We start from the raw sequence: 72089 nt of genomic DNA, 5'->3' as shown, positions 1-72089 counted from the left end.
AGTAAATCATGATGAATAGTCTTATCGCTTTTTGTGGTGGAACTGACCAGTGCACATCTATGTGTACTGGATTCCTTAGTCCTTCACTTGACTCACATATACATGTGAAGAAGGAATTAGTCTTAATTTCCCAAAGATGAAGGTTCTCATACATCACACAATACAAGTTGCATGATTCCAAGTTTTTATCTAACGGAAACTTAGGTGATGAGAATCTTTCCTTATTTGGTAAATTTTGACACTATCACAAAAGAAAGAATATAATCCATTCTCAACATTGCTAACAATAAAAACATACATACATCAATTTTCACAAACGTTATTGCAAGGAAATATAAAATAAGATAAAATCAATTTTTTCTTTATTTATAACATGCGGAAAACCTTTCCTTACAATGCAAGTAATATGAAAACAATGTTTCTAAATATTCCTAAGCAATCTATCATAACTCCTAAATAGCAGCTCAAAAATCCGATCATCGAACCATGCAATCAAAATCCATCTCTTCGCGATCAGACTCAACATGCTTTTCCTTTAAGCTTCCTTTGATCCTACAAAACATCAAAATGTAATCTTATCACATCATGTTATTAAGAATCTATAAATAGGAACTTAATAGAGTTAGATAACGAGCTAACCTAAAGTAGATCCATACAATTTGATTCTACCATCTCTTAGATCTCTCAGGTAGTCAGGCTAGCTTCGCTTCCAATGTCCATTTTCTTGGAAATAGAAACAAACAGACTCTTTTGGAATGGTAAACGGGACAATCTTAGACTTAGCCTTTCCCTTTCCCTTGGAAAGAGAATTCTTTTCTAGACTTCCAATGTTTCCATTGTCAATGTCCATGGAAGTTTGGGAAGTAGATATTCCAATCAGATTTGCATTACCAGTGCGCCAAATCATTGCTGATTCAGCAGCAATTAGCAAATATGTAAGATTGATACAAGACATGTCGCGGTTTTTCATATAGTAATCTTTAACAAACTGACTATACGAATCGGGAAGTGATTGAAGAACCAAGCCAACAACCAACTTCCTTGACACAACGACTCCTAACATTCTCAGCCTGTCAATGTGTGACTTCATCTCCAACCATGTGCACACACATACCTTCCATCTTGGTGTTTGCTTGCCAATAGGGCTTGAGTGACCTTGAACTTATCAAGTTGATGAACATGTGGGTTAGGGAGAACAATTGGAGGAATTGGAGGAAGTGAAGTATGATTTCCATTTCCACGATCTAATCGTGGGACATCATCTTCATAAGGAAAGCTTTTTCCAAAAGATTTGGGAAGACCAAAGTTGTCTGACCTAGACATCTATAATGGGAGAAATTCAAGTTAGTTGATTTAAGTCCTTAATATAACACCCAAAATGAAATATTAAGGCTAGGACCCAACACAATATTCTACAATTCGGAAGAGGGATTCCGTAATCCAATTGTAAAATATTTGAAGGTAGGTAAATGACAATTTACCAATTTCCAACATGAAAAACGAAAAAGAATTGTACGTTTTAAATGAATTAAAATTCCTAGATTCTTTGAGATTCATTGAACTTTTCAATGACATTTTAAAATCTAGATCATGTCCTTCAAGTTTGTGACTGGGATGCCGAAGATCACAAACAAGGTGTGAATAACCATGAAAATTACCTTGGTACATTTAATGTTAAAAATCACCTAATCAATGTGCCAGTTAACGACACACGCTCCATTGATCCATGATTAACATCAAGCTACCCATTTCCATCCTTCATTAGTCCTATATTAGTGTGTTGGTTAACCACACACGCTCCACCAATGACTAATAAGATGCAACGTGCAATTTCATGGGTTAGCATGAAATTTACATTTTTCCTAACAAACTAAGAATGGGAATTTATAAAAGTATTTACTTACTTGGTATTTCATTATACTTTTAATGAGAATTAATGTCCTGTTAAACCCATTCGGCTAACGGTCAAGGAAACGGTGGGTGCGAGTGAATACCCATTAAACCGATGTTTTATAGGCAGTAACCTTATATCCCTGCTTATAGAACTGCTTCGTGAATGAGACCTACTAACGGTAAGACTGACCTTTTACTTATACATATATAATATATTAAACTTTTAATTTTATATAGTATAAGGGTGTATTTTAAACATTAAAAATACTAGGTGGTTTAATCTGTTAATAAATTATTGTCTTAATCTAATTAATCTTAAACCATGTTATTATGGATTTATTAAACTTCTCTTTTAATTAAACATTTTAATTAATTTAATAAAGTCCAGAGATGTAATTGAACTATTCACAGCATCTAAGTTAATAAAAAAAATTAAATTAAAGCTATTTAATTAATTTTTAAGTTATGAACCAAGGAAATGCATCTTTTGAAACCTTTCAATTACTAGATGTTTTAGAATTCAATATTACAAATTAAAACTTTTTAATTAAAATTTTCAAATTCCAAAACTCGGCAAGTTTTAAAACTCTTCAAAACCTTTTAGATTCCAACTTGATGGCAAGTTTTGTAACCATCCAAGACTCTTGAATTCCATAACTTATGAGTTTAATGTTGTTTTAATGGATGAGACTTTTCATGTTCCATAACTTGAAGAGAAGTTATGGAATTCATTAAAAAATATTTAGATCAATTTCAACAAATAAAATTAGCATATAACTCATGATTGATGTAACTAAACTCATATAACAAGATAATATCAAATCAACAATTTACATGTAACTTTGTTCATCATATAAAACAACAATTATTATAAAACTTTGACAATTATCTTTTGATTGGATGAGTATAACCCCTACCATATCAGAAAAATGTGATTTTTTATGATTACAAAACAGTTTTTGTAATGATCCTAATCTAATTCTGGCCAAAAACTCGAAATTTGGCAACTAGAAGCCTCTACTCGAGGAGTACATGAACTAGACGCATTGAGTTGCCCTTTTACTGAGTGGACTCGTCGAGTTAGCCAGTGGACTCGGTGAGTTCATCCGTCAGAGGCCAGAAATTCCAGCTTTGAAAAATAACCAAGCATCAAATATAACAGAAACTATCAATGACTCTGATACCACTATTGGGTTTTAAGTACTATACCACTCCTATGGTGCACATACAACCCTAATAGCTTTAGATCTAAGTTTTCTCAAGTTATACATGCAATAAAATTTCCAAAGCATGAATCCTAAAACTAGCATACTATTTGGTACATAAATCATAATAATAAGTTGAATGAATACCTATTAATTGTAGCTTGTAGTTTTGTCCTTTCAAGAGCTTAGCACCTCAAGTGTGATGCTTAAATGGTTCACAAACACCATGAACAAAGGAGGACTTTGAGAGAGAGGTTAGACACTCTAAAATCAGTTTTCACTCTTCGTAGAACACTAAGGGAACCGATTTTGGCTAAGGGATGGCATTTATATATTGTAGGATTCCAAGGGTCAGGGATAAACCCTAATCCATACACTTAGGTTATGATCCATATATTATGTGGGCTAACTCTTACATAAACATACATAAACTTACCCCAACATGGATCAATAGCCCAAACAATATATATATATATATATATATATATATATATATATATATATATATATATATATATATATATATATATATATATATCATTGATTTACATAATTAGTCCCCGTTAATTTAATTAGTCTTTTTTATCACTAAATTAATTCTTGATCAATAATAATTAAATAATATGATTTCACAATTAATATATTATACTTATAATATATTAATAAATCATAAATAACATCTTTCTCAAATATCCATCCTCTCAGATTGTTCTAGTGAAGACAATCGAAATGGACCATGCTACTCTTGGGTCAAGTACATACCGATTATAGTTATGGGCTTAGACACCTAATCCAACAATTCCAACTTTGTAAGAAGTTAAGTCTTGGCTTGGAAAATGTTGCACTATGAAGGATCTAGGAGAGGCGCCATACATTATTGGAATAAGGATTCAAAGGGATAAGAAGAATTGCCTAATTGGACTTAGCCATAGTACATACTTGGATAGGATATTGAAAAGTTTCAATATGAAGATTTTCAAGAAAGGGGATTTTCCCATTCATCGTACTATTAAGTTGAGTAAGACTCAATGTCTCGGTAGTGATAAAGAAATAGATGACATGAGTTGAGTCCCATGTGCTTTCGATATATTACCGATCATGTATTCTATGACATGTACTCATGCTGATGTGTCTTATGATTTGAACATGGTAAGAGTGAGTGGTTACAATGATGCCAAATTTCAAACAGATAAAGACAATTTTTCTCACAATCTGGCTGGATATTCCTTTTGAATGGTGGAGCGGTAACTTGGAAGAGTTCCTAGTAGAAAAAGATGGTTGAATCTACTTGTGAGTCGGAGTACATTGCAGCAAGCAAGGTGACTAAGGAAGCGACATTGATGAAGAATTTCATTGATGATCTTGGAGTTATTACATCAATCTAAGAACCCATGGAAATTTTCTTCGATAATGAATGTGTGATTGCTTTAAATAAAGACCCAAAGGATAATGGGAGGTCAAGACACATTCTGAGAAAATAACATTAACCCCGACATAGAGTAGAATATTGCAACCTTGTGGTGAATCGATTAGTAACATATGATAATCCGAATAAACCTTTCACAAAGGTGTTGAGCATGGAAAATCACATCGAGCATTCTAGGAGCATGTGATTAAGAGATAATGTTAGTTTTAGTAGTTAGTTGATAGTTTGAAATAATATAAAAAAATAAATTGTAATTGTTTTACGGAATTAAATAATAGAGATTTATGTATGAGTATGTGTATTTCCTTCTTTGATTATCATTTATTGTGGTTCATTTTGCATGTTTACTTCCTAAGCGATGATTTAAGATTGTCGTGGAGTTTTAGTAGATCGCATATGGAGATTGGACATAGCATAGAGATTGTTACTATACTAATGAGTACTTAAATAGGGATTTTAAGTATTTGTTAACTTGCGCGTAGAGATTACTTCATACATTCAATCACGAGTAATTATAAGAGGATAATATCTTCTATTCTTCAAACAATGATGCATAAGTTAAAATAATAACAATATATTTGGGGGCTCAGTGATTTGACGTTGATAATATAGTGTTAGGCCCAACCTGGACTAAATGATGAGTTCAATTCGTAGTCTAATAAGGTCATTATAACTTGGAAAACGAGAAACATAATCTTAGATATGATATTGATTGATATTCATGTCTTGTGTCCATATGATATCTTGTAGAATGAATGAATAGTTGGTCTCTTATCTTAGGGCCAACTTTTGATTTGAATCAGAGTTCAACAATGGCTTTGGAAAGCACACTTTGTTGGTTATTCAGGGACTATACTTGTAATTATAGTTGATGATGTATCCAAGTGGGAGACTATTGGATTAAGGTTTCTAAGGTCATAACTAAATTGGTATAATCTTGTGAATAAAGAAAAATCCTTTTTGGGATACCCTCATAACCAAAATAGTTAGGAATTATTATATGACTAATAAATTAATTAGAAACTGAGTAGAACTGATTTATATTTAATTGGAAATTAGTTTTGTATTAATTAGAATTATTTAGAGGTACAAAGGGTTGGATTGTAATTATTCAATAGTTGAGCAAATGAGAGAATCGAGAACCTTCTTTGAGTTAACGGTTTTGAGGATCCTCCAGATGGGTTCTTGAAACCTCCTTTAGTAGATAATGATATTTGATTAAACACAAATATTTTAATATCCAAATTAGGATTTATCATGGTATTCTAAAAGCTACAAATAGAACCCTAAGGACTAGGATTTTCGCCCACTATTTATGACATCCCTTTGTTTTCAGAACCAATTAAAACTTTTTCCTTACGCTTTAAGTTATTGTGTTGCGGAAAATCCCAGTTTAATTAAAACAATTTGAGATGAAATAAATTATTTATGTTATATTAAAATACCATGGATGTCACTGTTAATATCGAAACACAGGTTACAGCGTAAATACTAAAAGGTCCTGAAATATTATTACAAGCTCATATCTTAATTCACTCAATACCTTAATTGGTTTCCAACATCATTAGTTTTGCTACATGTGATGCATATAAATTGAGTGATGTGTATAAATTAAGTGGATCTGGTTTGGGAAAACTGGTGAGATGCATAGGATTTTCAAGCCAATAAAATTTAATGATAATAAATCATAATAAAATTTATTCAAACAAACATTATTGGTGTATATAATCTGATGTATAACCACCTACCATGCCCGAAGTTTTGTCCGAAACCGTTCCTTTTCATTTAGGACTTGAACGTTTGCTCTTCTTTTTGCCAAAATTCAGGAAGGCGATAACTTGAAATGGATAAGAAATCTAATTTCTTTTCGGTTTCCACAATTCGGAGAAGGTTTAAGAATTCCATCGATGTCTTCTCTATACTATTCATATGATAAATCAAGTTGAAATTATAATAAGAACTAGTGAGATATCCAAGTATAAGATCTATATCAAGACTCTTGTCAAGGGAAACATTGAGATTCTCGTATATATCTATGAAGCTCTCATTAAGCACAGACAAAAACTCTCTCCTTTAGCTTGCATGTAATTAAGAACTTTTGAGGATTTTCAAATCACTCTTCCCCTGCCTTTTGGTGAAACATTTCACTTAATTGCAAATTTATTTCATCTGTTCACACGTTCACAAAATATCCTTTTAGAACATCGAGGACATAGATATAATGATGTAAGAGACCTTATTTGAAAAATCTACATGTTCATCGGAATAATAACTTCTTCAGAGTTGATGTATTATTGATTAGAGGGACATTCTCACCAAGGATGTCTTTCCCATTTTTTAATCGAGGAAGATTCCATATCAAATGAACTATTCCCGTTGGAGAACATAGAGAAACTAGAATTTGAAGGTGTGCGAGGATTTCTATCTAACTTAAGAGAGAAATCTTAAAGAATTTGATTCAATCCTTAATTATTAATATATTTTTAAATTAAGGTTGGGATCCATAATTTCGATTCATAATGTAACACTCGGTTTAAGGTATAAATTTCAATTGTTTTATTTTAGGAAATTTGGGTGGCCAGGATGTGGTGAGGGGATCACGACGACGTGCCAATCTTGCATGAAATGTATGTTTCATTTGGACACCACGATGTGGTCATGAAATGGACATGGTGTGGTGGTGAAAGAGGCACAAACCCTAATTTTCAAGCTCAAGGCCCGATTTAGAGGAAGTGATGGCTAGGGTTTCCTACACCGCTAACCTCCATCACCTACAAAAATATTCCTAATAAAAACCCTTACCTCTTTGCAAGATTTGAAAACATTTTGATGTTTTTGGTGCACTCTAAAAGAAGAAGAGAAAGAAGATTTTAGTTCAAGGATCAAGCAAGTAACTCCTCTCTATCTTTGGAATCACTATCTGGACCATTTTTAAGAATTCAAGACTTAATCTTTTAGGTTCCTTCTTAGTAGATATTGGATTATATGAATTTTCAGGTTCATAGTTGTGATTTGAGTGGTTCAACGAGATAAAATTTGCAACTTTATGACTCATCCAAGTCACTAGATCTCTATGCCTTCTGGATCTAGAAGTTGGTTGAGTTTTTAGACTCATGCATGTGATTTAGATCATTTTTCTTTTATTTCGACGTAGTTGTAGTGAAGGACATGCATGGGTCATGCATGTCCATAAACTTTAGATTTTTATTTCCTAAGAAGCATTCTAGAAAGTTAGAACTGAAGGATTAACGAGTTGAGAGCTTAACGCCTTAAGTTATCCTAGTGCAGTAGCCATGATGTGGCAATGTGTGTGTCACGACATGGCGAGGAAGAATGCCGCAACTATTTTGCCTCGACTCTGCCACGGCATGGCGACATTCTGCCATGATGTGGTAGCTAATTTTGATTGTGACCAAGTTGAATGGCCACGACGTGGCCATGGGTTGGCTACAACATGGAGTTTAGCTAGAGTTGACTTTGACCGTTGACCTTAACCATTGAATTTTGACCTAGTTTGACTTTTAGTCAAATTGGTAGTTTAGAAGCTAGACTAATCGTTTGCTTGTATGATTGTGTAGGAGGTGTGTAGCACCCGCTTTGCGATTGTGTAATCTTGTTAGTTTTCGCATGCGTCTGTGAGGTGAGTCTCCTCGCTATACTATGTACAATGCTAGATTATCTTTGTGACTCTTGCAAGAAATATTATGGTTGGATTACAACACTTGTATGAAAAAATTTTGTTGGATCAGAACACTTGTATGAAATATTGTGGTTGGATCACAACACTTTCATGGAAGACCATGGTTGGATGATGGTAGGAAAGATTGTAATTGGGTTGTAGCATTGGAAGTGATTATAAGACTATGGTTGGATCATAGCATTCATATGGGTTGGAACACACCCCTAGGGCTAGGCACATTGTTACGTATGGTATGCGATATTTTAGGGAACTCATTAAGCTTTGAGATTACGATTTTATGTTTAAAAGGTTTCAGGTTCTTCTGGTTCCAAAGAGAAGGGTCCGACTTGATCGTACTTCTTCCACTGGAGTTTTATTCTACATTATCTTTATTGATTTACTATGATGTTTTAGAATAAAATATACATTGGTTGGATTTTGAACAAATTATTGTATGGTTTTTGGTGGTTTAAAAATGAAATTTTTACTTGTATTTTTGGGATGTTACAAGTATCAGAGCCTTGGTTTAAGGGATTCATGCACACTCTAGGTTATGTATGAACTCAAATTGAGGAATTAATAAAATCATTTAAAAAGAAAACAACTTTCTATAAAGTTTTCTACAAAGAAAAGGGAGTGATGCATTCAATCGGTTGAGCTCAAGTAATTGTTTCCTAAAATATCCATACATGAATGTTATGCTTTAGTATGCTGATATGTGAATTGCAAGCTAGTATAGGGCTAACGATCTGCCCAGGGCTGCATGATAGAAATCTTGATTAGGAGATATGCCTTTATATAGTATCTTATGTGGATAGGTGTTGTAAAGTTTATGTTGATACTGAAAATTATTTGATAAATTCACTGATGTAGTACATAGTTAAGTTTAAATAACCTTAGAATGTTTGATTCAACCCTATTACTTGTTCTTTTATGATGAAGGCCTTTTGGTAGAGACGTCTATTCGAACGCCAAGTTTATTGCAATTATGTATGACTTGTATTTATTAGCTTACCATCATTGCCAACAAAGACTTTTCCAGTATGCAACGAGAATGAAATCCCAAGATAGCCTAGAAAGTTGTTATTTATGATTGTATGCGCTTCTTAGAATAAAGCCTATGGGTGTAGTCATATTGGAGTGACATAAGGGATTCAAGAAGATTCTTGAGGAAAGTACAAATATATATGGAAGGTAATATGGGCCCATACTACTAAAAGCTTGGATCCACACAAAAATCAAGGAAAGTTTTGGAGATCCTAAGAAGCTTGTAGAGTGAGAAGTCATCTATGTATGTTTTCATTCTTGTTTTGTTATTTTTCAGTATGGTGATGACTCATCATCGAGGTAGCTCTAGTTCCGATTCCAATTCAGGCTTTGGTGTTGAACCTATTGATGCTAGAATGCAAGATTTTATCGCATCTAAGATTATGCGAGGTATCCTTGAGGCGACCCCTATCATTTTTGGGTCTATCAAGGATGGGATCATTAATTTAATGGATGAGTGATTGGGAGCATTCCGTGCGGAGCTTGCTGCCATTCAGCTCAGGACACATACTCTCACATTTCTTGAGTTCAGAGCTTGTAGATCTCCTAAGTTCATTGGGAAGAAGGACCTCATTACTACTAGACAATCAATTGCATACATGGAGAGTGCTCAAAAATGAGTTTTTGCTCGGAGGAGTCGAATGTGAAGTTTGCAGTTTGCTTTCTAAGAGATCAAGCTCATGATTAGTAGGAGGAGGTTGGACATGCTCTGGGAGCACCTGCTATAGAGGCTATGACCTGGCATGATTAATTTAACAGATTCAAATCAGATTTTGCACCTTTTATTATGGAGCAACAGTTGGCGAGGGAGTTTTAGGTCCTTTGCCTGACGACAGAGACTGTGGAGGAGATCGCTATCAAATTTCGAGAGAGGGATTTGTTAGTTTTGTAGTATGTTTCAAATAAGAAGATGAAGAATACGAGATACCATGATATGCTAAGGGATGAGATCAGGGAGTTCGTTATAATTTTAGGATGTAGTGCCTTTGTGTATATGATTGACAAAGCATGGAAACGAGAGATTGAGTTGGAACTTCAATCAAAGTGGAAGCCAGCTTAGGTTCAGATAGGTAAGTTCCTAACAAAGAGTCCCAAGACATCTAATTCACGATCTAGAGGATAGTAGGGTAGGGGCTGTTGCAACAAGTACGGTAAGTTATATGATCGAGTTTGTAGGCAGGTGGTTTGGGTTGTTTCAGGTGTAGGAGTTGTTTACACAGCTTCGAGAGCAGTTAGAAAAGGAACTTATCAGGCCAACCAGTTCACCATGGTGGGCACCGATTTTTTTATGAAGAAGATGTATGGATATCACCGTATGTGTATCGCATATCAGATGAACAAGTTAACGGTGCAGAACCGTTATCCACTTCAAAGGATCGACGATTTGCTCAATTAGTTGTAGGGTGCATCTTGGTTTTCCAATATTGATTTGAGGTAAGGATATCATCAAATGAGGTTCAGGGATGACGATATGCTGAAGACGACCTTCAGAACTCGTTATGGTGATTACGAGTTTGTGGTGATGCCTTTTAAGCTCATCAACGCATCGACAATGTTCATGGATCTAATGAACCGGGTGTTCAGGCCGATATTTGACCTTTTGGTGATTATATTTATCAATGATATCTTAGTCTATTTTAAGAACAAGCAGCAACATGAGGAGCATTTGAGGGAGGTTCTCGGTTCCTTGAGGAGGGAGAGAATTTTTTCGAATTTCTTCAAATTCAAATTTTGGTTGTGCGGAGTGCAGTTTTGGGCCACATTGTTAATCAGTATGGTATTTTGGTCGATCCAGCCAAGATCGAGGTAGTGATGCATTGGAAGGTCCCGAAGTCACCATAAAAGATTTGTAGATTCCTCGATTTAGTGGGGTATTATCATAGATTTATCTAGGATTTCTCGAAGATTGGAGTTCCTTTGACCCGGTTGACAAAGAAGAACATCACTTTTCGGTGGGGCCTGAGCAACATGAAATTGATGTCAAAGCTGTGCGAGGATCTGATATTGACCCTTCCTACGGGTATGTATGATTTTTTTGTTTATTATGATTTTTCGATTGTGGGATTGGTTGCAATAATCATGCAGAGGGGTCGTGTGATTACTTATGCTTTGAGGAAGTTGAAGCTTCATGAGGTGAACTATCCTGCGCATAATCTAGAGTTGGGGGCGGTGGTCTTCGCCTTCAAAATTTGGTGGCATTAATTGTATGGGGTCCAGTATACTATCTATACGGATCACAAAAGTCTGAGATATTTGATGGATTAGCCGAACCTGATTATGAGGCAACACATATGGTTTGGTGTGGTGAAGGATTATGACTGTGAGATTTTGTATCATCATAGGAAGGCCAACATAGTGGTCGATGATTTGAGTCACAAGGCGACTAGTACTCCTATCAGATACCTATGGTTGAGGATGATTATCACTACACCACTATTAGAATTGATCAAGGAAACACAGATTGAGGTTTAAAAGAAAGAAAATATCAGGGGTCAGATTCTTTCACTTCTCAGAGATAGTCAGGGCTTGTTGACCCACTGTGACAGAGTATGAGTTGCTGTTTTTGGTGGCATTTGACAAACGTTGTTAGAAGAAGCGCACAAGTTGAAGTTTTCGATCCATCCAGGGCCTAAAAAGATGTATAGTGAAATGAGACTTAGCTATTTGTAGGGATGTACGAAGATTGAGATAGATTGGTATGTAGAGTGGTGCTTGACTTATCGAAAGGTCAAGACAAAACATCAGATACCCTACGGCAAGATGCGGTCATTAGATATTCCCATGTGGAAATGGGAGGAGATCACTACGGATTTCATCATGAACTTGCCTAGGACGACACATGGTATTGATTCTATTTAGTTTATTGTTGATAGATTGACCAAGAATGCCCAATTCATCACGATTCAGGAGAGTTCATTTGCTCATAAGCTATCCAAGATCTACATAAAGGAAGTGGTCGTACGTCATGGAGTTTCGGTGTCTGTGGTTTCAGATCATGAGGTTCGTTTTACTTTTAGGTTCTGGAGGAAGTTTCATGAGGAGTTGGGTATTCGATTGCTCTTTAGTACTGTTTACCACCTGTAGACTAATGGTCACAACGAGTGGACCATTGAGACACTCGAGGATATGTTGTATGCTTATGTCTTGGATTTTGTGAGATATGAGATACTTATTGATATGTGCATATCTATACACATAATTTGATAACATATCGTAATACCTTAATTACTTTTATGCCCTTATTAATACAAAAGATACTTAATTTGTTATAGATTATGTTGTAGGGACCAAAAGACAAGTTTGGAGCTAAAAGGAAGCTGGAATCTGAAAGCTGGATGTTTGAAGTTGAACGTCTGAACCAAAACTCTAAAATGAAGAAAATATACTCCTACCACGTTGTGGCAACTTAAAGAATCTCGATAAGCTTTCAAGATTTGGAGAATACGTGATAACCACAAGGACCGCGGCGTGGTGGATCTACCATGATGTGGTGCTCTAATTTCGGGAAAAGTATAAATAAACCACTCAAACCCCCGAATTGGAACTTTTAGTTCTGTAGAATTTGATACTTTTGAAGGCAAAACACTGGAATTAAGGCTTGGGAAGCAAGGATTTCATTCACAACCTTGGAAGAAGGAGCATTGAGGCAATTGAACTTACACTTCGATTTTTCATTAGGTTTAGCTATGTCTTTTACTATGAATTTCATTTGTGTGACTTTGTTTGCTGAAATCATGAGCTAAATACTCATGACTTTCGGTTAGCTTAGGATAAGTTGACTATTTGTGGTTGGTTTTATGGTTTGGATTTAGAGAGTTTGTTATTTGTTGATTTAGCTTATTAAAGAACCTCACATACTTTTGATAACTATTTTTCTCTACTTATTCCTGAATTTGATTAAGTTAGTATGACCATCTCTCTTAGTTAAATTTGAATCTTATGATTTTGTGATTTGCAAAATTGTAGGACTAGAGTTTTGAACAAAACCTAGGGTTAAGTAGAAAAGTGGGTAAAAGAGTATAGGAGCTAATATATGACGAAAAATCATGTATTAAATTGAATCAATAAACCAAACTGGTCAATTAATTATAATTCTAATCAATTCGAACTGAACACTAGTGAACTTGTAAGTTTGTCCACCTGATCACTAAATAAATAAGCTAGTTTGATAAAGGATTAAATTGGTGAATACTAATTTGGTCATCTTAGGAATCGGTAACTTGAGAAGCTAAATCCATTGTATTTCCATAAACCAACCCTAATAGCAACTAAATCTGAAGCTAAATGAAAGTCTCTTACTCACCCTTGGTTAATTCATACTTGTTTACTTGATTTAGTTTAGTGATAGCTTAATTAAGTGAATTTTTTAGTTAGTTTGATAATTCAAGTATCTAGTCTTGCAAAACTAGGAAAACAAAACCTTTTCTTAATTAATTAGTAATTAGTTAGTAGTAAAATAAAGTAGTTTTAAACACCGTTCCTTGAGTTCGACACTCGTTCTTACCATTGCTATACTATTGCACGATTAGGTACACTGCCTAGTGTGTTTAATAGTCTAGTGAAGGAAATAGATTTTATAAATTAAAACTTGGATAAAAATATATACACATTATACATACATCACTTATCTTCTTTTATCAGAGTTCTTCAACAACAACAGTCATCTCGCCCGCATCGGTAATCCTTTCTTTGAGTTGGTATATGGGGGAAAATGTAGGATCCCAATTTATTCGGGTGAGCTCAATCAGCGAGTGATGGGGAGCATTAAAGTGGTGCTCAAGACCATAGAATTGATCCAACAGGTGTGGGGTAGTTTGCGGACCTCACATAGCAGGCATAAAAGTTACAATGACCAATGTCGTTCCAACCTTGTGTTTCAGGTGGGGGATCTTGTGCTTCTGAAGGTGTCACCTTGGAAAGGTGTCATTCGGTTTCAGAAGTGGGGAAATTTGGACCCCAGATTCATTGAACCCTTCAGTCAAGGTTTTCAGCCGGGTGGGCAAGGTTACATATCATTTGGATCTACCTGCCGATATTAGCTAGATTCACAATACATTCCATATCTCTCATCTGCAAAAGTGTTTATCCAATGATTTTGCAGTAGTTTCCTTGGATGACATCCAAGTTGATGAACACTTGAACTATATGGAGAAACTAGTTGCTAATTTAGATAGGAAGACAAAGACCTTATGTAACAAGGTGGTGGGTTTCATGAAAGTGTAATGACAGTAGTGGAAGCGTTCTGAATGGACATAGAAACCCAAGGAGGAAAGGAAGGAGAATTATCCTGAGTTGTTTGCAACAAAGAGTTTTGTGTACGAAACCTAATGCAAGTGGGGGAGATTTGTAACGCCAGGTTTTAGATATTAATTTTTATTGTTTAATTTTGGTAAATTCGGGTGGCCACAATGTGGTGAAGGGATCACCACGACATGACAATCCTACATGAAACACGTGTTTGATTTGGATACCATAATGTGGTCATGAAATGTCCACGGTGTGGTGGCGAAATATATACAAACCCTAATTTTTGGGATCATGGCTCTATTTAAAGGAAGTGATGGCTAGGGTTTCCTCCACCTTCATCCTCCATTACCTACAAAAGTGTTCTTGCTCAAACCCTATCCTCTTTGCAATCTTTGAGCTCATTTTGGTATTTTTCGTGCACTTTAAAGGAAGAAGAAGAAGATTTTAGTGCAAGGATCAAGCAAGAAACTCCTTTCCATCTTTGGAATCACTCTCTAGACCATTTGTAAGACTTCAAGACTTAATCTTTTTGGTTCCCTCTTAGTAGATCTTGGATTCCATGCATTTTTGGGTTCATAGTTGTGATTTGAGTAGTTCAATAAGATAAAGTTTGCAACTTGATGACTCATCCAGGTCCTTTGAGCTTAATACCTTCTGGATCTAGAAATTGGTTGAGTTTTTAGAGTCATGCATGTGGTTTAGGTCATTTTTCTCATATTTTGACCTAGTTGGGGTGAAGGACATGCATGGGTCATGCATGTCCAAAAAGTTCAGATTTTTATGAACCATTAAAGTCCCAAGAAGCATCCTGGATAGCTAGAACTAAAGGCTTAACAGGTTGAGAGATTCATCCCTTAAGTTGACCAAGTGATGTGGACACAACATGGCAAAGTGGGTGCCACAACGTGTTCGTGTGTGTGTGTGTGTGTATTGGGGGGGGGGGGGGGGGGAATGTCACGACTAGTTTGCTTAGAGTATGTCACAGTGTGGTGGCATATTGGCCACGATATTGTAGAGGGTTTTGATCATGGCCAAGTTGAATGGCCACGACACGGTAATGGGTTGGCCACGGTGTAGAGTTTAGCTACAGTTGAATTTGATCATTGACCTAAACCGTTAACTTTTTCTTACGCTATGTCCCGTAATGTTTCCCATTTGGGTGTGGGTGACATAATTTAGATGATCGGTGTGTTCGGCTTGTATTTTGTAGCCAGGGGGTACTTTGGTAAAGTATCAGCTCAGACTTGTATGGAAATTGGATTTTTGTTTGGGAAATCTTAAAGCACCTATGAGTTTATAAAAGCTTAGAGCATCTCGTTACCTCCTTGTGGATATAAGGATCGTTAGAAACGAACTTATAACAAAGGAGTTATGGCCTTCGGAAGGTTGCATGGTTTAAGGCAAATCCTAGTATGCGGGCCATACAAAGGGAGTACGTGGTGCGTACCAGTGCGAAGGTCAGTACATGGGGCATACCTAGGTGTACGGTTAGGTGTACGAAGGAGAAGGATCATGACCTTGAGTGGAGTATGCTAAGCGTACTGGGAGTACGTCGGGCGTACTCCATATTCATGCAAACCCTGTTTTAGGGATTTGGACCCTATTTAAGCTCATTTTCTTTTCATCAAACCCTAATACCTTCAACCTCCATCCTTTTTTAACCCTAGAATTGAACTGTAAATGAAATTTGGTGATTTTGATCTTAGTATGTGCTTGATGGGTGTCTTGTGAAGAAGAAGAATAGGAAAATCATTTGGAAGTGTGGCTTGAGCTTCTAGATCCAGGAGTATCTTTCCATTTTCAAGCTTCCTAAGGTAAAAAGCATTAACCTTGATCATCTTTGTGGTCAGATCTACTTTATGGAGTACTTTGGCATTGTTGGGTCGTTTGATGAAAAGGTGAGCTTTTGATTTACTCCAGAAGTAGTGGATGTTAGATCTAAGCTCCAATAAGGTCCTTTGTTCATAAAAATGGAAACTTTATGAAAGATTTTGGTCAATGCATGTATTAAGCTCTTATTTAGTTCTTTCTTTTAAGTGTTGAGTCCCTTAAGACATGTTTGTGAGTACAGTTAGAAACTTTATTGGTTAAGACCTTGGCTAGGGACTAGATCTATGTTTTGGACATATTGACTAAACCCATTAAGAGAAATTGTGGGTTTTTGGACTCCTGACTAGTACATTGCGTGTACGAGGAGGTACGCTCAACTTAATGCGAGGATCGTGCATCAGGTTTTTATATGTTGTGCATTATGGCCAAGTACGCAGGGCATAGGTCTCGAGTATGGTGGGCGTACTCCCCAGAGGGTCGTTTTGGGCTTTTCGGGTTTGGCCATTGTTGGGTTTTCTTAGTTTGGGCTTTGTTGGGCCATTAGACTTCTTTTTGGGCTTCTGGTTTGTACCTTTTGGTCTCCTTTAAATTTTAGGCCATAAAGGGTTTGTGGGCAATTTGGAAAATTGGGCCATATTTGGGCCTTGGGTGTTTATATGGAAGTTGGGCCATTAGATTATTGGTTTGGGCTTGGGATTTAGGCCAAGCATATGGAAGCGTAATAGGGCCTTTTACCCTAGTTTAGACTCTTAGTATGGGCCGAGATTCGATTATTGATGGATGATTATTTTGGTGATTTATAGCGCAAGGATTTTTTATGGGCCAGCCGCCAAAGATTCTTTCTGTGAGATTCGGCCGTGCGAGGTAAGTCTTTTTCCTGTGTCCATGGGTCAAAGGCACCAATGCTGGCTCATTAATTGTTATGTGGAATGTCAGTTGATTTTGTGATACTTTCTTGTAAGACACCGGGGGTAGCCCATAGAATTTGTATGTAAGACCATGGGGGTAACCCATGGCACTTGGATGTCAGACCATGGGGCAGCCTATAGCATTTCAAGGAAAGAATATGGGGATAACCCATGGCACTTAGATGTTAGACCATGGGGTAACCTGTAGCATTTCAAAGAAAAGACCACGTGGGTATCCCATGGAAAATGTGTGTATGGTATGTGGTATTCCGGGGAACTCACTAAGATTTATGCTTACGATTTTCAGTTTATGTTTCTGGTACTTCGGTTTTCATATGGGAGAGCTCGGGATAATTGCAGGGCACACACCACCTCGTTCTGCATTTTCTTGACTTCCTCTGATATGATGTGATGATTGATACATTTGTTTTGTTTGGATTTTTATGATGATGTTTATAGAATACTGGTTTTATGAATTTAAAAATGAAATTCTTGGGTCTTATTTTTGGGATGTTACACTTTTAGTCAAATTGGTTCAGAAAGTAGGCTAAGGGTTGTCTTGTATGATTCTGTAGCAGGTGTGTAGCACCTGCTTTACAATTGTGTGAGCTTGTTGGTTGTCAACAGCGTATGTGAGGTGATTCTTCTCACTCTTCTATGTTGGGTGCTAGGTTGTCTTTGGGATTTTTTCCTGAAAGATTATGGTTGGATCACAACACTTTTATGAAAGATTATGGATATATCACATCACTTGTATGAAAGACTATGGTTGGATCACAACACTTGCATGGAAAACCATAGTTGGATCATGGCATGAAAGACTGCAGTTGGTATGTAGCATTGGTAGTGAGTGTAAGACTATGGTTGGATCATAACATTCATATGAGTTTGTAACATCCCAAAATTTAAGGCCAACAATTTCATTTTTAAATAAGTTATTATGAAACCATAAGTAATAAAACATCCATAAGAACATCTCATGTCAAAACAAAAGTGTCAATAGTCAAACATGTTATCATGAAATAATATAAGAGTGTAATCCCAAAGATCTCATGTGCGGAAGACATAGTGTGACGCGTTGCGATCAAGCCAGCTCCTCTCCTTTGAAAACAAAGTACCTGAAACCAAAACTGAAAATTGTAAGCACAAAGCTTAGTAAGTTCCCCCATCATACCACACACCATACAATCATACATACTGCTGGGCAATTCTGGGGTGCCCGACCTACCCATGTCAAGCCATTCTGGGGTGTTGACCTATGCATGTCAAGCCATTATGGGGTGTTGACATACCTGTGTCAGGCCATTCAGGGGTGCCTGCATACCCACCGATCTATCTCACCCGGTCACGGGGACTATTTCACCCCTACTACTATCACATAATAACATATCATAATCATGTTGTCAGACATATATGGGGTGTCCGAACTACCCTTCGGTCCTAACGACCGAATCGGGGGACTATTCCCCTCCTACCACCACTATCACATATGGCATATCATACTGGCACATAGAACACAACATGTAGTAGGAAACCAGACAATTATCACATAAACAATCATCTCAACTATGATCAACTACTAGTGGGACGGCCTTGGTGCCTTATACCCACTTCTACTGGAAGGTAACTCACCTCACACTATTGGAGTCCCGCAAACCCAACCCCAGCTGCTGGATGCAGGTTCCCGAACTGTCAGCATCAAAATAACACCCAAGTAATAATTGGGTTCCAATACATAACCATAAGTCCATTCTTGGGGTAAAAGATTGCTTTACCCCAATCTTAGCTTGATCCAAGCCTAAGGCCCAATCCAAAGGCCTAACAGTCAATTATGAGTCAAAGCCTAACATATGACCCAATTTTCCAAATTGGGTCCAAACCTTTACATGGTCTCACTCTAAGGCCCAACCATTTATTCTAGTCCGACAATAGATATTTTAATGGCCCAATATCATATCATCATTAAGGCCCAAACTATGTCTATGACCCAATTTTCCAAATTGGGCCCAAGCCCTCATATGGGCCTTACCGTAAGCCCATCAACATATGCCAGTTCATATGATTATTCTTAGATGGCCCACCGATAACCTAATTATCAAGGCCAAATAAAAAGGCCCAATAATAAACCCAAGTGAAATTAGGGTTTCACATAAAATGACAATTAGGGTTAAGTGTTTCTCACTTAACCCATTAAGGGCTTAATCCATTAAGTCCATCACTATTCTAAATAAATAATATGGTGTGATTAGGCTTAATATACAATTCCATTCCAATGGCCTAGAAGTGGGTCTCGATAAGTCCAAGCCCATAAATCCAATATTAGGGTTTTCTAAACCCTAATTAGGGATTCCAACCCCATCATAACCCAATAGCCCCAATAGCTAGGTCTTTTGATTAATTAGGGTTCATTAGGCACATTAGTCGTATATTTGGGCTTTTAGGTCAATTAGGGCTTCATTGGGCCCATTAGGGTTTATTAGGCCCATTAGGGTTTTAGTCCATTGTCCAAACGTCCCAAACGAGTCACAATAAAAACGAGGCACACCGCCACCCAACATGGTGGTCGGTGGCAGCAGGAGGCGGCATCCACCACCTCACGGTGGTGGTTTTCACTTTCTTTCCATTATTCCATTTTTTGTTACAACTTACAATGCCAAACTCCAAAATAAACACACAAACTAATGCTAAATACACACACAACCACCCTTGTGGTGACCGGTGGTGGTGGTTCTCGGTTTCCGGCCAATCTATACTATACACACAAACACACCAAAGAAAACAGAAACACACCCATCCATACTTGCATCTGATATGCGTGATTTACCCCAGCTACCCTGTCAGTGGCCCACAATGGCGACAACAAACGTTTTGGGACAACATCCACCACCTCACGGTGGTGGCAGTAGGTATTTCTTCATATCTCTGGCCAAAAGACGCTCCTGCAACCCTAGCCATCGCAACACACGCACACAACACCCTAACACAAACACAGTTTCACGACACCACGAACTCATCCACCATTTGACGATGACAGGTGGCTAATGGAGGGCGTCGGCGAGATATAGCGATCTTCTGAATGGCAGCGGTGATGTACCCATTGGAAGAGAAAGGAAGAAGGAGATTATGGTGCGAAATCCACCGAGTACAGCAGCAGCAACAGTGGGACGGACACCCCCTGGTGGCCTTCATCGTCACCAGCAAGGGATAGCGACAACGTTGTGTGGCGGCCCGGTCGTGAGCTGATGACGGTGGTCAAATGGAGTTTCAATCGATCGGAACTGAAGGGAGTCAGGTGGTCGCTTGGCGGCCGCTAGCTGATCGGAAAATGGGCATGGTGGCGACGTTGGTGATGGGAGTTATAAGGTGGCGACGTGTTATCCTCTAGGGTTAGGGCTATGGGTGATCCATATATACCCCGTCCTCATGGAAACCTCATCCCATGTTGACACTTTTAGCCCCTCAAATCCAGATTTCCTTCAACTTAAGTCCAAAACTTACCAAATAGACCCTACCCTCAGAAATCTTTTCATACGAAGTCCATATTTCACCAAATATACTTTGATCCCTGAAATCCTTTTCAAATTCAACCCATAAAATACTAAACAACCCTCAACATTAAAATCCATTGCAATTTAGGTACAATACTTACCAATTACACCTCTGCCTTCATAAATACTTACAAAGCCAACCCGAAACTTACACTTTTAACCCCCAATCTAAAAAATTATGAGATTAGCTCCTCGAGACCATCACCCTACTAAATATTATGGATTTTAAGGCCATGATTCATTTATTAATCTTATCTATTTATTTACATAATAAACGGGGTGTTACAGGGTTGGAACACATACCTTGGGTTGGTCCTACTGTTATGGCTAGTATGTGATATTTTGGGAAACTCACTATGCTTTGTGCTTATGGTTTTATGTTTAAAATATTTTAAATTCTTCTGGTTCCAAAGGGAAGGGCCCGACTTGATCACACTGCATCCCCTGGAGTTTTATTCCACATTATCTATTTTGATTTAATCTGATGTTTAAGAATACAGTATACGTTAGTTGGGTTTGAACAAATGATTGTACAGTTTTTGGTAGTTTAAAAATGAAGATTTTACTAGTATTTTTGAGATGTTACAAATAATATGAAGAGGGATGTCGTAATCCCATCACAAATCTATATTAGGTAAGTAAAACACTTTAACAGTTTCAATCACAATGAAACTCCTAGACCTCTTGAGATTCATTGAACTATCAGTGATGTGCTAATCTCGTATTATGCTCTTACATTTGTGATTGGGATATCGAGGATGACAAACAAGATGTGAATAACCATGCAAACTTGTGTGACACCCTCATTCTCATTTATGATCTCACATTGACATGACAGTTAACCACACACGCTCCATGAATAATCACAAACTCGATTTGTCTTACCATTTCTACTTTGTAGTCCTAAATTAGTGTGTCTATTAATCGCGCACGCTCTACTAACAACTCGTAAAGAAATGATGCACATTTTCTTATATTAACATACAAGTTCACATTTTTCCTAAGTAACTAGAGTGAGATTTTTTGGTATTTTAGTACTTTATGTTATACTTTTAATGAGATTTATGTCATATCATAACCCTTTCGGCTAACAACAATACACCACACAAATAAGCGATGAGTGAAAATGATGCATATTCAACGATCATTTTATAGGTCGCTTCCTTATGGATCTCATATAGTATGACTTCCTTAATGAGACCTAGTCTTGATTTGGATGATGAATTATTTTTCTTTTACATATAATATTATATGCTCTTATAAATATATCTAAGGGTGTATTTTAAACAATTTAAAAATACAAGATTTAAATCTTTTTAACTTCATTAAATTTTAATTAATTAATATTTTAACCTATCAAGATTTAAAAATTATATTTTAATTAAACATCTAATTAATTATATTAGTTTTTTTAGGAATTAAACAATTATCATCATTAAACTTTTGATTAAATAATATTAATTCTTTTCTTCTTCCTTAATTTTTGAAATTATGATTTATCTAATTACCTAGTTTAAATGTTCTGATTTTATGCAATTAAAATAACCATAATTAACTATTAGTTATCCCACAATTCGAAAAAGACAAGCAAATCCCAAGAGCTACATGAGGATAGGGCGGCGACGCGCCAGGCCGAGGGGTGTGGTGTGCCTGGAATTCAATAGGTTTCTTCTCGGTTTTCAGTTTTCACCGATGCATGTATAATAGAAAATCTTAGGTTCTGATACTACTAATGCATTTTCTAGGTTAAAATAAAACATAAAACAATGCATCAGAATTCATAGAATAGTTTATGGGTACATGTAACCTAGAGATTTATGACATTTTCTTATTATAACAACATATTATCAAAAATCGATCTAATATACTCATAAGAAACTATAAATCATATTAGTAACATACCTTTAAGTATAAACGCATATACTTATACCTTTGATCTTTAATAACTCATGGAAAGCTTGCGCCACTAGTGTGAACGCATCTAATGACTCATACCCAAAATCCGAGAACTCTTGAAATAAAAAAAGGAGAGAGGATAGATGAAGTGAAATTTGTATTTCCACTTTTGTAAGGTAAAATCCATGAAAATTTGATGCCAAAGGGTCCTATTTATAACTAGTGGATCTCCATGATAAATCCTAATTTGAATAATTAAATATTCAGATTTAATCTATTCAACACAATTATCCTTATCAGATATAAGAGGCTTCTAGAAACCATACAAGCCATCCAAAACCGTCCATACTATGAAAAGTTCTAGAATTACATTCATTGCTTAATTATTGAGCAATTACAATTTAGCCATTACACTTTTAATTAATTCCAATTAATCTCCGAATTAATTTTAGATTAATTTTGATTAATAACATGTATAAGATGATTCATGACCTAATATAACCGAAAAGAACCCGAATAAACCGTATTAAGATTCTATAACCTGAATAACCCGAATAATAGAATAATAATGTATTTTTATACATCAACATAAAATATTCAAAGACTAACATAATACAATAACACATTGAAAGAAAAACATTTACATAGTAGATTAACATAATGACAATTAATTTCTTACTTGAGTTTCTTGAGTTGGCGTTTATTTTTTTTACTAGACAAAGTAGGAATTCATGAATCCTTAGAGACAATATGAATGGTTAATTTTTGAAAGTCTGAAACAAAAGGAAGGATCGACATAAGTGATTTCGAGTTTGGAAATAGTTGAGAAGATTGGTCTATTTTGAAACGATGAGAACGAGCGTCGGGTTTTTTTTTTGTTATGAAAGATGAGGACATAAGTATGAATCGTGATTTTGATTTCTATCGATAAGATAATGGGGATGATGAATGTTTATTCGAGTCGGGTATTTAGAATCGAATAAGCACTTCTTTGGGTAACCCAAACCAAATAACCTGAGAACCGAATAAGCATAATATAGATACTCGAAACCCGAATCGAATTGCTTATTCGGGCCTAATTCGGTTCGAGTCGGGTTTCCGAGCTAAATTTTCATCCCAAATGATGTGGAGTGGTATTTACTTTTTTTTTTCAAAAGCAAATATCCTACTTCCAAGCTCACTTCTTAAATACAATTATCAATTATGTCCATAACGGAACTTAAACCCTAAACTTTAACCTACTTCTAACTAGACTTCTTAAATACACTTATGTATACAATGAAACTTGAACCATCAACCTTAAAGAGGAATGACAATACCAGATACCACTGGGTTAGATACCCTTTCATGTATCGGTATGTATTATTTATACCAAAGTGATGCAGTATAGATTTTTGTTAAATGAAGGTCTACAAAAAGTTACCACAAAAATAAATTAAATATAATATAGAGTAAACTACACGAATGGTCCCTATGGTTTAGGATAATTTATGTATTTGGTCCCTAACTTATTTTTTTAACTCGGAACGTCCCTACTGTTTGTTTTTGTTACGTATTTGGTCCATGTCTTACCTAAAAAGACTATTTTGACATTGTTTTTTAATTTATTTAAATAAACACACTCCTAACCCCACCCCTCACCTTACTTTCGCTACTCCACAATTTTCCCTATTTAAATAATCAATGTTTTAAAACCCGGGTCGACCCGGCCGGTTCAACCGGTTGGACCGTGACCCGGGGTAAAAGGCGGGTCAATTGAGACCGGTTTTTTGTAAAAATACGAACCGGATCGAACCGGCTGGGTTTCCCCTAAACCGTGGTTCGACCGCTTATGTTGAACCGGTTAAACCGGATTGACCCGTTTTAATAAACCTTGGATAGTTGGATACAAGTAGTGAGCGCCTAAACAACGAACCGTTTGCGGTTTCTTCAATGTTTTTCAATGTTTAAACTTTGTGGACATCAAATTATTGGTTTTATATGTTTATGCATTATGCATGAAAGTAAAAATATATAGAAATAGAAAATGATCATAAACCGGGTTTGACCCGACGGTTCAACCGGTTGAACCGGTTGACCCGTGAACCGGTCATCGCACCGGGTCAACTAAAAACCCGGGTTTTAAAACATTGTAAATAATAGTCTTTTTAATTAAGACAGAGACCAAACACATAGCAAAAACAAACAGTAGGGACCAAACGTGTAGCAAAAACAAACAGTATGAACCTTCCGAGTTAAAAAATAAGTTAGTGACCAAACGTGCAAATTACCCCAAACCATAGGGACCATTCGTGCAATTTACACTTTGATATATTGTATTATGAATTTACATTTTTTATTTGGATACTCAACCAAATGAGCCTTTATAAGTATTAGAAGTGATTAGTATTTTTTTTTTCTCTAACATTTTGCAAACGTAACAAATTGATGCAGCTAGACTTCTTACTCTATAAATTGAGATCATTTTACGAAATACACTACGATATTGTTATGAAATAAATACCACAACATTGTTGTAGTTATAGTAAAAAAAAAAAAAAAACAAATAAACATACGTATTATCAAACCAACCCTTAAAATATGCGTACCATAACCTAAAGAAATAAAAACAAAGCAAATATTATTAGATGTTGAGAATTTGGTTTATCCTATATTGCATTGTTTCGATACTAATGAAACAAATTCCCTATCCACTCAAGAAACCATAGGTCACCATCATATATAATCCCCTTCTGGATATCTCTTTGATTACTCCAAAAGGGTCATTGTTTTAGTCGAATGCGTTAACAATGTAAAAGGAAATCAAATATTAATATTTATTCAACTTTGGATATAATTCAAATATATAATCATTATTTGTATCAGTAATAAGGAATTTTGGATATAATTTAAATTTATAATCGGCGTTTGTATATGTTATTGCAGATCTTCATTTCATATATCAAAAATCTTTTCCTCACCATCTTCTTTTGAGATTGTGGGTGTTGTTTTTGTGGTTGTATATTAAAAACAAACTGTTAACACAGATATGATTTTAGATGTATATATGATGTTGATGGTGTCGTTTTTGTAATACTATGTTTAATGAAATTATTTTTATAATGTACTGCAGATACCATTACTAAAAAAGTTTGGTATAATATATAATCAAGATTGTAAAAAGCGTTCAACAATAACTAGTTAGGGTCAAGAGATTAACAGACATATAAAGAGATTGATCCAAAACCCTAAATTATAAAAGAAAATATTTTAAAAATTAATAAATATTATCTAGAACATTCTGAAATCTTATCCCAGTTAACTTTGAACCAGATAACAAGCTTATTATACGTATTGACGATATTGTTTTTATATCATATTTCAAAGGGGACTTGCATCCAACTGTAGTTACGACTTAAAAATGCATTAGTCTTCCAAAGACTTCGTCCACATAAAATGTCATTTAGCATTTCTTGTTAGAAGATTTGCAAACCCCTGCAAGTGGATGAAACTTTTGTTGTATTCTTTTTAATTCACTACAAAAATACAAAAATATATAATTCGAAGGGAGTGCTACTCTATGGGCTTGACCCAATGAGCAAGAGTGTTAGGCCCAACAGAATAATACTCTACTCATGTCTCAAAGCCTCAAAGCACATTCAATCATTTAATATTGGTAATATTCGTCAATTTTAAAGTGTGAGTAGTTGGTGAAAAAATAAGTAAAATATTTGTATAAATATCCAGGTGAAGTCCTTAACTTATAAAACCAACATATCTAAATTTTCTTTACTAATAATAACATTATGAAATTCAACATTTGTGAGCATTTTGAGGTTACATATGAATCTATGCACATAACAAGAACGCTTTTTTACAAATTACAACTCGAACTAATAATTACAAGATTTTCAAGCATAAAAAAGAATTGAGGTTTATAAAAAAAAAAAAAAAAAAAATCTGATTTTTCACACATATCATGACTTAACTAGTATCTTAAAAGACTAAGTACATTAGATATTATTTTAGCGTCGAACTTGTGTAGGTATAAGGGGTTCATGAAGACTATCTTGACTTCTGGAATACGTAAGAGGCACTAACGCAGGGTCATAATAAACCACACCAAGTTGCCCCAAAAACCGAGCCATTCCAGGTAGATTTCGATCTTCTCTATCTTTCTTTAATAAAGTCTTTACACACACAAAAAAAAAAAAAAAAAAAAAAAAAAAAAAAAAAAGCATTTAGTAGCAAGAATATATTTCTATTTTTCTAATAGAGTAAATTACAAAATTGGTCCTTGTGACATCATGGAAACTACATGTCCGGTCCGATATGGTCCTTGAGTCTTCGTTAAATCTAGATACTCAGTTGTTAGTTTGTATTTTAAAATGACCAATTTACCCTTGGACGAAATCCGAAAAGGAATAACCAAATTTGTACCTAACTCATAAAAAAAATTAAATAAATAATAGTTAAATTAAAAAATACTGTAAAAAGTTTATTGTTAAAACCTACCGGTTAATGTCATAAAAGTTTATTGTTAAAACTTATGGTTAATGTCATAAATAGGTAATAAACAATTTGGATTATTATAAAATTAATGGTATTTTGTAAACATGTTCCGGTTGTTTTTCTTACTTTCTAATAGCACTTTAAAACAATGATATTCTGTGGGGAAAAAAAATAGTTCGTTACCCATTTATGAAATTAACCATCAAAACTATCATATTCAAGACGTAAAATAATTTAAAAAACATAATCATTTTAAGATAATTAATAATAAAATGCTGTTATAACGAGTAAGTTACATTTTACGTCTTTGGAAACTATTTTTCCGGTATTGTTCCAAGGGTAAAATGTCCAAATTAGAAAAACTAAGATTTAAGTATTTAACTACTATTGTCATATTTCTGCAACAAACGAAACCAATTTTGTAATTTATTTTTTCTAGTACATTAACATTATATTTAATTTATACAATATGATATACCTCGGTTGAATAGGCCATAAAAATGGGTAGAAACCGCTTTCGACAATATTCATTGAACAAAAGAGTAAGAATCGGAAGAGGAAGAGTCGCGCTTGTTGAATGAGGAAGCTTCTTCAAAGTAAAGATCCCAAATGCTATGAATTGCATCAGAACAAGTGAAAAAATAGTCGAATCATGAACAACCGGCCAAAATTTTCCTCCGGATTCATACTTTGGCGCGTATACATTCAAAAGCTACATTTTATCATCATCAAAGTTATACTTTTAATATACATGAAAATAAAATAAAAAGTATATGATTTATGAAAGTCGAAGTGAAACCAACCTGGTTACGATAAATGATATACGCAAGAGAAAAGTAACCCAAGAGAAAAGGAATAATGAGAGGCGCAAGAAAAAAATACGTAAACCCCAAAAGTCCAAAAAAAAGAATTTTCGGAATATCTTGATGATAAGGAAAAGATGGAACTGTGAAATCGTCTGGATTTTTTACAAAAGGTTTGGTTATTAGACTTGCAATGAAAGGAACAACACGGAAGAGTTCCGATGAGGTGCTCGTCCACCCTAATGTCATAACATAAGCAATGAAAAATGACGCCTGAAATAAAAACAAAAAAAATTAATATTAATGGAAAATGAATTTGAAAATTTATGGATTTGTATATATATATTTTTTTTAATTACTTGGGCAGGGACGGAGACAGCTAGCTTTGAAGGAATGTCTTTGAACTCTAGAAATATGAAAATGAGACTGAAGGCTGAGGCAGATAGAACATTCGCGAAGAAGACATTCCAAACAGTAAACCAGATTACTTTGTGAGTCGCGCTTCTTTCGATCTCACTAATCGAAATGTAGCCTTGTGCTGAAGATAAAAGTTTCATGATTGGAGGGACTATTTTCAGTGATACTTGAAGTATCAGATTTGGAAGATATCCTGTGATTACTTGACTCACAATAGACCTGTCACATCAAATTCACATCTAAATTTACCAAAAAACTAATCCTCTATCTGTATTTGTATTTGTATTTGGCTGGGTGCATGAAAAGTACTTACATGGTAAGGATGCCTTGGAGGAAGGGGAAGTAAGTTTCAAGCTGAGCAAGATTTGTGAGTCCTTGAACTATAAAAACCGGAATAAGGAATACAATTGTAAGAAGCATACACCCAACAATTACTACGAGTCTAGAAATCCATCTTCCCATGAATGTTGAAGAAAAGAATGGCCAATACACATCTTGTGGCTCGGGAGCTGGCTCGGTTAGCCATTGGGTTGGATTATTTGCTTGTAACATGTGAATAGCAACCGCAGCACCATAACGTGACTTGAAAGACACGAACGCAGCTCTCACTTCCTTTCTTATCAATAAAACACACATAAAATTAATCAAAAAAAAAAAAAAATCAGAAATACAAGAGAAAGTAATATAATCCATGTCTACCTCTCTTGAATGGTCCTTTTTCACATTCGCCTCTAACTGACCATAACGCATGAACTGTGGCTCATTTGCCGACTTTATGGAATTCATAATCCTTCTGTAGATCTTCTTTGCAGCATTCTGTGATAAATTAAAATTTATGACTATGTTGGAAAAATGGCCTCAAAGATTCAAAGTGTATTTTAATTAGGGTGCTTTTGACACTGTTTTTTTTTTTTATAAAAATATGAGAAATAACTTACGGTTACAGTCCACATTTTGCTCTTCCGATGAACCACGACATGAGATAGATAAGTGTTGGGGTGATTTTCAGAGAAAAACTTTTCGACACTCTGGCCAACAGTGCTCCCTTTTGGAACAGGTATATTGCTGACTAGGATAGTGAATTGATTTGGTTGAGGTTCTAATGAACAGAAATAATCAATCCTCTTTGAAGCTATATATCTATATTCCTAAAGGATGAAAACAAAACAAGATCATTATATAAAATGGACACATAACTCGTTTTCTGATAATTAATGTAAGACTTACTGTAAAGAGAAGGTAACACACAATAATGGTGAGAAGATATACAGCACCTACATGTATCCATAAACTGCAACAAGATTGGAAGGAATATGTCAGATATGAGATATCTTCTCACCTTTTATGATATCAAGTTTTACCTGTCTGAGCCATTGTTTACATTCGAAATGCTAAATATTTCCAGTGAATTGTTTGATATGTTTATCAAATCGATGTTTTGCAGCTGATTTCCAGAGCAGTTCACAGGGATTAGAACAAAGATTCCAATAAATCCAGCAATACTGAACACTTTTAAACTGAAAACATCAATTAGGAAAAAGCAGATATTAAAACCTAAAAGCTTGATATGTTACTGTTTAGTGTGTTTGAATTTTGAAATCACCTGAAGATGATAATTCGCATGAATACCACAGCATCGAGTCCTGAATATGCTAACAGATCATCTTCTGAAGGCTGCCATGCATTCCATATCCAACCAGCAGTTGGTAGCAGCCTGAATATTTTGAATCGACTCGGTCGTTCTGCTCTCCCTTCAGCAAGCAAACGTGGAGCATATACTTTGTAATTTCCAGGTTGTTTTCTCAACACCGAATACAAGATGAAGAAGATTGCACAAAGCGCAAAATTGATTGAAACAGACGTTAGAAGACCAGAGACAATCATTTGGTAATCCCAAATCGTTGCTCAAGAAACTCACGGATTAGTGAGAATCATCAGCAGAACTGCAGACAGATTATGACTGTAAGAAAGACTGGATTCAAGGCGTTGACTAATTATTTAATTAATCAATAGATTTAACAGCCCTAACACGCAATTACAAATCGATCTTCGGTGGCTTTACAACTCAGATAGATTCCAGATGAACAATTTCACAAAAGGATTTACTAACAAACTGGAAAAGCTAAAATCACTCAGTGAGAAATGAATAGGTTAAAAGCAGATTGTTTAATCGACTTCAGAAACGTGTATGAATTACAGAATTAGTAAGAAATAGTACATAGCCTTTCGTTGCCTTTCAAAGTTGTCTGCTGCTGAATGATTGGTGGTGGTGATGGTGACGGAGTTGCGAGTTATCGGCGGTCAACACGCGGTCGGATCGGAAGAAATCAGGTAGGTAACACAATTTGTTGACTTGCTGTATAGAATGCAAATGGCTCCAGAACCTACGATAATGTCGGAAACACGTAGCACCATATGCCAAATGTACGTATTTGACAGTTAATCTGACGCCATGGGATCGAAATTTTTCCTTGTTTATGTGATTGAAACGTTTGTATTGGACGGATGCTAAAAACTTAACGTGTTAGATATCGAATTCAAATTTTATATAGTAAATTACGAAAATAGTCCTTTTGGTTTAAAAAAATCCACGGTTTTAATCCAAAGGTTTATTTTGTAACCATTATGTCCCTGACTATCACATACTTCATCGATTCTCATTTCTCAAATTTGATAATTCAAATGTGATAATCGAGAAATCTCCGGTAAAATTTTAGTACTTTAGCTTAGTTTATAAAAAAAAAATCTCAAAATAAATTTATTAACAAAAAAACACATAATATACGTTTAAAACTTTGAAAAATCTTTTTTTTTGCTAGTTTTGAGATTTAACCAATATATTAATTTGATATTCTCTGATTTTTTAAAAAATTATTTTATTTTTAGCTAATAACCAAAATATTTAGATTTTTTTTTTTCAAAATATACCTTAAATTGTTAATCAAAATTTACTTTTCACTATAATGGATGTGTGTCAACATATGGTTTTTACCATGTAAGGTATTGAGGTTATGTCATGGTTAGGTTAAAAATATAAAAGAAACTTCAACATGAGATAAACACCAATATGATGCATCTCTATCACTACACCCACAACAGTGCATAAGAGCAACGTAGAAAAATTGAAATGGTCAGTAAGTAATAAGAGAGTATTTTATCCACCTTTTTATTCTTAAAAACTAGCAACAATTGTATTTCTTTTGTTTATAATAAAAAGATATGTTATGTTTATAAATGGTTGTTAATAATATTATACATGAATTCAAGGGTAATCTTTAGAATCATCTCAATATTTTGATTATTGACTAAAAATAAGATAATCGTAAAAAATGTTTTAATATTTTGATCAAATTAACGAAAAAAAGATACCGCTTAAATTTACGAAACTTCCTAAAAAGAGTTTTTCCAAAGTTTTTAGTAGAGATTATGTGTTTTTTTTTTTTTGTAAATAAAGTTTAGTTATGAACTTTTTCATTAACTATACTAAAGTGTTGAAACTTTACTTAGAGATTTCTCTTAGATAATTTTTCCATATAAAAGAAGAAATTTTGATAGTTTGTCCATATAGAAGATGACAAAAACTTTTTAAATCTTCTTCTAGAAATCAAAAGGCTTAATCTTCACTATGGCCTTTAAACTTTTCTCCTTTAAATCTTGCTTTCTTAGAAGGAAAAAATTCATCATGTGCTTTAGTTACAGAAGAAATATACATTCATCAAGTTCTATTAACTTAAGATGTTGCTTTCTTGAAACGAAAACATTTATCATGTTCTTTAGGCACACAAGGAATATGCATTCATCATAGCTTACGGTCATCACTTGAATGAGCTTTACTATTTATAATAAAGTCTACATTATATTTTCCAAAATATTTATCACATAAAGAATCTTTTTTATTTGTAATAAAGTTTACATATATAGTAATGAATTATTATTTTTGTTTGATATTCCTTTAACATAAAGATTAGTCCTCAATATAACTTTATCTAAAAAGAATTATCAAAATAATAAAGAAAAACATTACTATTTTCAAGGGCATTCCAGAGTCAAGGTAGAACCTTTTGGATTGTACATGAGAGCAGGTATATCTTAACGGCTGGTTGTAGGTTAGATTTGATGATCTCTTATCTGACGGCAATGTGAATGCCTAAATTGACGAAGAATATCGACAAGCAAATCGTCCAGAACCTATAACTCATATTGTTGGTGGAAGTCTGTTTGCTCATGTTTATGACGTAATTGACATGAATACCTATATGTTGGCTTTTTTTTTTAACAATGTTTATAAATAAAAAACCTGGAATTATTTTATAAAAATACCAAAGATTAGTGAAAGGAAAATTTTATTTTTGAACATATGATTTTTTTTGAAGATGCTCATGATTTTAGAGCATAAAACTTTTAGAGAATATTCATTTCTTGGCGGTTCTCTTCTTTTGGTTCATGAAGAAACCTCTTAATAGCTTCCATGGTGTCAGGTTGGGGATTCCCTTTAGGCACCTAATTCCCTTCACCCTCTTGCGGATCTACCCCGCTTCTAATATGAACCATTTTTGTAACCATGAACCACTTTACATGACTAAGTTGTAACATCGTAAATTTTCAAACCAAAATTTTCATTTTAAAACACATGGCACATTTCTCAAAATCTCAAGTATCAATTCATCAACACATATTTCAAAAATTTTTTATCACAAATCCAGGATCCTCTAAAAATATATCTCCACCTCATATGTCTGTACAATCAAGCCGGTGCCTTCCCGCGATCCTGAGAAGTACCAGAAACACATAACACGTAACATGGTAAGCACGAAGCTTAGTAAGTTCCCTAAAATATTGCACACAGCTCGTTAGCCACTCGAGGCTATAACTCAATAAGACCCTCCGGTCAATGTGTCTCAGTGGGACCCTTCGGTCCCACAACTCGGGTGGACCCTCTGACCCTAACTCAGATGGACCCTTCGGTCCTAACTCAGTAAGCTCAAAATAATACACAACATAAATAACATAGACATAATGCATGATATCACAATACTCAATATAAGCACATAATACCCTCTGGTCACACAACTAGGATTACCACACTAGGTAAGTATAATAAGAAGACTCGCCTCGTAAGCAAGCAAGTAACAACCTCGTACACGTAGTCTAGAACTAGCCTCCTCCTAACACATATAATAATTACCTCTAATTAATACTCTATTCACACTCAAAATAAACTGAAGGTTACACATTCTCTCTCTAACTCTTAAGATGGGTAAAAGACCATTTTACCCCTCCATTGTCTCTGTTACTCATGTTTGACCAAACCCTAAAGTCAACAGACGTCAAACTCGAGTAAATAGTCCATGTTTGACCCGACTCGCCGAGTGCACCTATGTGACTCGTCGAGTCCACTCTTTTCCTCAGAAGTCTTGTGAAGGTCCAGCTCAGCTCGTCGAGCTGACCCCCAACTTGCCAAGTTATCGCATGATCAAGCTCGTCGAGACAAACCTAACCGACTCGTCGAGTCAGCTCATGGACTCGGCGAGTCCCTTAAATCTGATTTCTCATTCAGACGTTTCAAATCAGATCTACCACTCCAAACACTAGACCTAGCATCCCAAGGCTCGATTATCACATAAAGCTTCGATCTTTACGTTTATGCATGTCATATTTGCTCCATATTACCAACTACATGCTCTCACAAGGTGTTAAGCACAAAAAAAACTCTTTTGGCTTAATAAAGTTAGGACCTTTGGACTCAAGGGACCTCACAAGGTCCAGATCTGAAGTCTAGACCTCCTAATAGACCCCATGCACTCATTGTCCCAACCAAAGGTGGTAAAATCCGTAACTGATGGGTTTTGGTCATGAGACATCCTATGTGCTCATACAAACCCTAATGCTTGGATCTAGGTTTCTCTATTGTACATGCTTTGAATCCAAGACTATAAACCCTAATTCTAGCATACAAGTAATCATATTAATATGTAATTAGGTTTAAGATCATACCTTGATTGTTATGTAGCAATAACAATCCCAATTCCTCCTTGAATTGACTTTGGAAGGCTTAGAGTCACAAGTGTCACTCCTCTAATGGTTCACAAACACCATAAGCAAGAGGATGAAGAGGAGAGACGTTGGAGGCTACCAAAACGTGTGTAAACCCTTACAAGAAGCTTAGCCACGTTTTTTAGCCTTAAGGGGTCTTTATATAGTTGGACTATTAGGGTTATCTAACAAGGAAACCCTAATTTGGATGCTTAAGCCCTAAGCAACCCATAGACTCCTTTAATTAAGCCCATGGACGATTTCCTTATGGGTTTCCCATTAGAATTCGTCCATCCCTTAATACAAGGCAATCCATGGCCCAAATTGCAATTATCTTATAATTACAATTCCAGTCCCTTAAGTTTAATTAATCTCTTTTAGTCACAAAACTAATTACCAATTAATTATTGACTAATATTAATTAAACAATATGATTTCTCCTTTAATATTATTCTCATAATACATTAATAAATCATATTTAATCCTTACTCTCCATAATTCATCCTATCAAGTTGCTTTGGTGAAGACAACCCAAAAGGACCATGCACCATCGGGTCAAGTACATACCAAAATAGTTATGGACTTAGACACTAATCCAACAGTCTCCCACTTGGATAAGTCTAACAACTATTTTGCATATGACTTCAGATCCTGATCTGCAATCGTAGCTTTCCAAAGCCGCTGTCAACTCTGATCATATCAGATACGCGTGTCCTTAGATAAGGGATCATATATTCCTCCATTCTTGATATCGTCTGAGATATGATTTCTAATCATTCTCTTTGTACTACTTCTCGATTTCTGATTTATGACGACAGACTAACTGAACAAATCAAATTAGCCCTAGCCCGGCCGAGCATTTACGTTTGTCATCACTAAACCATCGAGGGGCCCAAAGATATCACTTCTATCCTACCTTGGATAAAAGGAACGGATAAACTTTGATACAATGCTTGCTTGCACTCACTAACCAAATCACACACAACAATATGTTTTATAACACCAAGTTACTAGTGCGTTTACATATTATCAATGTGCAACCGATTAGCAAGATACAACTCACACATCTCAGTTTCAAGAATATAAGATGTTATCGTCTCACTAATCACTCGAGATAGTGATCCAAGTGAGTGTGGGTTTAATCCAATGCTCAAATCATATTCATAAGCACTCATGAACGTTGCAGCAAACATTTGCTTATGTCTAATACTCTTCTAGACAATCCACACACCAATTCACGACAGTCTTCATTCATATCTACTTCCAACATATGAATGACTGTGGCCCGTTCGAATAATTCGATTATTCTTAATAAACTCAATTATTCTGGAAGTCAAAACATGCAAGGTGAAAAACAAGAATAATACTAATCCCATATGGCCTCAAACCTTTGAGTATAAACAAAACACGTTTTATTTATCACCATATCGATTACTCATTATTTGTCGTTTCGGGTAATTAACTTTTTACTTGAATTATTACACTTGTCCCATGCTCCTAGCATGCACACAATGTTTACCTATGGTTCTTACTTTTGTGAAATAGACAAATTGAACACATTTCCAATCATTCTCATTTTACAACTCCAAATCCTTTTTCACAAGTGAAAGAATATCAAATTCTTGCTACTTATAGAATATGCTAGATTCTAACATCCTATGCAATGATTCTCTCGTAATGTCACTGCACCAAAGTCACAAATACTATTGCCAATGATATTACAAAGTCCTCTATCGGAGATTGTTACAAGACAATTCCTTAGATATGATGTCTCTCACTCAAAGTACATTCATTTGAACATCCTTTTGCATAAAAGTTTCTAATCTAGTCATAGATTTTCAATATTTACTTCCCAATATAGATACATTTCCATACTTTCCATATGACAACTCATTTCTTAATGGAATCTTTTCTATTCATCATAATGTCAATATGGTCCATTAATACCATGCTTCCAACTACTCACAAGCAACCAATCCTCGTCGAACTTTGGATTGTTCTTTGATAGTTGTTTAATTATTTTAGTCAAAACCGATTCTAGTCCCTTTTCCCTCTAAATGCGCTAGACATTTGGAAAATTTTAGAATGGTCAAACATTAAAGCATTTGCAATCGATCCTATACCCGAAGCGTATGGGACACGACGCATAATGTTTTATTTGCTATGTTCTCAAAATTCGAATTGTGAAGAGGAATGCCGTAATCATAATCGAAATTTTAAGAACACACAATGTACCTTTGACTAGATTTATTAACATTCCACAACCTAATCCTTTAGATTTGAAATGAAGCATAATATTCTCTCCCTTAATTATAGCAAAACAACTTTACAACCCTTACGACTTTGCAAGGTATAACTCTTGTTTTTCTATAATTAATATTGCCAACTTGCAAAACTTTCCATAATAATCATACAATCATAACTTTTATGCTCCCACTTTCATGATGATTACTATAAAACATAACACTTATGCTCCCACTAGCTTCGACATGTATTCATAAACATCTTAATTTTCAGAAAGACAATACCTATTGAATTTCTTAAGTCCATGTTTTTAATACTTAGTGCTTTGATAATCTTTTATCAAGGCTTCTTGAACTTATACATCTTTGCCTTAGATAGTTCATATGTGTGTCTTAACAATTAAGACTAATTGCCAAACCTCACAATTCAAATTATGGAAAGGGATGCCGTAACCATGATCGAATTCGAGAATGCAATTTTACAATCACTATCTTTTAAAATCTTTCTTAGTGAAAGCATTTCCTCACAATCATTTTCATGAAGGAGGAAATCTTATGACACTTAGATTTAAATGGTGTATTTGTTCCTATCCATGTGAATTTGTTAAAACCAAAGTTTTACGGCAAATTCAAACTCATATGGACCGAGCCTTTTTTTAATCTTGATTTCTTGCCTTATGGTAGCACAGCTGGCCACCACGTCTTCCAAGTAGTTAAGCATCTCACCCTTTTCCTATCAATGTACCTTTCATTGATCAAGGTGCTTTGCCTTTTATGTGTTCAAAATGAGAACTCATAGAACTCACATGCATAATTAACTCAATTGGAAACAGCACAGAAACAAAATGATGTCAACACGATAGGTTGTAAAACTCAACTCGTGTGCTAGTGATGATCGATAAGGTTTATTTGATTTGTTCTTGAAACCTTTCAAGACCATTAAGACTCCCACTGACTCCTTGACATATAAGATTCTCTTGTCAATAAACATTTGTTGACAACCAAATATTCAAGAGTTAGTGTAGCTTTTATCAAAACACTTCATAAATTGGTCCTAGTTGGTCTTTGTCTTATCCAAGACATCACAAATTTTCACATTTGATGAATGTTATAAACCTTTAATACTTTTCACTCATTGTCACAATCTTAACTTTAAGACTTGTTATTGGAACGAAGTATGATAGACCTCTTGATTTAACCATTTCTTCAATCCTTGATTCCTTTTCTTAAACATACAATTGTACTAAGACTTACTTAGAGGATCAATTAAGATATGGTTCTTAATCATTAAGACCTATCATAAAGCATAAAAGGTACTCTCCCTTCTTCTTAGAATGGAGAAACTTTTATCTCTCTGCCTACTTGATTCTTGTTATTCGTTCTACTATTAATCTAAACCCTTTAATCAATTCAGAATTACACTTAATCTTGTAAGTATAATCATATTTACCAAACCTTTAGTAAATCATGATGAATATATTTGTTACTCTTATGGTGAACTTGATCAACACATAACTTTGTGTACTCGATCTCCTAGTCCTTCACTTGACACTTTGTCAATGAATTAGTCTAATTTCCAAAATATGAAATTTCTCATTCATCGTGCAACCAAGTTGCATGATTCCAAGTTCCGGTCAAATTGAAACTTGGGCGATGAGAAACTCTCCCTATTTGGTAAATTCTTGACTTTCCATAACACAATAAGAAACAAATCTATTATTGCTAATAATTTTAACATCAATTTTTCATACACGCCATTGTAAGGATAAATAAATAAAATTTAAAATCAAAATTTATTTTATCACGGAAAAATTTGTCCTTACAATGCAACTCATTGAAAAACTTATGCTAATACATCTTTCTTAGCAATCTAATTCTAACTCTAAGTAGTAGCTCAAGAATCTAATCTTCGAGAAACGCGATCGAAATCCATTCCTTCACGGTTAGATTCTGCTCACTTCTTCCATTAAGCTTCTTTTCTTTTCTTCGATCCTTCAAAACATCAATTGTAATCTTATCACATTATGTATTCAGGATCTAGAATGAAGCTTAAAAGAGTTAGTCAATGGATTTTACCTAAATTAGAGTCATACGTTCTGACTCTCCCATCTCTTAGATCTCTTAGGTAAATAGGGCAACTTCGTTTGCAATGCCCCTTCTCTTGGCAATAAAAGCAAATTGACTCTTTTGGAACAACACATGGAACTACTTCAAACATCGCCTTTCTCTTATGATCAAACTTTTCGATCATTGCATGTCTTTCATTGCCATTGTCTATATCCATAGAGGTCTTGAAGGCAGATTCACCAATCAACTTTGCTTTTCTATTGCGCCAAACCATTGCTGATTCATCAGCAATAAGCATATAGGTGAGATCAATAAAGGCCACGTCGTGGTTCATCATATAGTACTCTCTTACGAACTCACTATACGAGTTAGGAAGTGACTGAAGAACCCAATCAACAGCCATCTCTTTACCGACAACGGATCCCATCATTCTTAACCTATCAATGTGTGACTTCATCCCTAAGACATGTGCACACACCGACTTTCCCTCTTTATGTTTACTTGCCAAAAGGGCTTGAGTGATATTGAACCTTTCAATTTTACAATCTTGTGGGTTAGGGAGAATAATTGGAGGAGGAGGAGGAAGTGAAGCATTATTTCTTGTTCCTCGATCGAATCGTGGAATATCATCTTCATGTGGAATGCTTGTTCCACGGGATTTGGGAAGACCATAGTTGTTGAACTTTGACATCTACAAAACGGGAGAAAACAAATTCAAGTTAGTTGATTGATTGAGTCCTTGGTAAATCACCCAAATGAAATTCCAAGGCTAGGACCCAACAATATATTCTACAACTCGGGAGAGGGATGCCGTAACCCAAATTGCAGAACATTTGAAGGTAAGTGAATGACGATTCACTAATTTCCACCATGAAAAACAAAAAATAATTTTAAGTTTTAAATCTATGAAAACTCCTAGATCCTTTGAGATTCATTGAATATTTCAATGGCATGTTTAAATCTCGATATGTCCCTCTTGTTTGTGACTGGGATGCCGAGGATCACAAAGCGGGTGTGAATAACCATGCAAACTACATGGTGCCCTCACATGTTACAATCACCTATTCGATGTGCCGGTAAACCACACACGCTCCACCGAATTATGACAAACATTGAGTCACCCTTTGCTACCTTTTCTTAGAACCATTTAGTGTGCCGGTAAACCACACACGCTCCACTAACGTCTTCGCAAGGGCACAAAGTGTAATTTCATGGAATTGCATCAATTCACTTTTGCCTAAGTAACTAAGATTGGGAATTTGAAAAACATTTAGTTACTTTGTATTTCATTATACTTATAATGGAAGGTTTCGTCCTATCCTACCCGTTCGGCTAACGACCCTCCACTAGTCAAGAGTGCGGTGGGTAAGAGTGGATACCCATTCAATCGTCATTTTATAGGCAATTTCCTTAAACACCCCTTATAGACCAGCTTCGTGAATGCGGCCTACTAACGGTAAGACTGACTTTTACTCATACATATATATAATGTTAGACTTTTAATGTTATATATAGTATAGGGTGTATTTTATACTTTTAAAATACTATATGGTTAACTTTAACAATTACACTTTTAATTCAATTAAATGGTTAACCTAAACTTTTATGGATTTATTAAACCTCTTTTAATTATACTCCTTAATTAATTAATAAAACCATAAGGGTGTAAATTGAACTTTTCAAAACATTACTAGGGTTTTAGAATTTAACATTCCTAATTAACTTTTAATCAACTTTTAAATTCCAAAACTTGAGGGTAAATTTTGAAACATTTCAAAACATTAGGGTTTTAACTATTTAAATTTCAAACTCCAAAACTTTTGGGTTCAAATTTAAACTATAAAACCTAAAGGGGAAAATATGAAACTTTTCATAACAACAAGGATCAAATAACAAATAATCTAAACTAACATTTAATTATATAATTATCCATATTTGATTTGTTTAATGATTTCTTGCAAAACAATTTATCAATTTACTCAAAATAATTAATCAATTATCTTATAAGGAAACAATTATCTTATTAATTGATAATTATCTTTAATTAGATCAAGAATATAGTCATATATATCATAAAATCGGATTTATATTGATCTAACATGATAAGGTAACTATCCATATGCAAAAACAGCAAGAAATCCCGAGATAAGCATTATCTGACGAGTTGACTCGTCGAGTCTGCATGGACTCGGCGAGTTCAGCCATGGACTCGGCGAGTCCAGCCTCCAGAATCCAAAAAATCGAATTTTCTAGTTATACAATGCATCAATACAATTGAAACCAAGCTAGGCTCTGATACCACTGATGGGTTTTGGTCATGAGACATCCTATGTGCTCATACAAACCCTAATGCTTGGATCTAGGTTTCTCTATTGTACATGCTTTGAATCCAAGACTATAAACCCTAATTCTAGCATACAAGTAATTATATTAATATGTAATTAGGTTTAAGATCATACCTTGATTGTTATGTAGCAATAACAATCCCAATTCCTCCTTGAATTGACTTTGGAAGGCTTAGAGTCACAAGTGTTACTCCTCTAATGGTTTACAAACACCATAAGCAATAGGATGAAGAGGAGAGAGGTTGGAGGCTGCCAAAACGTGTGTAAACCCTTACAAGAAGCTTAGCCACGTTTTTGAGCCTTAAGGGGTCTTTATATAGTTGGGCTATTAGGGTTATCTAACAAGGAAACCCTAATTTGGATGCTTAAGCCCTAAGCAACCCATAGACTCCTTTAATTAAGCCCACGGACGATTTCCTTATGGGTTTCCCATTAGAATTCGTCCATCCCTTAATACAAGGCAATCCATGGCCCAAATTGCAATTATCTTATAATTACAATTCCAGTCCCTTAAGTTTAATTAATCTCTTTTAGTCACAAAACTAATTACCAATTAATTATTGACTAATATTAATTAAACAATATGATTTCTCCTTTAATATATTATTCTCATAATACATTAATAAATCATATTTAATCCTTACTCTCCATAATTCATCCTATCAAGTTGCTTTGGTGAAGGCAACCCAAAAATACCATGCACCATCGGGTCAAGTACATACCAAAATAGTTATGGACTTAGACACTAATCCAATAGTAACTTCCATAGTCAAGAGATCTAACCAAATAAATGAGAAAGGTACAAGCTTTTACCTTCCACATAAGCTCTAAGTGAGGAATTGTTGGATCCCACGGTATCTCCTCGTCCCCTTCTTGTATCACCCTTTTTTCCTTCCAAAAGATTCACCAAAATACTCAAAAGTGAGCTCAAATACTCTCTCTTAGCTTAATGGCTGGTTAGGGTTTCTCTCAGTGAAGTTGGGTAGCTGGTGAGGAGTAAATGGGGACATGAGTTCTCTAAAATAGGCCCCAACCCCGGGGGATTTAGGGTTTCATCACACAACGCCTACTCGGCGAGTCGACTCTTTGACTTATCGAGTAGGTTACTAATCCCACGTGGCCAAATACGACTCTACTCGACAAGTTGAAGCACCTACTCGTCGAGTTGCTCAATAGACCTCAAAAATAAAATAAATAAATAATATACCTGGGAGTTCGGATGTTACAATTCTCCCTCACTAGAATCAGACTTTGCCCTCGAAGTCATGCTCTGGAAATAGCTCTGCTACTGCTCTCGCATCTCGGATTTCGGATCCCAAGTCAACTCAGACCCTCTCCGATGTTGCCACTAGACTTGAACCAGAGGCACCTCTTTGTTCCTCAGAACCTTCACCTTTCGATCCAAGATCGCAATCGGCCTCTCAATGTAATTCAGGCTCGCATCCACCTGAATGTCCTTTATTGGCACCACTGCAGTTTCATTAGCTACACACTTCCTCAACTAAGACATGTGGAAGGTGTTACGGATCTGACTCAACTCTGCAGGTAGTTCCAACCGGTATGCTACCTTACCCACTATGGCGGTCACTCTGAAAGGACTGATGTATTGAGGCCCTAGCTTGCCTCGTTTCCTAAATCGGATCACCCCTTTCCATGGGGATACCTTCAAGAGGACAAAGTCTCCAACCTGGAACTCTAGCTCGGATCGTCGCCGATCGCGTAACTCTTCTGGAGACTCTAGGCTGTCAGTAACCTCTGTCTGACCTACTGAATTAACTTGGTCGTCTTCAGCACTATCTCGGTGTCACCCATCACTCTCTACCCCACTTCTCCCCAACAAATGGGAGTCTGACACCTCCTTTCGTATAGAAGCTCAAAAGGGAGGCATACCAATACTCGAATGATGGTTGTTGTTGTAAGAAAACTCAGTCAGGGGTAAGTAAGTGTCCCAACTTCCTCTGAAGTCCATAACACATGCAGGCAGCATGTCCTCAAGCGTCTGAATCATACTGTTGTTATGCTCGTCCGTCTGTGGGTGGTACGCGATACTAAAATGCAAACGTATGCCCAACTCCTCATGAAATTTCTTCCAGAACCTGGAAGTAAAACGCACGTCTCGATCAGACACTATCGAGGTTGGCACTCCATGTCGTGCTACCACCTCTCTCATATAAATCTCAGCCAATCTCTCTGCAGAACTCACTAATAACGAGGAGGTGAGCACTCTTCATCAACCGATCCACAATCACCCATATCGCGTCAACCCCATACGTAGTCCTCGGTAACTTGGTGATAAAGTCCATAGAAATTTGTTCCCATTTCCATTGGGAAATCTCTAAAGGCTGTAATGGACCATTTGGACGCTGGTGCTCTGCCTTAACCCGACAGCAGGTAAAGCACCTCTCAACTACCCATGTCATATCCATCTTCATACAGGGCTACCAATATTCTTTCTTCAAGTCCAAATACATCTTAGTGGCCCCTTGATGGATCGAGAATCTTGATCTATGCACCTCTTCCATCAGTATACGCCGAGCTCCACCCGTGTAGGGCACCCAAATTCGTCCTCGTAAAGTCATAAGCCTACGTCTATCCATCACAAACTCAGACACCTACCCAATCACCCACTCCTTTTTGTGGTTCTCCGGTCTCACATACTCCACTTGGGCCTCTCGAATGGTATCTAAGACCGGATTCATCACCATCATCCTCATACACACATCTCGGATCGAAGCACTCTCAGCTCAAAAAGAGCTTAATAAATATCTCAATTCTTTCATGGACCAATATCTCCAATAAATTTTGCATTTTTATGAACATGGGGCCTAAATGGAGTTAAGATTTAGCATCCATTGCTTCTGGAGTAGATCAAAAGCCCAACTTTAACTTCAAAAGTGCATAAATAACACCATGAACTAGATCTAGCACAAAAGACTATCAATGTGAGAGATTTTTACCTCGAAGGGCTTGTAAATGTGAAGGTAACTCTGGAACGACAGGCTTAACCTATATAGTGTAGCTAGGAAACCCTAAATAAGCTTAAACACAATATAATAATATTATCTTGAACTAGGTAATTATCCAGCTTCCTAATTATCCACCAAGGATAATGCTAGAAACCCTAAAGCCTCCTTAAAACCGTCCAAGGCCTCAAGAAGGTTCTAGAATGCCTCTTGTTCAACTATTGAACAATTACACTAAAGTCCCTGCACTTTCAATTAATTCTTTCAATCACAAAATTAATTTCAATTAGTTTCAATTAATTTCATTTAATTTCTGATTAAATATTACTATTTATAATTAATATATTATCTCCATAATATATTAACAAAATATTTACTTTAATTTATTAATCAAATAATAAATTAGTCTCTTTCTGAAAAAAATATCATGTCCAATTGCTAGGTTTGAGAGCAACCCAAAAGGACCGTGCTACTATCAATTCAAGTTTATACCAATTATAGTTATGAGATTAGACACCTAATCCAACAAGATCATGGTAAATCAATACATATCGATAGAAAGTACCATTATATCGGACATAGAGTTAAAGAAGGTCATCTCATAGTGAAGAGAGTTTCGTTAGAAGATATTCTTGCAGATCCTCTCACAAAGGCTCTGAGTAGGATTAAGCATAGTCAACTTGCTAGGAGCATTGGTTTAAGAGATGACATTAGTTTTAGTAGTTAGATGATTAAGCTGAAAATTGTAACAAAATAAACATAATTGATTTTGGTGATTGAATAATTGAGATTATTTATGAGTATTGCTTACTGCCTTTGTCAATTATTTATTCTTGTGTTTTGTTTTACATGTTTTACTTCCTGACTAATTTTATTATTCAAAGCTCCACATTCGTTCATACTTCAGCAAGTAAGTAGTGAATGAAGACTATTATGAATTGGATTATATATTGTTTAAGGAGTTTAGACATGGCGATTGTGTTGCTGTAACGTTCATGAGTACTTAGAAAATGGATATTTAAGTATTGGATAAACCCACACTCAGAGAATTACTTTACGGATTATATCATGAGTAATTCTGAGACGATAATATCTTATATTCTTAAAATGAAGATATATGAGTTGTAATTTACAAGCCGGTTATACATCGGTATTATGTAAACACATTAATAACTTGATGTTATAAAACGTAGTGTCATGTATGATTTGGTGAGTAAAGGATACAAGCATATGAGTCAAAGTTAATTCGTTCTTTTTGCTTTAACAACAAAAACAATATCTTTGGTCCCCTTAGGGATTTTGTGTTGACTTATAGTGTTGGGCCCATCCAGGACTAAATTGATATGTTAAATTAGAAGTCTTATGACGTCATTACATATCTAGAAATCAATAAATAGAATTTTGGACAATGAGATTGATTCTAATCCATGTCTTATCTCCATATGATATATAGAAGAACGAAGGAATATTTGATCATTTATCATAAGTACAAATATCTGATCGAATAAGAGTTCAGCAAGTGCTTTGGAAAGCATCATTTGCTGATTAATTTAGAAGTTATACATGTAATTGAGTTTTAGACTTATCCAAGTAGGAGACTATTGGATTAGGTGTCTAAGCTAATAACTAAGTTATTATAATATTGAATTATTAGCAAAGTTCTTTTGGGTTGCTCTCAAACTAGTAATAGACTAGTATGTTTTTTGGAGAGAGAGATGCTGATTTATTAATTTATTATATGGTTAATAAATCAATTAGAAATTAAAATAAATAATTTATTAGTATATTATGATAATAATATATTAATTAAAATGGTATAATTTAATTAAGAATTAATCCGAAATTAATTGGAATTAGTTGGAATAATTAAAAACGGAAGGACTAAATGTGAAAATGTTCAAAAGTTGAACATTGACCACCTATAGAGCCTCCCAAGAGGTTGGGCAGTTTCTAGATGGTCAATAGGGATTATCTTGGGCATTAAGGAAGCCCAGAAATCCTTAGGGAGCAAAGAAAGGGGATATGGCTTATCCAAGGAAACTACCTTATCCTAACTCCTTTAGTCACCTATATAAACCCTCATAAGGGTTATGATTTTTGGCTATCACCTCCTCATAGGAGAATTTTGAAAAATCCCTTCCTCCTCCTCTCTCTTCTTTAGCCTCCAACTTGCTAGGGGTTGGGTGTGAGCCATTAGAGGCATAAGACTTCTAGTGCTTGCTTTCTGAAGACCAACAAGGAAGGATTACTAGTTTATTTTCTATAATTAACTAAGGTATGTATTTTCTAATAACCCTTTAGTAATTTTGAAAATAACAATGTAGTTCTAGGATTCTTGGTATTAAATAGTTGTTTGCAAATCATAATGAGAACATAGATCTTTTATGTTGCATGTGAACTTAGGGTTAATGTTTTTCCGCCAAAAATAGTTTTTTGTTACATTTATACCCATCAGTTTGGACGATCCTAATGGATAAAGTTGGAAACTTTATCCATTATGGAGCTATTAGGAACCATAAAAATGTGATCTTGGTCCTTTAATCCCTTCCATGCAAGAGTTATGATGTCTTAATGGATTAATAAGTTAGGGTTTTGGCTTTTGGACCTTTTCTAGCCGTAGAAAGTCATAAAGGTGGAAACTTTATGACTTAAATCGATGTCCTGAGTCTAGATCTGAGCTATAGACAAAAGACCTTAATGGATAAAGTGCTTAATGGAGGAGTAATGATAAGTCGCGTAATTGGGCGTACTCAGCAGCCTTGGACCTTGACTTTCGTTGATCGTTGACTTTTTGACCAAGTTTGACGTTGGGACAAACTTGAGGATTTTTGGTTATTAATTAAAATTCTATTTGGTTCTGGTGTTAGTGGATCTGTGGGTGTAAGCAGTGCAGAAAAGGGATCGCATTATAGTGCTTCAGAGTTCTTCGATTCAGGTGAGTTTTCTTTACTGTACATGTGGGTCGAAGGCACCAATATCAGACCACTAGGTTGTGTATCCTGGTATATATGATGTTTTTATGCTATAGCGATCTGTTAGATCTGTATCCTAGTATATAGAATGTTGTTGTGCTATAGTGATCTGTTAGATTTGTGTATATATCCTTATATGATAGGATGTTGTAGTAGTGGTATATTGGTTATCATCTAGCGGAAAGCCTTGGGGTTGTATGTAGTCATACATGATAGTCTGATAACTCTTGATCTAGGCTTTCTTGCATGTTCCTTGTTTGGTTGTGGCTTTAAATTAGGATCATATGTTTGGGTGGCTATCTCACATTTGGTTACTTATGGTTACGCATTTCAAGAATGTTAGTCGGTAACATGACAGCGTGTTGTGAGAGGATTATTAGGAGGTAGTGAGTTGTATGATTGATGTTGCTTGTTAGCCCGCTAACTGATTATATAAATAGTTGTTTGTTGAGTATATGTTTTTTGTTATGTATATGTCGACATAGTATGGGTGGGTTGAGACTGTACTGCTTTGTGCGGTCAGTCAACAAACCTGGGGCAATCCAAATCGGAGGTTGTAGGCCAGGGCAATCCAACCAGGAGGTTGAGGGTCAGGGTAGTCCAACCGGGAGGTTCTGGGTCTGGGCAATCCAACCAGGAGGTTGTGGACCCAATATGCAATACATGTGGCAATCTAACCGGGAGGTTCTGGGTCTGGGCAATCCAATCGGGATGTTGTGGACCCAGCTTGCAATATGTATATTTGTTTGGTTGTGTGTGGTATTTTGGGGGAAACTCAATAAGCTTTATGCTTACCCAGTTGTTTATGTTTATCACGTTTTGTCGATAATCATGGGAAGGTGAAGTTGAGACTGTACACACTTATCATCAACATTGAGGATTTTAGGTTTTTTATATTACTCTGATTTTCAGTAAATGTATTTGTAATAAACAGTTTTCTTAATAATAGATTTATAATTGGGATGTTTTATTCTAATAAAAATGAAATTTTTTTGTTGTAAAAATGGGATGTTACGGTCTTTGTTATATTATTCATATTTTAGATATTTAAAATAATATTAAACAACTAATAATTATCCTATCTTTTGAATAAGGCAAAAAAATCTCAAGTTTTGAACTCAGAGAATTCCCATGATGTAGCAGAGGGTTGCCCACATCGTGGTGATGCAAATTATCGATTTTTATTTTGGTTTTTTGGTTTCATCTTTATGTGCTACTAATTGACAAAGCGTAGCTCTGATACCACTATTGAGGTCTTTAGGTTACAATAGCAATGTACTTACAAAATATCGCATAAATAATTATGGGTACATGTAACCTAAAATTATCTATGGCTTTTTACTATTAATAACAACATACTTTATGAAACAAAACTAAACCCTAATGGTAATTGAAAATCATAGATAAGAACCCATACCTTTAACATAATCAAATATGTTAATATCCTTTTATCTTCAAATTCCATGGAAAGCGAGCGTCAAAAGTATGCACGCCTCTAATGGTTCACACAAAAAACCCTATAATACTAGAAAGACAAGAGGATAAAGAGGAAACAATGATGAAATGTGGTTTTCATCATTACATGAAGGTTATGAACGGAATTTTCAAGCAAATGAATCCTATTTATTGTTTAGGTAACTTACAGATAAATCTATATTTGAATAATTAAATAATAGATTTAATCTCCAATTCAGATAGTTTTCTTATCAGCTACCAGGAATATTCTAGAAACCTTAAACGACTCCTTAAAACCTTCCATGCTTTGGTTGCTTCTAAAATTGTTTATTTTGTTTAACTATTGAACAATTATAATTCACTCATCGTACCTTTAATTATTTTCAATTAATTCCAAATTAACTCTAATTAATAATTAATTAATTCCAAAAGTTTCTAATTAATTTATTAATTACATAATATATTAACAAATCATTTTATCTCTATCCTAAAGTTATCTCTATGTTAAAATGAAATTACTTTTATTTCATAAAATTATATCAATTTAGTTATGACATTCACCAATTGAATTATGACATTGACACTTATTCCAACAATATCCTCACAATATCCTTTGTTCTCTCATAAATGACGTATGTTACCGAGCAATACTTTACCATATAAGATAAACCATGAAACACTTTCTTCCTCTCTTCTTGTTTCATAATCATCCGTTAGAACAATAACACTTACCACTTCTTTGACTCTTGATAATCTAAACATATAAATGTTTGGCAAGTGTTAAAATGTTTGATTCTTTGCATCAAATTTTAAACCTAAATTTAACTTGACATTCAACAAAAATATATGTAATAAAGTCTTTTAGCACTTTTCACTCGGAACATTCCAAGGCCGTCCTAAGCTACGAGTGACACAACCCAGGGCATCAAAGGCTAAGGGATCTCAACTTCGGGGCCAACTTTAGTTAGTAATGTCACTAATGTGTTTGTTTGTATCTGGGCAATGAAATAAACCAATAGAAAAAAAATAACAAAAGAACATATACGGAATATATGTCGTTACAAGAGATTTTAAATTTTAAATTTTAAATTTGTTATAATTTTAAAACTAATTATAATTATATAATATAATAATTTTTGAACAATCTTACCAAAATTAAGGAAAAAAAAGACATTGCTAATCATCAACAATCACGGATTCACGGCCAATAATTTTCACATCGGGTCAGTTAGGAAATCGAGTCAGCTATATTTTTACCGGCATTCGAGATGCCTGCGGACACTATATTATGGCCCCACATCCGGAGAATGTAATATTTCACAACTGGCCGTTTACGAAAATCGTTTGTTCATCAGATCTTCCTCAAAATACTCTTCTTCGTCTCTGTAAGTCATCGATCTACACTTTTAGTTACAAATCTTATTGCAATTGAAATCATGTAAGCAATTCAGTCCATGCTCTATGTTAACATTTTCATCTGTAATTTAGATCGATTGCTTCTCTAATATTGACCGGATCACGAATTAGGGTTTTACAAATCCGATGGTTTTTTCGGCTGTTATGATTTAGGAAACACAAATTAAGGTTTAGCTGTATGGATTTGTGCTTTCAGTAAATTGGAGTTACTAGTTTATTGAGTAATTTCCTCCTGTGCGAAAATGATGGATTCTTCTACAATCTACGCGATTCGTTCGTTTCGATTTGATGAATTTGCATTTTTGTTGTAATCTAGAATTATTTATGATTAATAGGAAATGGATACGTTGTAATGTTGGTTTTCAATTTGAAGCAGATTGTGATTGAGAGGTGTTTTGTAGAAGAAAGGCAGAGATGAGCGAAGTATTCGAAGGCTACGAGCGACAGTATTGTGAGCTGTCTGCGAATTTGTCCAGAAAATGTAACGCAGCTGGTTCTATTCTTGATGGAGGTATTTCATTTTAGCTTTCGTTGCATTTAGTTTCTCAGTTCAATTTTTTGGGTTGTGATTGTGTTATCAGCAACTGATCTGATCCCTTACTTGTGATATCATGATATGAAGAGCAAAAAAGCAAAGAGATCAATGAACTACTATCTGGATTAGATGAAGCTGATGTTCTGGTAAACAATAACTAGTCCTTTTATCTTTCTTTTTTTCCTCAATTCTGGTTTGTAATTTACGCATGGAAAATTGTACCAGATAAGAAAAATGGATCTTGAAGCAAGAAGTTTGCAGCCAAGTGTGAAGGCAATGCTTCTTGCAAAGCTTCGAGAATACAAATCTGATTTAACAAAACTGAAAAGGGAAGTTAAGAAACTTGCTTCAGCTAAATCCAGTCTAACTGCACATGAAGAGTTGCTGGAGTCCGGAATGGTAAAATCTCCATTTCCTAACTACTGGAATTGGAATTTCCTATTCCCATATACTAAATCTGGAATTGCCGATTCCCATTACAGGCTTCTTCAGATCAAAGAGATAGACTGATGATGTCAACCGAAAGGCTAAATCAATCTAGTGAGAGAATTAAGGATAGCAGGAGAGCTGTGTTTGAAACAGAGGAACTTGGTGTCTCAATTCTTCAAGATTTGCATCAACAACGAGAAACTCTTCTAAATTCCCATGCAAAGGTATTTTATTTTTACGGGTTTTTTGTTTCTTTTCTTCCCAACTTAATGAATGTTATGGAAGGACAAAATGGTCATTTCTTCTTGAACATAATTAAAAAAAAAAAGTAAATTTGACAGCTGCATGGAGTAGATGATGCGATTGACAAGAGTAAGAAAGTGTTGACAGCAATGTCAAGAAGGATATCGAAGAACAAGTGGATACTTGGGTCTGTGATTGGAGCTCTTGTGTTTGCCATTATTTTTATTTTGTATTTCAAGCTTACTCATTAGTGACTCTCACATCTAAAACATGTTTGACCATATTATATTGGGTGTATGTATGTATATACATGTTGTTATGTTTTAGACCTTGTTTGCAGCTTTGTTATAAAATTGATATCAACTTTGATTTTTCTTCTTTTTGCCGTTTTTACTGTAATTATTCATTTTTTGTGAAAAAGTTTTGTACAAACAATTCGATCGAATTCCAATTTTGATAGATTTTAACTTTCCTAGTTCTGTGTGAAAAAGATTCAGTTTTACTCATACTTTTTTTGGTTTAAGACCAAAATGCCCTTGTTATATATTATGAAAAGTTCAATTATGTAATAAACAAAAAAAATTTGAATACATATAAATTTGTTTGTCATTTAAGATTTAATTTTTTTGATAATTAAATATATATTTTATGTCATATAATTTTTTTTTATGTCACAAAGGGACACATAGAATCTGGCGTGTCATGCTCCTTCCACACTTGAACATCTCCCCAATTGGGCGTAATGGTCTTATGGATTGCTACGGTTCATGGATCTTCGTGGATGATCTGATTGGACAAAGATGGGGACGATCAATTGATCGTTGAAAGATTACAAAAAATTATTACTTTTTAAAACTCGGATCATACCATGTTTACCTGTAAGTAGTAACAATTTTATACATATTTCACACACCAAACATATCTATTTCTTTCTATACTCAACTCTTCATCAATTTACTATGGATCAACATCCAAACACCCCTAAAGATGTGTATGCACATATTGGTGGATACATGAACATGTTAACATCCCCGATTCACAAGCATCCATACTCTAGAAACTACTTCTAACAACCATAACCACATCAATCGCATACTTCCCAATAACAAGCTTTTCAAACACAATCTTCTCAATCTCAACCTTTTAAACACCAACCATCTTAACTCCAAAATCAGGTCCTATTTTCTCAAACCCAACTTACAAACGTCGATGATTACAACGATGACAAAAGGGTCCAAGAAATCCAACCACCACCAACAAGAAGACAACAGAAAGGAAAGTCTAAAAAAGGTGGTCGGGTTGGACAGAAGACTATGAAGTGACATTAGTGAGAACTTGGATATTTATATCGAAACACAAAGAAAAACACAACATACAATCACAAGGAAGTTTTTGGAATCATGTTTTACACCACTTTCACGTGGAAATGGGAAATGGTTCTTATCAAATGTTTGACGCGGTCAACGGAAATAGCATGAATTTACAAGCAAGTTGCACCAAATTTAATAACAAATTTCAAAATCTTACAAATATGCACAAAAGTGTGAGTAATGATTTCAATATTTTATCACTCCAACAATACAAGCTTACCAATGGCGATATGGCTAGTTTGTCGTGAGGGTCCAAAATGACTCCTTAAACCAGAATCACTTTCGAAATCAACCGCCGACTCCAACAAACGATCGAGAACATCCAGGTCAGATGTGGCTTTCTGCCTCGACCTTAATGATGACATCGACGAGACCAAGGAGGAGGGTCCACCGGAAGTCACCCTTCATTGACCGACGGAAGGGACAAAGCTAAATGGGCGACATCATTGTCCAAAAAGCGAGTGCCGATGAATTACTTTAGGGCAAATAGACATACATGTACTTTTTTCTCGATACAAACAGTTCAAAAAACAAAACAAAAAAAAAAAAAAAAAAGACGAAGCTCGTCGCCAACAAGTAATGGTTACCGACCTTTAAATTTTGAATACAACACACCAACGATACATCATGCTAGAAAAATCTAGAAACATTTTTAAAACTTCAACGCAAAGTCCAAGAAAAATGTGAAGATTAGTTTTTTCTAGTTTTATATATCTGTTTAAGTTTAAATTTCTACGTTTTTATTAGTTTTTATTAGTAAAATAGGTTTAAATTTTTATGTTTTTAATTAGTAATATATGTTTTTAATGCATTTTGATTTTAGTTTTAGTAAAATGCTTATTAGGTTTTGAAAATTATATATATATATATATATATATATATATATATATATATATATATATATATATATATATATATATATATATATATATATATATATATATATATATATATATGACGAAGAACGGTAACGAAATATGGTGAACTTGATGTAACACTGAAATGATTCACTTTTCAAATAAACATATAATGATCATACCTTTTAATCTTATTTATGAAACTTGTCAAAAATCATGTTGTTTTTATTTGAGAAAGTTTGTTCGGTAAAAACTACATAAGAACAAGTAAATAATATATATGATTTTCTTATTATAAAAGAAAATAGCCAATAAAATCAAAACATATTTTTTATTTATTATTGAAAGAAATAAAGAAATAAAAAGGTTAGTCATTTTCCCATTATAAAACCGAGCAAATAATATAGATATGAGTAAATCAATACACTCCATGGCCTCTATTTCAACAGAAACGCTGTTGGAGGCTCCCATATGGAATTTCCCCTTTTTCTATAACAAACACACCCATACTATCCTTCCTATCATTCTCCTCACGCCTTTTTTATTGTCTCTAACCAACGTTCTTCCAAACGAACTTTTGAATAATTCAATTTGCAGTTCAATTGCCCCAATCATATCTTCTTCCTCTATATCAACAAATGAAGAGGTTGGTTGTTTTGTTGCGGATCAACATTTGACGTTTTGAAATATCTACAAAGGTCGCGTGATTGATCACGTCTTAAGAAGGTCACCTTTCATTACTATTATCTATTTTGTTAATAAATAGGAAAATGACTAAATAAGTTCATCAATTGTTGAGATTTTCACATTTGATCATTTTTATTTTCATTGTTTTTGTATACAATATATCATCAAACTTGTTGATTGTGTTCATAATATATCACTAATTTAACTATTTAAATAGAATTTTGATTTTTTTATATTTATATCTAAAGCTACATATTCTATTTTGTGTTTTCTAAATTAACAATTTATATTTGAATATGTTATTAAAAGGTAATAAAATAATTAACAATTAACAATAAATAAGAAAAAAAATAGATTGGAAAAATTCCTAGCAAAACCGTATCGATTTAGAAGCCTCAAATAGGAAAACAAATAAAGAATTATAATCGACACCCTTTCACGTTTCACAAAACTAATAGATAAATGAATGCTATAAATTTTAAATATGTAAAATTAAATAAAATCAAAAGCTAAAAGTTACGAAAAACTATTTGAAATAATTTTTTGATTTAAAATAAAAACTATATGTTAAACAAATTTTTTTTGCATGTTTTTCTTAAACTAAAAATTTAAAAGCTCTCAAAGAGTCAAAATATAAGATTTTTTTTTCCTAATTGTTTTTTCTAATAAGATAACTTTTAAGGTCTCTTATAAAAATATAGAAATTCAAGTGATATGAACGAACATAAACAAAATTTGTTCATTTAAGTTAACCAAACAAATAAATAAATACCAACAATAAATGAACGATGTTTCTTAACGAATAACCAAACAAGTTTTATTGTTTATTTTTGTTCGTTAACAAATTATATTGTTTATGTTCGTTCATTTATGTTGTGAACATGCTAAACGAACATAAACAAACGTAAATAAATAAATATAAGTCTAACATATATGAATATAAATAGCATAATAATGTAATAAAAACAATTAAATATATATAAATATAAAAAGAAGATAAATAAACCTAAGCAAAATAGTTGAAGAACAATTCAATTGGTTTAAAGCCTAGTGATACTAACCTCATAATTTTGTAGTTTAGTTTGACTCGTGAGTTGTAACTCGGGGCACATAAAATGATAAAAATCTGCACCAATAGAAATTAGAATCCCCCCAGGGATTCAGTGAACCAACTTGCCTTCGATTCTCCGGTGGTCTTTCAGTCGTTCACGCAGTCGCCGATTGCTACCAACTTCTCCTCTACCGCCCTCTCTGTATATAAACAACTATACACGTTTCACACGCACAAACAAGAGCCTCTATGATGGAATCCCTCTCTTCCGTATCTACCTCAATCGTCTTACCTCCCGGAACCCCCTTCCACCACCACGACCACCGCCGGAGAATCCATCTACGATCCTCATCCTTTTCCACCTCATGTCTTCATCCCGATCACCGTCATCCATCCCGGTATCTCTCAACCTTCGTGACCCCTTCAAACCCTAAACTAAAACCGTATGGAAGCAGAGTCGATGGTATGGCGTGTAAACTGAACGCCGTAGGAAATCGAGGAGAAAGTAAAGGGGAAGATGAAGGAGAAGAGGATGAGGAGGTGGAAAAGGCGTTACGATTGGACGGGACGATCCCTGGTTCTTCTAATGAGTTCGTTGAACAAGTTTCGTCGCGTGCTTACGACATGCGTCGTCATCTCCAACAAACCTTTGACAGCAGCAGTTACGACGGTATAATTCTATCCATCATTGTTCCGATCACTGTTTTTTCAATTATAAATCCGACCTTTTCTCATCAAACTTTCTGATTAGTTTTTTTCTGTACGAATCGTTCATATTTGCTTGTTTTCATTGATATGTCAAGTAATTGAAACTCACTCCTCCACAGATTGATCTTAGATTAAAAACTAGAATCTTCAAGGTGCCTTCTATGAATTTGACTCACTCGTTATTCTGATGTATTGATTCAGTGCTGGAATCAAATCCATGGAGAGGAGATGCAAAACCTGTTTATGTATTAACCCGAAGGGAAAACCAGCTCTGCACTATGAAAACCAGAATGAATCGCAGGTTTCACTTCTGATTAATTGTTAAATTCTCATACATCCAGTACTCTACTTTCATAACTGCTCCTCCTTTCTTCTAATCCCAAACTCACAAACAGTGAAGTTGAAAGGGAACTTGGGATGTTGTTCTCCAAAGAACGTAAGTTAAGAAATCAAACAAAGAAACCAACTCCCAATAAGTTCCAGATGCTTGTTGAAGATGTCAGGGATGGAGTGCTTGTAAGTTATCTTTTATCATAGTAGTCATGTTGATATGATCTTTGTAAACGGCATTTGACGATTGACACCATTAATGAAACGTTTTGTAAGGTTTTTGAGGATGAGACAGAAGCAGCAAAATACTGTGACCTTCTGCAAGGAAATTGTGAAGGGGTTGCAGAGATTGAAGCCTCATCGGTAACTAACAACAATCAATCATCGACTTTTCAAATCTGCTTTTTAACTTTAATAAATTCTTTTTGAACTATGAATTTTACAGGTGTTTGATCTTTGCCAGAAGATGAGAGCACTTGCGGTTTTGTTTAGGAGAGGAAGAACACCTCCTCTACCAGAAAGCCTTAAGCTTAACTTGAGTGCTCGTAAACGTTCCCTTGAAGATCAAGATGATGTCATCTGAACAAATCCCAAGTTTGCCATATGGTACATGATTATAATTTATATATACTGTATATAAATAGATTTACTGTTAACAATCATATTCATTTAGAAACAAATTGGATGATTGATTATACACCTTTTATGATATAGATCAATGTGTCTGTTTTCTCTCTACCTACTTCTGTTTCTCTCTCTAAAAGGCATAGGATAAACAATGTTTCATTGGACATGTTTGATTTGATCTACCAAAAACTGTTAATACATATATATATATATATATATATATATATATATATATATATATATATATATATATATATATATATATATATATATATATATACGGCTTAAGAAGCTTTGATAAGAAGTTAAGAAGTTGAGTTAAGTCCTTGTTATATGCTTCATGCCAGTTGGCCCAATCTCCTTGTATTTATATTGTATACCTTTGTATAATGTTTAATCAAATCAGTGTGAATCCAGTTACATATAATTGGGTATTTTTGTGAGCTAATAATTCATTGATGGGAAAATCTTAATATAAGAGTATTTACTAATCAAAATTTGTGAAATGCTATATTTTTGAAAAATCAAAAATATAGCTAGCAAAAAAAGTTCACCATTGGAAAAGCATCATCAATAAATTCAAGGCCAAACTTTCTCGATGGAAAGTATATATGTTGTTGATGGGAGGGTGGGCTACACTTCTAAAATCGATCATCATTAGTCTTGGCATTCACACATTATAATGTTTTTTTTTTCAAGAAGATAGTTTAATAAAAATTTTGTTCAAAAAAAAAAAAAAAAAAAAAACACGAGTTAGCCAAACAAGAAAATTATTTTGCTAAATCAAATAATTATGGAGTACGTAGTTGGTTTGGTGTCATTTCGTTGCGCAAATTGTTTGCGGAAAAGTTTATGTATTTGGGGTGTGCAACCGCACATGACCCGTTTCGTTTAACAGACCTGAAATTTTTAACAGAGCAACATGTAATGAAATTATTGATAGATTAGTGATGGAACTTTGAATTTTTATTTTGGTTAATTTTATAACAATTACAGTCTTATAAATGATGCATAAAAAATTATATTTATAGGCTAATTTTTATTTTTCTCACATAACTAACCATTTTAAGAAGGAATAACAAGGAATAACAAAGAATCTCAATTCGAAGAATCCTTGAAGGTATTTTCCATCAATCATTAAATGGAAACAAGACACATATGTCTATCCATTCATCAAGTTCCTATTGAAATAAAATCAACACAAGAAATCCCAATCCGGGAAGGATTTGCAGAATAATACCATAAAACACAAAAGAAAAAAAATTGGCAAATATTAGTATGTATTTGTCACAAAATAAAGGAATCTTACAAAGTCTCATTTTACATTACTATTTTAAGAGGGATTGGAAAAACCAAAACATCATCCATTCTAATATTTATATAAGCTTCCCTTTTGTTTATGATTTTTAATTCCAACATTATTACAATAAATTAAAAGTTGAAGTTGTATAGGGGAAGACGACAAGGACAAAGATGAGAGAATCATTCACTTGAATGTGTCATCAAAATTATATATATACACACTAGGTTATAACCCGTGTGTTACATGGTTAACAATCAAATAATTATATGATAAGACAAGAAATGCAACTACAAACAAAAAATTCTACATAATATTTGATGCAACTATGGACGGAAATATTAATGGTTTTAAAATTTTCTTCTCCACTTTTACTTTTCTTACATTAATATACCAAATAAAAAAATTAATGTTTTTTTAGAGAGTTGTTGGATCGGAGAGTATGTGATAAAATTATGGTTAGCCAAATTTTGTTGTGAGTTTGTGTATTCTTTCATTTAATTAAAATGTACATTTCATGACTTATAATATATTTTTTTTGGCTCTTTTCAAGGTTGGACCAAAAATGCCCCTGGTGCCATCTTGTTGAGTTTTGGGGTTATGGTTGTTGTTGCTGTTTCTCTATTATTTATGTTGGATTTTAGAGCACCTTTTAACCTTCTATTTGTGGGTTGACATATGGAAGTCTTCATCTTTTTGTTCCAAATGTTGAAGATTTTGCCTTTGGATTTGATTTGAGGAAAATGAGAATGAAGTTTTTTGAATGATGGTATAATATGTTACAAAGTTTTCAAGTACGATGTTATTAGAGGTAAAATATCATAATATGCCATTTATCATATCAAAAAAGGACAACGACAAAACTATGTTGCTATTAGAGGCAAAGTATGTCAAATATGGTAATTATCACACTTGAAATATTTGACATTTGTACACTATAAACAGACATAACCACAAACAAAGATGTTATAAGATATTGCGAAAGATTTTATCCAAATGTACAATCTTTTGTAGCATAAAGTACACACAACCCAATAACTTCAGTTATAGTGTAACCAATCAAGTTACCCATTATACCCCTCACTCCTATTTTGTTCCTAACTTTTATGTATTTATAAGTTGAATTTAAAAATATAATGCTATTTTATGCATTTACCTCATAAATAAGCCACAAAGCATCACTTTTGTTATAGACTAATCAAATAAATTACCATTAGACCCATGTTTCACACCCTTGTTTTATACAACTGCTATAAAATGCCATAAATAGCCACATATAGACATTGTTTGGTGGAAAATTTGATTATATAATATGGTATTCATCATACATACATACATGATATAATATGGTATTTGTCACTTAAATACACAAACTCTACATTATTTATTTTGGAAAGTGATTTGCATGAAGGAATAAACAAAGGAATGGAATGGTTAATTCCAAAGGATTGAAAAAGGAATTTTCTAATTAGCCCAATGGAATGGAATGAACCAATCCATTCTGTTTTTCTGGTTTCATTCCTAGAGGAGTGAATATTTCCTTTCAATCGTCCATGATGGAAGTACAGTTCAATACAACACAACCACACATAATGAGCCACAACAACAACACACAAATAACTACCCGATGAAGAAAACCTAAATCTTGTAGAAGAATGAATATTGAAACTGATGCAGAAAGCGATGCGGGTTGATAAGAGAAAGTGAAAGCATAAGAATGTTCAAATCAGTTAATTATAGAATTGAAGTAAAAGGGACATCATTTTTTTATAAGATTAAATTTTCTTCATTACTGCCTAATATTATTTGATTTCAAATAATTACATGATTGTTTGTTGATAAGTGTCAAAAGAAAGTTACCCCATATCCTTAGCCTCTTTCATACGGTCTATAAATGTAATTAGGGAAACTGTTGAACTTGCTACATTAAGATAAGCTACAACAATAAAAAGAACACAAGAGCATATAAGAAACGGTATATGTATTCAATGATCTTAATATCATAAATGTGTAATAAGATTTAGGGACCTAAGATTTAACTTTAATTTTAAAAAGCAAGGATCAATATCTTATTTTCAATCAATGAATTACATATTGGGAAAAGAATCAATTTAAAGCAATAGAATTTAAACTCTTAAATAACAATAAATTTCATGTTGCTTTAAAATCATTTAAAAAAATAGATCATATATCAAATAAAGGAATGATGGACTGAATATAGCATTTGTTGAGCTTATTTTTCAAGAAATCGAAGCCTTTTTTAATATATTTGGAAGAATATCATACAATAATCGATAGATTCTAGAATTGCTCATAGAAGAAATACCTTCAAAGCAAGCTGTCTGAAAGTTATTTTGACCTAAGATTCATACGTATAAGGCTAAATCCTCAGGGTTTTATTCATATATGAAGCAAGAAGATCGTTAGACACATAGCCAACTCAAATCATCTTACTAAACTATCAATCGTCATCATCTTCAGCCACAGTCCCGAGTAGCAATTTAAGATGCGAAATTAACATCAGCAGATTGACCGACCATAAACCTTTGCAAAAAAAATTTAAAAAAGTTCATAAATCCCCAAATAGAAAAAAAGTATAAGGTCTCAAGAATAACAACTTCCAACTTACCTTAAAATCTTGTTGCAAGAGTCCTTGAGTGAGTGATGTTCATGTATAAGATGCCAAGAATACCAACATTCAACTTGCCATTAAAATTCACTGTTTCTGCATTTAGAATTATAGGAAAAGGGTGTAAGTTATGAAAATAAATATTGGCTTCATTAGATACTAACAGTAAATCAGAAGTGGAACCTCAGATTCATTCGAGTTTCATGCTGCGCAAGAAGATAGTAGTCCAACAAAGTCAATTTTCAGCCGAGCATTTCATCAAACACCTTAAATTCAAGGATTAAGTGTGAATTAATAGATAAATGTCTTTGTCTCGAGCTTTACATGCAGTCCTAAATTACTTGGCAAACGTCATACTTGTAGGCTTCTCATTGATTCTACTACTTTTTGTTGGCATGAGATGATCCGAATAATGGAACAACGTTGTTCCAATTGTGGTTAATGTATTGTTGTGGGGTATTTGTCTTAATCGAGTATCTTGTAGATTAGTTTTGATAAAAGAAGGATTGATGTGGAGGCTATTATGTGCCCCATATGCGACTTGGTGTCGGGATATTGTGCCTCCTAGCATCTTCGATCTCATTTCCTGTCATGCCTTGGTGGGTCTTGGATTTACCTTCTTTTCACATGATTTTCAAATTGGACGTCTTGGTATAAAGTTACTTCTTTGACCTCTGCGCAAAAGAAAGCCTTTGAAGATGCTTTTGTATTTTCGCAATTTCATGATATTTGGAGGTGCTAAACCTAAGAAAAAAGATCGCTTTGATAACATTGTTTATTCCTTTTTTTTTTTCTTTTGGATAGAAGCAAGAAGTTTTTTTTTTTCTATCGTCTTGATAGTTTAATAAAATTTTTGTTAAAAAAAACACGAGTTAGCCAAACAAGAAAACTATTTTGCTAAATCAAATAATTAAGAAGTATGTAGTTGGTTCGGTGTCATTTTGTTGCGCAAATTGTTTGCGGAAAAGTTTAAGAGACCTGAAATTTTCAGAGCAACATGTAATGACATTACTGACAGATTAGTGATGGAACTATGAATTTTTATTTTGCTTAATTTTATAACAATTACAATCTTATAAATGATGCATAAAAAAATATTTTTATTGGCTAATTTTTATTTTTCTCACATAACTAACCATTTTAAGAAGGAATAACAAAGAATCTCGATTCGAAGAATTTTCCATCCATTCATCAAGTTCCTATTGAAATAAAATCAACACAAGAAATCGCAATCCGGGAAGGATTTGCAAAATAATACCACAAAACACAAAAGAAAAAAATTGGCAAATATTAGTATGCATTTGTCACAAAATAAAGGAATCTTACAAAGTCACATTTTACATTACTATTTTAAGAGGGATTCGAAAAACCAAAACATCATTCATTCTAATATTTATATAAGCTTCCTTTTGTTTATGATTTTTAATTCCAACATCATTACAATAAATTAAAAGTTGAAATTGTATACGGGAAGGCGACGAGGACAGAGATGAGAGAACCAGTCAATTGAATGTGTCATCAAAATTATATATATATATATATATATATATATATATATATATATATATATATATATATATATATATATATATATATATATATATATATATATATATATATATATATATCTTTATCTTTACTACTTATAAAAGAAATCTAACTATTTCTATAAATATATTGAATATAATAATATTATTTTTTTAAGACGTCCAAACTATTAAGCTTGAAGTACAACCCATTTATAATATAATAATATTAAAACTTTAACCATATCCTTTATCCCTTAAAAATCTCGTATCAAATTAATAGAAGAATTCATTTGCAAATTGAACCCGTCAATCTCAACACTTCAACCATTTGAAGCGGTCAATGTCAACAATTTATAGAGGATCTCTTCTCTCACATTGGTAACAAACAATCTCATAATATCTATCTTCGTAATCCCTTCAAAGTAAGAAATATACGCACACTCTCTCGAAGAACCCTAACCAGTAACCAAGACAGTATAACCACCACCACCACAGTCGCTTTGCCTCCTTTCGCCTTCAATCAACCACTATCACGACTACCGCCCTTCCTCTCACCCACGACATGAACTTTCTTTTGGAACATAACATTTTTCTTTAAAAAAATATCGTTGAAAGAAGCTATTTGTCCCCGCCGCTGTGCGCGGGTAACGGCTAGTATATATATATATATATATATATATATATATATATATATATATATATATATATATATATATATATATATATATATATATATATATATATATATATATACACACACTAAATTAATCTAATATTAATTTTTTAAGAATGTGTCGACGACTAATTATATGTTTAATTAAGTTGATCGCGATTTAGAAAGTCTAAACGTGCATCTAACACCTTCGACACTCTTAAAAAATCAAGGTGAAAACTCATAATTTACAATAAAAAATATTACGTATATAAAAACTAAAAAACTATTAAAATTATTTAATGGAATGTTTTGCCGGTTAATTAAAAATATTTACACGTATATCTTTAAGAAAGTATCGAAAGTTACAAATGTAGGTAATTAAAAGATAAAACAAACGGTAAATAATTTGGCAAAAAAGTTATATTATATGTTTATTTAGTAGAAATCTATACTTGTCTTTGTTTAAACGAATCGATCTTTTTATATGATCACGATTTACATAAAAACCAATCTAAAAAAGAGATGAAAACCATCAAAGCTAACATTACACACATTCTGATCTTTTATTTTCGTAAACTTAACCTTACATTCTAAAATCTACCAAAATGAAAGATCAAAATCTTTTAATCGCTTGAAATATTGACATATTATAAATCATAATATATAACGCCATGTTATCTAGGACCCGAGACTTGTTGTGAAGACATATATGAAAACGAGTTTAATGACATACTCGGACTACTACTATAATTTGTGGTCACCATAAACCCACCCCCCACTTCAACCTCCTCCCCGGTTCCAACCATTGATGGCTCGGTGAACCGTTGTCCATAAAACCTCAAAAAGTTCAAAGAATCCAACCGTGGTTCAGCCACAGGCAACACCCCTTCGAGCATCCCAACCACATTAGCCATCGTGAGTCGAACCAATGGGTCTTCATGTAAGCAACACAAAGCCACCTTCACAAGCTTCTCAGCTTCATCTCTAGTCACCCGACCGGCTAACCGTGGATCCACTAGGTCCAGGTATCTTCCCTCTTCATGCATCTCCAGTGCATGTAAAGGGAAATAGAACGCCCGGGCGCGTGCTCTACCTCGGGCCTGAGAATGGTTTCGGGATCCTGTTGATCCCGATGACTGACCATCAGTGCTACTAGTCGGGTTTCCCGAGCTATGACTTGGGGCCTGCACACAGTTCTTTCGACCCTGAATCAACTCCAGTAAAACCATACCGTAGCTATAAACATCGGTTTTATCTGAGATTGCAGCGTTTGTGAGCCACTCGGGTGCTAGGTACCCGCGGGTTCCTCTCATTGTTGTAAATAAACCAGATTGTTCCGGGCTCAGCAATTTGCTGAGCCCGAAATCTGAGATTTTCACTTGCATAGTATCACTTAGAAGAATGTTTTCGGGCTTAACATCACAATGTATGATCTTGTGTTCGCACCCGTTGTGTAAATATGCAAGCCCGCGAGCGGTTCCAACCGCAATCTCGAACCGCTCTTGCCATTCCAATGGCGGCCCGGTGCCGAAAATGGTTCGGTCCAATGAGCCACGGCTCATGTACTCATACACCAAGAACCTCTCTCTTCCATGAGCACAAAACCCCTTGAGTTTGACTAGATTTACATGATGAATGTTTCCGATGATTGCAATCTCTGTACCAAATTCTTTCTTTCCCTGAGCTCCTAGGGAGGTGATCTTCTTCACTGCCACCACCGTTTTGTCACGGAGGACGCCTTTGTAAACCGTACCAAATCCGCCGGAGCCGATCTGGGTACTGAAATCTTTTGTGGCCTCGACAAGATCTTCATGATCGAACCTTATAGGTAAACCCGCAATTGAAAACAGCTCAAGATCTTCTGAACCTAGATTATCATTCAATTTCTTTGAATGAGAGTTCTTGGCGTTGTTTCTTGATCTTATACGCATCCAGATGGCGAAAATGGAGATTAGCAGAACGCCGGAGCCGGGAAGTAAAATCAAAGCAACTACGGGGAAATCGGAACTGGAATTACTGGTATGATTTTGAGATAAAGATATTGCTTTGATGAACCCTAATGTATCGTCGTTTCCGTTTGTGGAGCTTGAAATGAAGGAACCCAAATGGTTTTGAAGCAAATAACATGATCCAGATGGATTTCCATGGAAGATAGCCAAACAAGAGCAGTTCGAAGAGCACAGATTTTCACATGTTGATAAATTCACACCCTTTCTTGTTGGATTTGTGAAATCAATTGGATAGTACTTCATCCCATCTCCGAGCGGAATGTATACATACTTCTCCGACGAATTGGATCGCAATCTGGTCCCGTTACCACCGCAAGATTCCGGCAACAATATTGAATTATCCGAGGGTGAGCAGCCGGGGTTTGCGTTCCGATCACCTCTAAATCCCGGCGGACAAGAACATCCACTGGGGGAACAGAGCCCAAGTTTGCCGCAGCTGAACGGAGCACGGCAACTTTCCTCCGGCGTCGTGAAATCTGTCACCCATTTACGGTTTGTGTATCTCATGACGTTGAGATAACCAGCGTTTGTCAACTTTAGTATTCGGTCGTCGGAATTCACAGCCGCCGTCGTAATTAGAACTTGTACCACCACCTCCGATCCCTGGCCTCCGAACAGATAAAAACCAGACCCGTTTACCATGAGATACGAAATCGGTTGGTTTGAATTTATTACAGATTTTGAATCCATCATCAGTCTGTAATACGTCAAATTTTGCCACCGTAATAACCCGTCACTGGTGGTCACTGTAAACGTATAACCTCCCTCGGAGAAGTCAGCATCATCGTTGGAAGCGATTAACGATCCTCCAACCGGAAATCTCTGCCCAGAAACGATGGTATCCGTCGGGTAATCAAAAGATTGCCATAAAGTTTTGTTAAAACGATCAATGAGAAGTAAGTTCCCGGAATCCAGTAGCTGCAAAGAAGCCACCGTGGAATTGAACGTGGGTGTTGACCAAACGGGTATGCCGGAATCATCATAGATTGTAATACCCGTGAAGGAGAGAAGGAGTTGACCAGAATTTGAGATGGGTTTATTGCGGTTGGCGACCCAGACGACGTTGCGGGAGTCAGAGTGGTAGATCAGGAGGTAGAACGACGGCGATTTAGGCTGTGAATTGAACATGGCGGCGGTGTAAGTGCGGTTAACGGAGCGGAGGAAATCGCCGTTTTGGTCAACATAGTGGAAGTTGGAAGCTGTGAAATTTGAAGAAGAAGATATGGAGCCGGTGTAAGTAGTTGCGGAGTAGGAGGTAGACAAGAAGAGGAAGAGGAGGAGGAAGGTGGCGATGGTGGCAGCCATCCATGCAGAGAGAGAATTCGTCGCCGGAGAAACTTGTTTGTATTAAAAATGGCGGTGAGTTTGATTATTGGTGGTTAATTTGCGGCCGTTTTTTTTTTTGGTTTCAAACCGTTGACCTTATTTAAAATACAAAATCACCTTTTTTTATTATATTTATGTAATATAAAATATAAAACACCCTTTTTTTTTTTTTTTTTTTTAAACAAAACCACCTTTTTTATTATATATATTTTTCTGTTTATGGGCGACACTTCGAGCGCCGTGGCAGCCGTGCTAGGGTGAGCTGTAGGCGTGAACTCTTGGCCATGTTGCTGACATCAGTTTTAATTCGGTTAACATTAAAAATTATATAAAGTTATATACCAATGTCATATTTCTTTGATCACATTAAAAATATATATAAAATATATAGTAATTATTTAAAACCAAAAAAGACAAACAAGGAACAAAAGGAAGAATAAATATGACAATAGGTGGCATCTTGTAGACTTTTTAAATGTCTGAGGTGTTGGTGAAATATTTTTTTATTAGAAAAGGTAGCCATTATTAGGTGGTCAATTAGACAGAATCTTAGTTGTAATTAGATTAGACACCACTCTTGTTTTGGTTTTATTGTTGAGGACGAATGTAAACTTGACACTACTAGTTTGATGAGTCATCTTGAGAAAGGCTTAAACTTGAATCTAGAAAAATTGGAGCTCAATTAGAAAGCTCAAGATAAAAATATAGTATAAAACAAAGTTTGATGTGAATTTGACCCAAAAACATTAACCACTGTATACTGAATGTTTTTTTAAGAGAATATGAAGATGGGTTTTTCTAACAAATCAATTACCACATGCAAGGCTTCCACTTCGGTAAAGATGGGTTTATAAAGAACATGAAGATGTATTTCATGGGTCTTCAATAAAGAGAGGCCTAGGAATTGGGCATTTTAGGCCTTGTTTCGAGCTTAGGCTTATTCGCGCGTCTCTGATCAAGACATTCAAATATTCAAGATAAAATTGCTATAATTTGTTAGATATTTGTAATAGAAAAAATAAAAGTAAAACGCTATAATAAACTAATTAATGGAAGTACATTTGATATTTCTTGCATTTAACACTAACAGCCAATCTAAAAGTTAAACAATATTTCAAGAATCAAGACGTTCTATGATATCAATATTGACCAAAACTCTATCTGTTCTATTTTGTTTTGTCCTATTCATACATGTAAATTGTGGTGTTGGGTTAAAATGCTATTTAGTAATTTAACCAAGCAAGCACATGTGTGGACACAGGCACACATTTACACGCGCATATATATATATATATATATATATATATATATATATATATATATATATATATATATATATATATATATATATATATATATATATATAGGGAAAATGACGTATAGGTCCTATAATGTTTCTAGGGTGGACCCATTTAGCCAGTTAACTTATTTTGTGGCTTAATAAGGGAACGAATTAGTCTTTGTCGGGTCGATTAAGTCCTTATTTCAATTTTGAAGGGGTTAGCCGGTCATTTTAAGTCCACCTCTTTCTACTAACACCACATCGGATGTTGACTGTGACTTGCGTCTAATGCCATATCATTAATTAGTCGCCTCCTTCGTAATGTTCGTATATGCTTTATAAAAGAGCCCTTTTACATCTACTGTTCAACACTTCATCGGTAAACCCTTTTTCGTGAGCTGCTTCTGAATCCTCGAGCATGAAACCCGTATTCTTACAAGTAGATGTCCACTTCCAAAGAATGTTCGCCAGAAACCCCATACACTACACCGGTGGAATTACTCAGAGGTTTTCGGACATTGATTTCGCAGGAATGGACAACGATGGGTGTGTTGCGTTCATCGAAAGGTTCACTGGGGAAAAGTGTGAGAAGCTCTATTACTGTCAACCTGATATTGATTTCCCAAAAGGTTTGACTCTAATTTGCAATGACCCCGATTATTACGACTTCATTGAAATTGCATATGAATGTGGTGTTATACTCCCTATGTATGTAGACCATTTTGGGGATAGTAACATACAGGAATGGTTGGATGAACACAAAGACGAGTTTGTTGGTAACGTTAAGGAAGAAGTACTTGATGGTGCAGGACTAGTTAAGGAAGTTGCACCAGGGTATCGCGATGTGGGTGACAGTGACACGAACGATGAGGTACAGAATGGCGATGATGATGACGACGAGGATGAGGATGTTGATGGCGATGAGGATGACCATCAGAAGCCTCATTTTTTTTATAAAGGGTAATGAGAGTCAGGTAGAGATGGGTGAGAAAGCAGGTGCAGGTGAGTTTTTCGAAGAAGACATGGGTGACAATGAAGATGTTTATCCCGAATTGCCAAACATTTTCAATGATAAGCTCAATTGGAAGGAGCAGGAACCTATTTTAGGTATGAGGTTTGAGAGTACTAAGTAATTGAAACACATGCTTTGTAACTATGCTGTCGCGAATGGTTATCAATTATGTTTTGTTAAGAATGATACTAGACGATTACTTGTCAAATGTTGTGATGGCAAATGTACTTTTAGGCTTTGGGGTTCTTGGATGAGTGAAGATAAGTCTTTCCAGATAAAATCTCTTATCGGTGAGCATAATTGTGCAAAGAATTTTAAATTCGGATCAATTGTGACTTACAAATGGATAGGGACCCACTTTAAGCACCAATTTTATAACAATCAAAAGATGAGCGTCTGAATGCTTAGAGAGGAGGTAAAAATAGATTTTGGGATTAACGTGAGTGTGAGTCAGTGTAGGAGAGCCAAGAAGTATGCATTGAGTCTAGTTGAAGGGACAATAACTGAGAATTATGGAAGATTATGGTCATATGGTGAGGAGATTAAAAGATCAAATCCTGGATCCACAGTTAAAATTTGTGTTGATTCAATGCCTGATGGTAAGAATTATTTCAGCAAAATATACATATGTTTTGCTTCAGTAAAAGAGGGATGGAGGGGAAGATGTAGGAGGATCATTAACCTGGATGGTTGTTTTCTGAAAACTTTTTGTCAAGGGGAGTTACTTTGTGCTGTGGGTAAAGATGCTAACAATGGAATATTCCCAATTGCTTGGGCAGTTGTTTCTGTGGAAAACAAAGAGATTTGGAAATGGTTCTTAGAAACTCTTTTAGAAGATTTGCAATGTTGGAATGATGGTAACGGTTTGGTTCTAATTTCATATCAACACAATGTATGGTTCAAAACTATTGCATGTTTTAAATTTAGTTATTGTTATTCGAATTTCAAACATTAATGTGACTTATGTAGGGTTTGATTGAGGCAATAAAGGAAGTATTTCCAGCAGCTGAACATAGGCAGTGTGCTAGACATATCTATGCAAATTTTAGAAAGAGATTTAGTGGATCGAAGTTTGAAAATCTGTTTTGGAAAGCGAGCAAGGCAACAACTAAAGCACAATTTAATGTAGTTATGAAAGAGATTGGAAAATTAAATCCGGAAGCAGTTGTGCATCTTATGGCTAGAGATCCAAAGACTTGGTCTTTGGCTTTTTTCAGAGTTCATAATTCTTGTGAGTCAATAGAGAATGGTTTTTCAGAGAGTTTTAATAGTGTGATTTTGGATGCCCGGAAGAAACCAATAATAAGCATGTTAGAGGACATTTGTATATATGTGATGTAAAGGATGGTGACTATGAAACTAACCGGACAAGGATGGAATGCTTATTCTGTTTGTCCAAACATCAGAATACGGTTGAATATGCTCCAAACTGAGAAAAGGTTTGTACATTTATCCAATTACATTAGTACTTTACTATTCACATCTCATGATATTTTCGGTTTTCATCTATATATGTAGGCATTGGCATGTCATTTCTTGTGGGGGATGAAGTTTGAGGCAAGGAAGATGGACGAGGCGTTTATTGTGGATGTTGAGAAAAAGGAATGCAGCTGCAGGCTATGGCAACTTAATGGATATGGCTGCGTACACTAAGTTGCCACCTTAGCCTAGTTAAATTTGACACCCACTACTAGAAAAAAGCCCTTTAATGACGCGCAAACAATGACACGCGGTGATTTACGATACGCAAAAGTGTGTGCCCCAAAAATAATGTCATCTCTTCTAAAATTTGAAGGATAGAGGGCGCGCATTTTGTGCGCGCCCTAAAATTAGTGTCAGAAAAGAAAAAAAAAGAAATAGGGAGGATGCCTTTCATAAGATGTGCGTCATGTAAGTGTGTCGCTTTATATTTTTTTAATGAAACACGCGTTTCAAGCGGGAAATGAAATCTCAAAAATTAAAACCCCGCCTTTTCTTCCAATTAGCAAGAAAGAATCCTAGGGCTTTGTCTTCCCCTCTCTCTCTCTCTCTAACCTAAAACCCAACCTGCGATTTCATAGAGATCTCCCATGGCTGTAACAATGAAAAAAGAAAAAAGACGCCACGTCGGTGAATTTAGGGTTGGAAGATAACAATGATGAGTGGGTCAACCCTCATGAAATCGATCCATACTTGCTACTTTTCTCCTACCTTTCTCTCCACCCTTCTCTTTCACCATAATCATCTTCTTATTCATTCACAAAATATTCAACATGAAAATCAAATTGCTGTTTCATATTTCATTCATTCATATAAAGCCCTGATATTTCAATTCGATTTTGAACCCTACCTAAATCATCATCCTGGAAAAACCCTAGCACATCATCCCTAAAACGCCCAATAGAAAAAAAAACCCAGATTTAAATCCTTAATTGATTCAGACGATGAGAACTTGGATGAAGTCGCACCTTCTTCACCCTCCGGTTCGACTTCATGGCATTGTTGATTCAAAGTTTTAGGTAATATTTCTTGATATTGTTATACTCTTATCTCTTCAAGTATCTTCAATCGTTCGCTTCAATGTCTCCAGTCGATTTCATTATCTTCAATCGATTAAAGTGAAAGATGCCTATATTTTCGGAGTTGATTTGTTAGGGTTCTTTCACATCCCTATAGAGGAGACCGCGATCTCCTCTTCATTCCATGATCCCCACTTCTACTCTCTATGCATCTCAGGTATTCTTTGTTCCTTCTCCCCTATTCTCATTCTTGTTTGATTTCTTAGGTTCGACACTTCTCAACAACATTCGTCGACTTACTCATAGATTTCCTTCAATTCGATGTTTCTCTTAACCTAGGAAGCATGAATCTGGTGGTTTTGAGGTTCAAGATGTGTCGGTTCCTGATAGTGTCGACGGTGGCGACTACGAGGAAGTCGAAGTTGGCTGAAACAGTTGTGCTAGGTTTTAGCAACAAATTTATGGACATCCATATACATATTGCGATTTCAAAGTCATCTTATGAAATCAACATTCCCTCAATTTGAATTTGATGCAGGTAATACACGACCCAATACAAGTCTCTCTCTCTCTCTCTCTCTCTCTCTCTACTACTCGACAACCACCCAGGCACCCACCACCCTTCGTCTTCTCTCTGGTTCACCACCGCCGTCAATAGAGCCCCATTATACATATTAGTCATGCTTTAACTGCTACTATCCAGGTTAATTTTTTAAAGAACTCTTACATTAGGAGATATGCAACAATTCTTGTGTACTTACTATTTTATGTTTCTCAACATCAGCTCATGGATAGGATGTTTGATGAATTTGCAAATCTCTGGATGAAAATGAAGATTCAAGTTAAAACCAAAGAAGAGCTTGATTCAAAACAGTACATATTCAGACCTCGTGCTTTTGACATTAAAGATGTCATTGAAATGGACGTATCTACCCTCGAAAGTTCGATTGCCAATGAAGCTTTCTCAGAGTGGAAGGAGTTGGCTTCAGAGGAAATATCTGTTGAAAGTGAAAAGGTAAGCATTCCTCTTGCTAACATTTGTTAATGCAATTGTACTAATGGAAGAAATTACTTCATTTGTTAATCGAAAAATAATTTGGGTTTGATACTGCTGTAGAGGAAGCTCAA

At 34.8% G+C, this 72089-nt stretch overlaps 4 protein-coding genes and 1 long non-coding RNA gene across 7 annotated transcripts; 2 read left to right on the top strand and 3 right to left on the bottom strand.

Moving 5' to 3' along the window:
• Window positions 1-26516: 26516 nt before the first annotated feature.
• Window positions 26517-30877, bottom strand: LOC145041226 (Early-responsive to dehydration stress protein (ERD4)). 3 transcript variants are annotated; one of them, XM_078989212.1, is made up of 11 exons: window positions 30609-30876; window positions 29994-30333; window positions 29752-29907; window positions 29618-29681; window positions 29329-29538; window positions 29090-29206; window positions 28704-29002; window positions 28333-28609; window positions 27974-28246; window positions 27649-27882; window positions 26517-26848 (listed from the first exon to the last, which is right to left on the bottom strand). In XM_078989212.1, the coding sequence occupies exons 2-11, from the start codon at window positions 30272-30274 to the stop codon at window positions 26684-26686; spliced, it is 2076 nt and encodes a 691-aa protein (XP_078845338.1). In that variant the 5' UTR covers window positions 30275-30333; window positions 30609-30876; the 3' UTR covers window positions 26517-26683. The 3 variants fall into 3 exon arrangements, with proteins under 3 accessions (XP_078845338.1, XP_078845336.1, XP_078845337.1); XM_078989210.1 differs by having other exon boundaries at window positions 28704-29206; window positions 30609-30877; XM_078989211.1 differs by lacking the exon at window positions 30609-30876 and having other exon boundaries at window positions 28704-29206; window positions 29994-30595.
• An 18856-nt stretch (window positions 30878-49733) lies between these two features.
• On the top strand, window positions 49734-51465 carry LOC145041225 (vesicle transport v-SNARE 12-like). The gene is made up of 6 exons (XM_078989208.1): window positions 49734-49853; window positions 50261-50395; window positions 50507-50565; window positions 50645-50818; window positions 50902-51072; window positions 51190-51465. The coding sequence occupies exons 2-6, from the start codon at window positions 50299-50301 to the stop codon at window positions 51340-51342; spliced, it is 654 nt and encodes a 217-aa protein (XP_078845334.1). The 5' UTR covers window positions 49734-49853; window positions 50261-50298; the 3' UTR covers window positions 51343-51465.
• Window positions 51466-55093: 3628 nt separating this feature from the next.
• On the top strand, window positions 55094-56832 carry LOC145041224 (plant/protein). The gene is made up of 5 exons (XM_078989207.1): window positions 55094-55726; window positions 55966-56065; window positions 56160-56280; window positions 56371-56457; window positions 56540-56832. The coding sequence occupies exons 1-5, from the start codon at window positions 55306-55308 to the stop codon at window positions 56675-56677; spliced, it is 867 nt and encodes a 288-aa protein (XP_078845333.1). The 5' UTR covers window positions 55094-55305; the 3' UTR covers window positions 56678-56832.
• Window positions 56833-59780: 2948 nt separating this feature from the next.
• LOC145038302 (uncharacterized) lies at window positions 59781-61352 on the bottom strand. Its single transcript, XR_013679306.1, has 4 exons — window positions 60834-61352; window positions 60651-60746; window positions 60348-60565; window positions 59781-59957 (listed from the first exon to the last, which is right to left on the bottom strand). It is a non-coding gene; the product is annotated as an uncharacterized LOC145038302 (long non-coding RNA).
• Window positions 61353-63373: 2021 nt separating this feature from the next.
• On the bottom strand, window positions 63374-66227 carry LOC145041223 (S-locus lectin protein kinase family protein). The gene has a single exon (XM_078989206.1). The coding sequence runs from the start codon at window positions 66146-66148 to the stop codon at window positions 63509-63511; it is 2640 nt and encodes an 879-aa protein (XP_078845332.1). The 5' UTR covers window positions 66149-66227; the 3' UTR covers window positions 63374-63508.
• Between the last annotated feature and the right edge of the window lie 5862 nt (window positions 66228-72089).

This window comes from Lactuca saligna, chromosome 4 (genome assembly GCF_052625555.1).
Source record: "Lactuca saligna cultivar CGN05327 chromosome 4, ASM5262555v1, whole genome shotgun sequence".
Taxonomy (NCBI): domain Eukaryota; kingdom Viridiplantae; phylum Streptophyta; class Magnoliopsida; order Asterales; family Asteraceae; genus Lactuca; species Lactuca saligna.
Note: the sequence above shows the minus strand (reverse complement) of the source record. Positions and strands in the feature narration are given on the sequence as shown.

Coding starts and splice junctions, on each gene's coding strand:
- LOC145041226 (XM_078989210.1), bottom strand. CDS start 30,274: ATGATTGTCTCTGGTCTTCTAACGTCTGTTTCAATCAATTTTGCGCTT. Junction 28,247..28,332: donor CTGTCTCCGTCCCTGCCCAA/GTAATTAAAAAA, acceptor TTTTTATTTCAG/GCGTCATTTTTCATTGCTTA. Junction 26,849..27,648: donor TTATGGCCTATTCAACCGAG/GTATATCATATT, acceptor GTGTGTGTAAAG/ACTTTATTAAAGAAAGATAG.
- LOC145041225 (XM_078989208.1), top strand. CDS start 50,299: ATGAGCGAAGTATTCGAAGGCTACGAGCGACAGTATTGTGAGCTGTCT. Junction 50,819..50,901: donor AGTTGCTGGAGTCCGGAATG/GTAAAATCTCCA, acceptor TTCCCATTACAG/GCTTCTTCAGATCAAAGAGA. Junction 51,073..51,189: donor TTCTAAATTCCCATGCAAAG/GTATTTTATTTT, acceptor TAAATTTGACAG/CTGCATGGAGTAGATGATGC.
- LOC145041224 (XM_078989207.1), top strand. CDS start 55,306: ATGATGGAATCCCTCTCTTCCGTATCTACCTCAATCGTCTTACCTCCC. Junction 56,281..56,370: donor ATGTCAGGGATGGAGTGCTT/GTAAGTTATCTT, acceptor ACGTTTTGTAAG/GTTTTTGAGGATGAGACAGA. Junction 56,458..56,539: donor CAGAGATTGAAGCCTCATCG/GTAACTAACAAC, acceptor TGAATTTTACAG/GTGTTTGATCTTTGCCAGAA.
- LOC145041223 (XM_078989206.1), bottom strand. CDS start 66,148: ATGGCTGCCACCATCGCCACCTTCCTCCTCCTCTTCCTCTTCTTGTCT.